The sequence below is a fragment of the Eleginops maclovinus genome, chromosome 16, assembly GCF_036324505.1.
Source record: "Eleginops maclovinus isolate JMC-PN-2008 ecotype Puerto Natales chromosome 16, JC_Emac_rtc_rv5, whole genome shotgun sequence".
NCBI lineage: Eukaryota > Metazoa > Chordata > Actinopteri > Perciformes > Eleginopidae > Eleginops > Eleginops maclovinus.
In genome coordinates, this window is record NC_086364.1 from 24078929 (window position 1) to 24151017 (window position 72089).

The 72089-nt window shown below is 42.7% G+C and overlaps 5 protein-coding genes across 6 annotated transcripts in view; 3 read left to right on the plus strand and 2 right to left on the minus strand.

Annotated features, from left to right (window-relative positions):
* Window positions 1-389, minus strand: part of LOC134878070 (cyclin-dependent kinase 5 activator 1-like) — a 3781-nt gene extending 3392 nt beyond the window's left edge. The window contains exon 1 of the mRNA XM_063903865.1: window positions 1-389. This exon is cut by the window's left edge and continues 63 nt beyond it. The gene's annotated coding sequence lies outside the window, so the exon portion shown is untranslated.
* Window positions 390-11356: 10967 nt separating this feature from the next.
* On the plus strand, window positions 11357-15331 carry rpain (RPA interacting protein). Its single transcript, XM_063903281.1, has 7 exons — window positions 11357-11582; window positions 12020-12205; window positions 12966-13038; window positions 13499-13619; window positions 13820-13883; window positions 14551-14691; window positions 15218-15331. Exons 1-7 carry the CDS (start codon window positions 11382-11384, stop codon window positions 15245-15247), a joined length of 816 nt encoding a protein of 271 aa, XP_063759351.1. The 5' UTR covers window positions 11357-11381; the 3' UTR covers window positions 15248-15331.
* Window positions 15332-16190: 859 nt separating this feature from the next.
* LOC134878065 (26S proteasome non-ATPase regulatory subunit 11A-like) lies at window positions 16191-25246 on the plus strand. Its single transcript, XM_063903848.1, has 13 exons — window positions 16191-16337; window positions 17373-17474; window positions 20248-20444; window positions 20588-20645; window positions 21272-21466; window positions 21778-21922; window positions 22050-22110; window positions 22337-22399; window positions 22498-22623; window positions 22705-22740; window positions 22862-22913; window positions 23477-23620; window positions 24390-25246. The coding sequence occupies exons 1-12, from the start codon at window positions 16247-16249 to the stop codon at window positions 23617-23619; spliced, it is 1269 nt and encodes a 422-aa protein (XP_063759918.1). The 5' UTR covers window positions 16191-16246; the 3' UTR covers window position 23620; window positions 24390-25246.
* Window positions 25247-27266: 2020 nt separating this feature from the next.
* Window positions 27267-36270, plus strand: LOC134877503 (homeobox protein Dlx3b-like). The gene is made up of 3 exons (XM_063903022.1): window positions 27267-27648; window positions 31956-32140; window positions 34342-36270. The coding sequence occupies exons 1-3, from the start codon at window positions 27312-27314 to the stop codon at window positions 34726-34728; spliced, it is 909 nt and encodes a 302-aa protein (XP_063759092.1). The 5' UTR covers window positions 27267-27311; the 3' UTR covers window positions 34729-36270.
* Window positions 36271-47683: 11413 nt separating this feature from the next.
* LOC134878075 (homeobox protein Dlx4a-like) overlaps window positions 47684-72089 on the minus strand; it is a 27918-nt gene continuing 3512 nt past the window's right edge. The window contains exons 1-3 of one of the 2 annotated variants that reach the window (XM_063903876.1): window positions 59924-60650; window positions 56255-56451; window positions 47684-49392 (exon numbers count right to left, since the gene is read on the minus strand). In XM_063903876.1, the coding sequence (XP_063759946.1) occupies window positions 49150-49392; window positions 56255-56451; window positions 59924-60239 (756 nt within the window). In that variant the 5' untranslated portion in view covers window positions 60240-60650 and the 3' untranslated portion in view covers window positions 47684-49149. Of the gene's footprint in view, window positions 49393-56254; window positions 56452-59923; window positions 60651-72089 lie in introns of those variants that run through there. The other variant, XM_063903878.1, reaches the window with a different exon arrangement.

Consider the following 72089-nt stretch of genomic DNA (forward strand, 5'->3'; position numbering starts at 1 on the left):
AAATGCTCTCTGCTGCAGAAGTAAGGCTCGGTTCTGGTATTTGTCTCCCGGATGACAGGCTGTCTCCCGGTGCCCGGGGCCTCAGATCCTCATGTGTAAGAACAGCATCCCTCTCTCGGTGCGGGAGGAAACGAGCCTCACTCCTTCTTCTCCTTCTCCTTCTTCTCCTCGCAGGAAGATGTCTTCCATTGAGACGCTTTAATCCTACGATGCCCGCATCCCGCACGCACCTCCCGCGCACAGCAGGGGGGGAACCCGCGGAAATATCCCTGACAACATAAAGATGGAGCGGAGAGGCAGCGAGGGGAAAAAAATGGCCTCTATAAAATGTACCAAAAATAGACAGCAGCAGCTTAAAGCCTCAGATATGTGAACGAGGATGAGGTGGGTGGGGGTGGGGCGGCTGCTTTGATGCGGGCATCTGCAGTTATTCCTGTTGGATGTGAGAGAGAAACGGAGCCTGCTGATTGGCTGCTAGCGCAATGCTGCTGCAGCCAATCAGAGAGGAGCCGTCTCTGAGGTGCTTATCCTGCAGAGAGGAGGAGGGACAGAAGAGGGGGGAAGAGGAGGAGGAGGGAGAGAAGAGGAAGAGGAGGAGGAGGAGGGGGGGACAGAAGGACAGGAAGGGGAAGAGGAGGTAGTATAATGAAAAGAAGGAGGGTGCAGAGGAGGATTTTATGAATGACTCTGAGTAGTAGCTCTATAAATAAATATATAGTTGTACATCTGATTGCCTCGTGATGTCCCCCACAGTAGATGTCTGCATAGACAGCATTGCTGATCACCACCAACAGAGACATGGTGTCAAAACCGAGCCTCACAGGAAATGAATGGGTGACCCAGACGATGTTGGTTTACACCCACACACTGTGTACCACAAAATACCCAGCGCTCCACTGATGCTATCGTTTTAGATGATGCTTTAATTAAGAACAACAAGTAAATAATGCAAAGGCCTCCTCTCTGGTATCTGGACCCACCCCCCTCACTCTAAACGTCAGATCAGTGTCTGTGCAGCAAACTCCAGATATCACCATGTTCAGATCAGAAGACACGAAGAGCGTGCTTAGAGGTCAGCCCCAACCCACAGATCAGCTGATAACCCTGACCCTAACCCTTCAGAGTTTCCACTGAAGAGAGATAAAGAAGTCCCGTCTGTCCACCAATGAGACGTTGAGGCTGAGGGTTGATACAGATCTGATGAAGTGAGTGGTGTCAGTGTTTGCTCAACACTCAGCAGGAAACCTCCGAGCAGAATGGCTGCAGTGGCAGAGCTCTCCGTCCTGCTGTTTGCTCTCCTCAGCAACATTCACTCTGAAGAACTCATCGTCATCCGAGGGGAAAGAGGCTCTCACACCTTCCAGCTCCCAGAGGAGGCCGGCTCCTGCCTGATCTCCAGATCTGTTGGTGAGGAGAAGCTGGTCCTGTGGAACACCTCTGACCTCTGGCCTCAGAACTCCTCAGTACCTGAAGACCTGAAACAACGACTTGTCAGCACGGTCAATACTTCTTCCTACATGATCCAGACCTGACCCATTCAGACTCCGGCCTGTACCAAGAGGAGTGCTGGACTGAGGGCAAAGTGACTCATGAGAGAAACACCACAGTTACTGTCTGTGGTTCAATAGAGTGGACCAGATATGAATTAATGAGGGATGAAGAAACAATAGAGCTGCCTTGTTCTGAAGCAGCTGACCACCTGGACGTCCAGTGGCTCAAACGGGATTATCGATCTGATCAAAAAAGATGGAGCAGAGTTTTTGGGGACAATACGGCATCAGTGATGGACAACGATAGAGGAAGATACCAAGTGGTGAAAGACACATCAGCTCTACGTATATCCAACATCACAACCACTGACCTCAGAGAATACACCTGTCTAGTGATGAACCAGCAGCAGTGTGTTAGCAGTCACCGTGTAGAGTATATGCCGTACACAGAGAGGATCTATCACTCAGTGGGAGACAGGGCTGTGTTGCAGTGTCCTGTCACTGAATTCAGTGAAGACAAGCCTCCATATTGGGAGACAAACCTCAACACCATTCAGAAAGGACCACAAAACCCCTCTGCGGGTGTAGTGGACCAGAACTTCTCTCTGGTGTTCACATCTGTAACATTAAATCACTCAGGTCTGTACTCCTGTAAAACCTTAACTGGTGTGAAAACATATGAGCTGTGGGTGTGCCCTAAGCCCCCCCAACCTGCTGTAGAGCTCTTCTCAGAGGGAGAACAAGTCACTCTCAGATGCAAAGATAAGGAAAAGGGTCAGGGTCACTGTTTGGTTCTTTAAGTCGAACCGAACCAAAGGAAGAACCTTTAGTCAGTATAATCAGATCAGCAGTAATGTGCGCTGGTACCCTGATATGAGTTTGGTCATCTCTGATGTCTCCCTGCAAGACACAGGAGAGTACTGGTGTGCAGTTCGTGAGAGTAATGGTCAGTGTTTCTCTTCAACCAAAACCCTGGTGCAGCACAGAGACCCCTTTGGGGTTCACTCCACCTTCTACGCAGTGAGATGCTCAGTGCTCAGTGTTCTGCTGCTGGTGCTCTGTGTCGCTGTACTCACTGTGACCCTGAGGACCAGAGGACGGGACCCTTAATATGCAGATGTTCATTTCAGTTCCCTCTGTCCTCGTCCTCTCTAATGCAGCGGCTCAGAGACACGATCTAATCTCTGGGTGTTAGACATTCAAGCAGACCCAACGTCAGGGTGAGAGAGAGAGAGAGAGAGAGAGAGAGAGACAGAGAGAGAGAGAGAGAGACAGAGAGAGACAGAGAGAGAGAGAGAGAGAGAGAGATTACAAGAACCACAGGCAGAATGTAACATCATCATTATTGTTATTATTGTTATTGTTGTTGTTATTGTTATTGTTGTTGTTATTGTTGTTATTATTATTATTGTTGTTGTTATTGTTGTTGTTGTTATTGTTGTTGTTGATAAATTCATTCTCTATCTCAAAGTGTAAAAGGTGAAACTTCAGAAAGGGAATAACAAATATAAGTACCTGATAATATTCAGAAAGAGGTTCTGAAAGCAGTAATATTTGTAAGTATTTTGTTGATGTACCCAACATTAGAGACACATATATTATGGGATGTGTATATTTGTGATGGTTGTGCTATTCTTGTAAATACATGTGATTCTAGGGTTCACTGCTTTTCGCTGCACCATGTATTTTTCATATATTGAACATTTCACGTATCAACCTTTAAACATGTCTTTAGCATGTTTTGAATCCACTCATATTCTCTCTGTGTTTTATACTCATGTTCTATTTCAGATCAGACGATGATGGGATTCAATGTGGAGGATCTCTGATGCATTTATAATGTGTGTATCTTCATTGTTGTCAGCATTATATCAGCTGTTATAATTACTGGATCTATATCAATAAAGGTTACCAATCACCAAAACAACCTGGGACACGGTTTCTGTGATTTCTGATCTGAACCCTGAAATGGGCAATCACACATAAACATCATGTAGATTAATGGATTGCTATTTCCTACGTTACACTCATACACCACTGCTGTTAAACACTGTAATCACACCTGTATAACACCCATATCACACCTGTATAACACCCATATCACACCTGTATAACACCCATATAACACCCATATCACACCTGTATAACACCCATATCACACCTGTATAACACCCATATCACACCTGTATAACACCCATAATACTCTTTCTGCTGCAGCCGTTACACGTGGACTCAGCCTGTAAGGACTGCATCCCCAAAGATACAGAAACCATTTAAGGGTTCGAATGAAATACCACACGTCTCACATGTACAAATACTATGGTTTTGAAAAACTCCACCACAAGTAAAAGTAGTGAATTCTACTTCAGTAAAAGCACAAAAGTAGGAGCATCAAAATATACTCAAAGAACCAAAAGTACTCCTTCTGCACGAGGACCGTTTCAGAATGATATAGAAGTCTGATCTGATCCATGTACTTCCAGTATCAACACTAATAAGGATGTCCTTTTCAAAGGAAGTAATAATCTTAACAAAGACCAACATGACATGAAGTCCGTGTCTCACACACTGGGTTTCAGCTTGGACCGGTTTGAACTGGTTAACAAGTTAAGTCTGCTTTCTTCCTCACTCGTACATCTGCCTGTAATAATTCACCTTCCTGACTCTGAAACCTTTTTCATACTGAGGTTTTTGATGCTCACAGACATCATGCACTGCTTCCTCAGAGCACACTGTGTAATACTGTCCAGCAGTGCAGAGGGGAAGCACGAGGAGACAGAGCCCTCTAGTGGTGAGTGTGAGGAACTCTTTAGAGCTACAGTCCTGTTCCTTTTTACAAACACTGGAGGAAGGTTTCAATCATTACCTGGAGGTTCCTACCACCCCATGCTCCAGTGGCCACACGGGTTCTGTGTTTTTCTGATCTGAATAATTATAATAACTCAACATTATTATTTCAAACATAGCTTTATTTATATTCAAAAGCCACGTCCACAAAGTCGATGAAATGAGGAGCAAAAAGGGGCCTAATCCTCCAGATGGAACAATAATAACAATAAAGCTTTATTTATATAGCACTGAAAAAGTGTTTCAACCTGTTAAAAGCCGTGGAGGTTAAAGGTTTGGTCATAAAAACAACAAAGACATAAATCCATACAGCGAAATGAAAGGCTGTACAATAAATAGAATAACCATGTAAACACAATCAAAGAACAACAACGTAAACCTGTTGGTAATTACAGTCGAGGACACACCAGTAAGAGATCGAAAGACCAACAATAAAACTGTTGAGTTATAGAAGTTAAAACCTTTGAGTAAATCAAACAATACCAGGGTTCTACCCCGGAGGTCAGAAGCGACCCCTGAGGGTTCCTCTGGTTCCTGGGTTCCACAGTTTAGGAGCGAGTGGGGCTTTCGTTGGGGGGTATTTAAAGAGCCGGCTGAGGAGGATCCCAAGGCTCGTCCGGGGACAGAAAACCAGAGTGACACGGGGAGAGATGTGGGGGCCAAACCCTGAGAAAAAAGGCTGACGGATACACATGTTTTATTTTGTACATGGGATGCACATATTAACATCATGTGAAATACAGAACCTCCCCCCCAGGATTAAAGAGGTCTACCTGACTGAGACTGATAGAACGCCAGAGTACACAGTACAGAGTACAGAGTACAGAGTACAAAGTACACAGTACACAGTACACAGTACAGAGTACACAGTACAGAGTACAGAGTACACAGTAAACAGTACAGAGTACAGAGTACACAGTACACAGTACACAGTACACAGTACAGAGTACACAGTACACAGTACAGAGTACAGAGTACAGAGTACAAAGTACACAGTACACAGTACACAGTACAGAGTACACAGTACACAGTACAGAGTACAGAGTACAAAGTACACAGTACACAGTACACAGTACAGAGTACACAGTAAACAGTACAGAGTACAGAGTACAGAGTACAAAGTACACAGTACACAGTACACAGTACACAGTACAGAGTACACAGTATAACCAGATCAGTCTCTGTGCAGCAAACTCCAGATATCACCATGTTCAGATCAGAAGACACGAAGAGCGTGCTTAGAGGTCAGCCCCAACCCACAGATCAGCTGATAACCCTGACCCTAACCCTTCAGAGTTTCCACTGAAGGGGAGATAAAGAAGTCCCGTCTGTCCACCAATGAGACGCTGATGCTGAGGGTTGATAAAGACGTCCCGTCTGTCCACCAATGAGACGCTGATGCTGAGGGTTGATAAAGAAGTCCCGTCTGTCCACCAATGAGACGCTGATGCTGAGGGTTGATAAAGACGTCCCGTCTGTCCACCAATGAGACGCTGAGGCTGAGGGTTGATAAAGACGTCCCGTCTGTCCACCAATGAGACGCTGATGCTGAGGGTTGATAAAGAAGTCCCGTCTGTCCACCAATGAGACGCTGATGCTGAGGGTTGATAAAGAAGTCCCGTCTGTCCACCAATGAGACGCTGATGCTGAGGGTTGATAAAGACGTCCCGTCTGTCCACCAATGAGACGCTGAGGCTGAGGGTTGATAAAGACGTCCCGTCTGTCCACCAATGAGACGCTGAGGCTGAGGGTTGATAAAGACGTCCCGTCTGTCCACCAATGAGACGCTGAGGCTGAGGGTTGATAAAGAAGTCCCGTCTGTCCACCAATGAGACGCTGATGCTGAGGGTTGATAAAGAAGTCCCGTCTGTCCACCAATGAGACGCTGAGGCTGAGGGTTGATAAAGAAGTCCCGTCTGTCCACCAATGAGACGCTGAGGCTGAGGGTTGATACAGACGTCCCGTCTGTCCACCAATGAGACGCTGAGGCTGAGGGTTGATAAAGAAGTCCCGTCTGTCCACCAATGAGACGCTGAGGCTGAGGGTTGATAAAGACGTCCCGTCTGTCCACCAATGAGACGCTGAGGCTGAGGGTTGATAAAGAAGTCCCGTCTGTCCACCAATGAGACGCTGAGGCTGAGGGTTGATAAAGAAGTCCCGTCTGTCCACCAATGAGACGCTGAGGCTGAGGGTTGATAAAGACGTCCCGTCTGTCCACCAATGAGACGCTGATGCTGAGGGTTGATAAAGAAGTCCCGTCTGTCCACCAATGAGACGCTGAGGCTGAGGGTTGATAAAGACGTCCCGTCTGTCCACCAATGAGACGCTGAGGCTGAGGGTTGATACAGATCTGATGAAGTGAGCGGCGTCAGTGTTGCTCAACACTCTGCTGAAATGTCTTGTTGGAGAACAGCGTTAAACCCTCACACTGTCGGAGAAAGAGGAATGACATGAAGCCCTGGATCACAAACATCCCCTGTGGAAAACACACAAAGAGATTCCAGAGTAAAATCAGTAGAACGCCTCTGGATAATAAAGAGTCTGCCTGGCTGAGTGTGTTCATCTCTTCTTCAGTCTGTGTTCACCTAGAGAGGCCTGTGAGGACGGCTGTGTTTACCTCTTCAAAGACACCACAACCTGTGTAAGATGTGTGCTGTTAATTCCTTCATTCATGTCCTTTAGACCTCCTGTGGAGTTCCTTTCTGCCCCCTTACTTTGGAGGGGCAGTTTGACTGGTGCCCTTTCCCTGCTCTCACATTAATCCACTCATCATCAGCACATTTTAAGCTGTAAACCATGTCTCAGACTACTGGTTTACATGAAGACCAGAGACAGAGAGTAGATACTGTGTCTCTCTGATGGAGGAACATCCTGGAAAGCAGGAGGCTGACTCTCTGCTTTCCTGCGGTGCAGACGCTTTTCTGCTTGCTTCTTCTTCTGCTTACTTTTTAAACCTTCCAGCAGTGGCTCCTGGACATTAGTTGGTCACTGGGACAGTTATTCTTTGTGAATAGATGGAGGGCTTTAGCCATACTTCAATATTCGTACGACGACCTCAGTCTTACAGTGGCGTGGCCGAGCAAAGCTAAAGCCTAGACTGCTGGTACTGCGTGCTACTTAGCTTAAGCTAGTTAGCAGCAACATGCCTCCCTTCTCTACAGATGACTTCCACAAACTTCAACAGAAGATCGCCGTGGGGTAGGAGGAATCACTTTGGCCAGATTGGAAACAAAACAGTGTCTCATCTGAAGATAAGCCCTTCCGTGGGGCTTCCTGTGGTGGGCCCATGGATGCTGGTGTGGCCTGAAATAGATGTATATTTATTAGAGGTTAAAAAGGAAAGGAAGGAACAGGATAGACTTAAAAAGAGCATTAAAACAGCATGTATCACACACATTTACACAGATGGTGCTGAGCAACCTGAGACAGGAGGGATTTGGGGGGGCAGTAGCGTAAATAGGAAGTGGACTCATTGGATGATTTGGGGGTTCACACGGTGGAGATGGTGGCGGTTTTAGTCGCATTAGGATGGGATGAAAAAATACTACAACAAAAAAGGAAACAGATGCAACCTCTGTGTGAGCAAGTCTCAGGCCTTTCACGCAGAAAGCCAGCGAGATATACTGCATGAAGTCCTGCAATCAGGTACTCGAATTGTAACGGGGAAAGAGAGGGCAGATGGATTAGCAGAAAAGGCTTTAAAGAAGGGGAGGGTAGAAATGTAAATGAGTAAGGCAGAGGATACATGTGAAATCTGGCATTGATCGAAGCTTCTTCGATCAAGTCACGTACTACTCTCAAGAGGGCTAGCGTTCAGTGCAACTCCATCGTGTCTTTGAGAGAAGTCCCTTTTAGTCGGCGTGCAATTCCAGATAAAATGGCATTAAAACAAAGACCTCCAAGACCAGATTTAACCGTTTCTACAAAGGGTGGAGGGAATTACAACCGAGGATTTTCTACAAATTGGTATGAGTGAAAAACCTGGCTAACAGGCTGTGAGGTAGCCAACGCAGTCTTCTGCTCCCCCTGCCTACGGTTTCACCCTGGAGGGGGCACGGCAGACAGTACTCGGATATCGACTGGTGTCACAGATATGCAGCATCTCTCTGAAAACACAGAAACATGAGCTGTGGAAGATCCACACGGGTAGCTGCTGGAGGTCTTTTGGGAGGGGGAACATTGCCCCTCCACTGGATGAGGGATACAGGCTAGCTGTTCGTCGCCACAATGATGAGGTCAGCCAGAACCATCACGTCCTCAACCGGCTGTTCCAGTGTGTGAAATTCTGCGGGGTGTTTGGGCTGGCTTTGCGAGGCAAGGATGAAACTGAGGGCTCCACCAACCCTGGCATCTTTCTCGGACTGCTCGACTTCGTGGCACCGTTAGAAGCTTTTGATGAGCATCTGAAACATGCTACGGTGTTCAGTCAGTGAATACTTTAATGCTGCCCCTGTCTTTATGTGGTTCTGCACATATCTGTTGGCCTGTTGATCAGTTTTACATCATTGGATTCATGTAAATGATGAATATAATCATAAAATCATTTATCGGACCCACACCATTTCTGCTTCTAGAGGCTCCTGATGCAGCTTTCCTCACAGCTGTCCACCTGTACCTCCTGTCGTGAGAGGGGACATATTTCTGTGAGCCATCTAGTGGACACAAGAGGGATCTGTGTCTGAGTTAATCATCTTATCACAAATTGATATGGTCTTGCTTAATGTACCTATTGAATGGGTCACCTTAATCATTATCAGAGCCGCCACTGGTAATGAACAATTACAGGTCCATATCAAACCTCCCATTTCTGAATCGAATCACTGAAACAGTTGTTGTTCTGCAGCTGAATCCTCTCTTGGATTTGAATAACTGTTTCGATGTTCTGCAGTCAGGGTTTGGACCGCACCACAGCACTGAGACTGCTCTTGATAAAAGTCGACATTCAGAAAAAAAAATCACAAATTTGAAAAAAAAGGCAGAATTTCTAGAAAAAGAGAAACCTATTTTTACAAATCGAAAATTTAAAAGTTGAAATTTTTAAAAGAACATGATTAGGGCCTCATGTAAAAGGAGTTAGACTAATGAGAACACATTTTGAAAGTTGACATTTAGGAAAAAGGACAAGAAATACAGATCTCTTTTGGAAAAAGTGATTTTTAAAATGTATATATAGATACCTCTTTCTTTTAGGTAAAAGACTCTTGAATGCATGTAGTGTTTGAATTGGGTTCTGAAGGGATAATTTGTGGATCTGATGGAGAGGAAAGATGGGCCACTGGAGCATGGGGTGGTAGGAACCTCCAGGTAATGATTGAAACCTTCCTCCAGTGTTTGTAAAAAGGAACAGGACTGTAGCTCTAAAGAGTTCCTCACACTCACCACTAGAGGGCTCTGTCTCCTCGTGCTTCCCCTCTGCACTGCTGGACAGTATTACACAGTGTGCTCTGAGGAAGCAGTGCATGATGTCTGTGAGCATCAAAAACCTCAATATGAAAAAGGTTTCAGAGTCAGGAAGGTGAATTATTACAGGCAGATGTACGAGTGAGGAAGAAAGCAGACTTAACTTGTTAACCAGTTCAAACCGGTCCAAGCTGAAACCCAGTGTGTGAGACACGGACTTCATGTCATGTTGGTCTTTGTTAAGATTATTACTTCCTTTGAAAAGGACATCCTTATTAGTGTTGATACTTGAAGTACATGGATCAGATCAGACTTCTATATCATTCTGAAACGGTCCTCGTGCAGAAGGAGTACTTTTGGTTCTTTGAGTATATTTTGATGCTCCTACTTTTGTGCTTTTACTGAAGTAGAATTCACTACTTTTACTTAGTTTAATCAGTCCGGATCCTGACTCATAACTGCAGCTCTAAAAATAAATGTGCACCTTCCTCAGGTTGGTACCAACGTCTGTCCTGAACCAGACATCTCAACAGCTATTGGTGAGTTACCGTGAGATCCAGCAGAGACGTTCATGAACATCTCAGATATAAAGCTCTGAAATACTTAGACTCATCATTATTATTTAAATGAAGCATGATGGCTTTGATTGAATATTTGTCTCATTTGAGTTTGATTGAAGCCGAGACACTCTGTGAGCTTTCTGTAAAACCTGTTATTAATCAAAGGTTCAAAGGTTTTGTTGGTCATATGCACAGCAGATACAGCGTACATGTTGGCAATGAAAATCTGATATCCCATGCTCCTCCAACAACTCCACATACATGGTGCAAATAAGATAAATAAAATAGTGCAAAAAGAGAGAAGAATATTTACAATAACAACAATAAAGATTTGAGGATGTGAAATATATACATATGTGGAATACATTGAGAGTATTTAAACACTTTACTCTGTTGAATGAGGAGGTATGGACAGATGCATATATTAAACAGATGTGTATAATATATATATATATATATATATATGTATGTGTGTGTACTATAAACAGATGTGAGTAGACATTCACACAGCTCAGAGTTCAGCAGTCTTACAGCCTGTGGTATAAAACTGTCTCTGAGTCTGGTGGTCTTGGTCCAGATGCTGCGGTACCGTCTGCCAGACGGCAGCAGACAGAACAGATTGTTGCTGGGGTGATGGGGGTCCTTTAATATCCTACCGGCCTTCTTCCTACACCGCTGAGTGTAGAGGTCCTCCATGGATGGCAGCTCCGTCCTGGTGGTGTGCTGAGCAGTTTTCACCACCCTGGTAATGTCTGCTAACCCAAAGTATCTGTGAAATAAATGTAGTGGAGCAACAGTATAACGGAGCATTTGAAACTACTCTGGTAAAGCCCATGTACCTCTGAAGGGTCTGTGTGTTGTATTATGGGATGTTTATACATTTTTCTTTACCATATGTCATTTTGTTCTTTCTTTACCTTCTGTTAATACATGTTCATACCTTTGTTATTCTCTATTTTAACTTCTTATTATGCCCGTTTGTATTCCATGTGTGCTCTCTGTGTTTCTGTCTCATTCTGAAGCTGCTAAGACACCGACTTCCCTGCGGTCCTTCTCATCTTTAAAAGAAACTACTTAACCCAGCATGCAGCGCGAGACGGTGCACTTCCGGGTCACGGTGTTAAAAGCTGTATTTTTTTGTTTGTTTACCCTCTGTGTTGGGAGCAACAGCTTGAATATAAGCCGTTTTCATCACCCGGTAGCAGCTTCACAGATGGACGCCTTACACAGACACCGCTCGCTGTACAAAGGAACAACTCCACCATGGAAGGAGACGTACAGGAAGGTGAGGGCAACACGCTAGCTTAGCTGCTGGTAGCTAGTTAGCATGTAGCATGTGTCTAAAGCCAAATATTTCTGACCTTTATCATTACCTGAGGTGGTAGAAGTACTCAGATCTTGTACTTGAGTAAAGTAGAAGTACTCAGGTCTTGTACTTGAGTAAAAGTAGAAGTACCAGAGTGTAGGAATACTCTGTTACAGTAAAAATGTGTACATGTACATTGTGTTTATATATTTGTTATTCTTTGGGATGGCTAGAAACAGCAGTTGGATCTCTCTGTATTTAACACACACACACACACACACACACACACACACACACACACACACACACTCTTCGTCACTGCTTAGCTGTTGTCCCTGCTTGGCCTCTTTGGTGTTCCCTCGGAGGGTCCGATAAGGTGTTGCTGATCTGGAGATGACTTGTGTTTCTGTGGACAGCGCTGTGTGGACCGGCTGAGGAACAGCCGCTCGAGGCTCCTGGAGAGATACCGTCAGAGTGCAGAGGTCTGCGGGCCCTCGGGGGCCTCTACCATCGTACAGGAGGTGATGGAGGAGGAGTGGAGCTTCCTACAGGAGGAGGACAGGAGGCTGCCCTCCCTGTGGGGGCCTGACGGCCGGGCCGAGGTCAGTTTCTTGCCGTCTCAGCCTCTACACTCACATGTTGTCCTAGTCAAGAGCTCTAGCTTGGTCTGGATTGGAGTCAAAGGTGCCACTAGCTGCTGGAAAACAGTGACTAATACGAGCTTTTGATCAAATAGTAAGACACAATTTCAATCAAGTGCTGAAAGAGGCAGGCAGTGGGGGAAGCTGGTGTGTGACATACAGTATGTGGAATACATGAGGAGTCCCTAGATAGCTGGGAAGCCTTTCAGTGATACTAGGTCAGTCCAGAGGGTTAGTTTGGACGTTGGAGCAACCAGTGCTGAGACGAGGCGAGGTTATTTATACAGTAACCTTCAACACAAGGCAACCCAAAGTGCTCTACAAGTAGGAAAATGACATTTCAAATCAGTCATTAAAAAGCAAAGAGAATTACATAAACATACAACGAGCTGATATAGAATAACACGCGTATAAAACACACAGAGCAGTGTGAGGTACGAGGAGGAGTTTGTTCCAGATATTTGGAGCATGGTAGCTGATCCAGGTTAAGTTCTGAATCTGACTGAGGGTTCTGGATCATAATGTAGCAGCAGATCAGAACAAACCATTCAGTGCTTTATGAACCAGCAGTAGTTCTCTGACGGAGAGGATCCAGTGTGTAGACCTCAGACCTGGAGTCATGTGAAGAGTTTACCGGAAGTTACCGGACCAAATGTCCAGCTAGAGGAGGAAACGGCTGTCTGATATACATAAGTACATTCTCTTTCCTTTCCATACGCAGATGTTGGGGCTCATGAAGGAGTACGATGAGCTGGCCGTGCTGGAGGAGATCCAGCAGGAGCTGCGGTCCCAAGGTAAATCACTTCATGTAGAAAACTCTCCACTGCCACACGTCAAGACGACCACATAGACGATCGTGTTTAGGCTAGTTCTGCAAATGCTCTACAAACAACATGTGCAGCAGGAAATGTGATTGTGGGGGGGGGGCTATTACACACTGGGGAGGACGAGTTCAGTCCTCTTCAGGGGTATTAAGCGTGGCATTAACAGGTGCATTAAGCGTGGCATTAACAGGTGCATTAAGCGTGGCATTAACAGGTGCATTAAGCGTGGCATTAACAGGTGCATTAAGCGTGGCATTAACAGGTGCATTAAGCGTGGCATTAATTGAGAATAATTAAGTTAACGTATAAAACACTGAACCCTGGCCTGGAAAAGTAAAGGAAGTTGAGACACATCAGATGTGCTGTAAAACCAGCACGTCTGAACATGCCGGTTGTGATCCTGGACTGAAGCAGGGGGTTTTCCTTTCAGAGCTGTCCATCATCGAAGAGCTGGAGAGAGACCTGCAGTTTGAGCAGCAGTACATCAACTGTGTGGTGGAGGGGCTGGAGGAGCAGCAGGACCGCCACATCATCTGCCCCCTTTGTCACATGTGAGTCCAGGGACCACAACACACGTCCTTCAAGACGCTTCACACAAGTCACACTTATCAAACAGTCATTCAGATAGGCCCAGTTATGACATGGGGGTGGGGGTGAGCCAGTCTGAAGAGGTGGGTTTGGTGGGGGGATAGGGTGGTTGATAAAACACATTTGGATGAGTTAACGTCGGCACGCTGCTTTTGTCTCGCAGGAACAACTTGACCATCAACAGCCACTTCGTCTCCTGCTGCTGCGGACTCTACATCAACACTAAGGTTAGCCAGACCCCTCACAGACCTGATACTGCAGTCCAAGTAGAAGTTCTCAGATCTTGTACTTGAGTAAAGTAGAAGTTCTCAGATCTTGTACTTGAGTAAAGTAGAAGTACTCAGGTCTTGTACTTGAGTAAAGTAGAAGTACTCAGATCTTGTACTTGAGTAAAGTAGAAGTACTCAGGTCTTGTACTTGAGTAAAGTAGAAGTACTCAGGTCTTGTACTTGAGTAAAGTAGAAGTACTCAGATCTTGTACTTGAGTAAAGTAGAAGTACTCAGATCTTGTACTTGAGTAAAGTAGAAGTACTCAGGTCTTGTACTTGAGTAAAGTAGAAGTACTCAGATCTTGTACTTGAGTAAAGTAGAAGTACTCAGATCTTGTACTTGAGTAAAGTAGAAGTACTCAGGTCTTGTTCTTGAGTAAAGTAGAAGTACTCAGGTCTTGTACTTGACTAAAAGTAGAAGTACTCAGGTCTTGTACTTGACTAAAAGTAGAAGTACTCAGATCGTGTACCCGAGTAAAAGTAGAAGTACTCAGGTCTTGTACTTGAGTAGAAGTAGAAGTACTCAGGTCTTGTACTTGAGTAGAAGTACTCATAAGAGAGTGTTAGTTTTTAAATTATTGAATCAATGAATGTCTCTGCTTGAACTTTGCTGTTCTGTCTTCAGAATCAGAACATCACTCCGGACCTCCTGCGCTGTCTCCTGGAGTCCCGGGTGTCGGAGCACATGGAGGACTGTCTGCACAACCCTGTCTTCTCTGTCGCCCCCCCCACAGACGGCTCCCCCAGCCTGATGATCAGCTGCAAGGTAAGAAACAGCATTGTCTGAAGAGGCGTTCAGGGACATTTCTACAAAAAACCATCTGCTGCTAGAAGCTTCAAATACACGGCTCTGTGTGCACAGGATTTCCTTTAGGTAAGGCCAGTGTGCAGAGCGGTGGGGTTACTAAGTTCATTTCCCCTCATATCAGATATATAATCTGAGACTTTTGCTTTAAAGGATTTAAATTAAATGATGTTTTGTTACAAGAAACAGCTTTTTATGGGTTTAAGAAAAAATGATCTTCTTCATCTTTAAACATTTAAATGATTAATTGAATTTGAATAATTGTTTGTGTTTCATTTATTTTAGACTTTAATACATTGTGCACATTAAGGGATGGGTGTGCTTGTAACGGAGTATTTGTACAGTGTATTTTTGGTACTTTTACCTGAGGACAGCCTCTGAATACTTAATCCACCTGTGCCTGTAGGTTTTCTTGTTGAAATAAAGTATATGTTCCTTTTGATCTTTGACGTTCCAGCTCAAGTTAATTGACGTTTTGTTCCTCCAGGTGTGTGACTACCTGTCCATCGTCCTGTGACCGCAGGCACTGATGAAATAATTTGATTATTCTGTACTCTTTGTATATTTTGTGTAATAAAGACTATTTATGTTATATATTAAATGTGATCATGTCTTTAATAAGCTTACTCCTTTGACTAACGAACAGTTCCTACATGTACACGGGGGCAGGGATGTGGTATTTTTGTAGTTGGACCTTGAAGGCAGCCTGGTTCAAAGCCATGGGATTTTTATCACAACACAATTGAAGGTGATAAACGTAGAATATCTGTAACCAGAAAACAGGAGATCACAGTATTAATTACAAAGAATGACTCAAACTCACTCGGATAACGCTGTAGTGTTACCATGGTGTAATGGAAACTTCTGGAGCCCGGAGTCGGAACACAATGAAACAGCTGGAACTTGATGGCAAACACCGAAGAGGTTTCTTTAAAATGTCTAAAATAAAAATCCTCAAAACATGATGTTAGCAATATCAGATTATTCCAGAAAAAGATTGCTAAAAAATGAAAATGTTTCTAAGTCTGCAAAATATAAAGAGAGTAAAATAATGCCTTAAACATTTTTCATTGAAACTCTTTTTTTAAACACTGAAAATAACAATACAGTGCGGTTGTGGAAATGTGGGTTCAAATCCCACCCTAAAAATATTAAGCAATTTCTTTGTTTACCTATTTTATGTAAACGCTTTTATAACTTAATGAATTTATAAAACTAGAAAGGAAGGGTGAGAAGATGTGTGCTTGTGATTACACTTTGCTTTTTATGTAATGCATCTTAACAGCATTTGTAAACTATTGCTGTTACTACATGTTGTATATGAAATATCACGGTGTCTTCTTTTCTAAGGTTACATTGTTAAATGCACTGAAGTAACAATATTACTGTAATTTATTCCATTTATATGGGTAGAAAGACTAAGGTAGGAACAGTCCAATCCAAAGGGAGGCAGTAATGCAACACTGTGGACGCAAACCGCCTCTAGAAACGCAAGAGGAGGACGAGGAAGAGGAAGATGGCAGCCTTGGCAGTGTCTGAGTTCCAGAGAGCTCAGTCTCTCCTGGGAACAGACCGGGAGGCCTCCATCGATATCTTACATTCTATAGGTAAATATAACCCGCACAACACGGAGCTGAAGAGGATTCAACCACAGGCTCAGACACCGAGGAGAAACACCTCTCCATCCTCTACAGTTAGCCATATAGCAGCTAGGTTAGCAGCTAGGTTAGCAGCTAAGCTCAGTAAGCAGCTAAGCTAAGTTAGCACGGTGCTCGTTTCCCCGTTGATCGCACAGTGAGTCAGCAGCAGCCGGTTAGCATCATACCGGCTAGCTTACCAGACAAGCTAACGTTAGCGCCCCCGTCTCATTCATTTGACAGCTGGCTAGTTAGCGTTAGCATGCAGCCAAACATTGTTAAATAGATAAATAGATGTTTATTTTATATTTATATACATAATTATTTTTATATAAATTGGAAATGATGTTCTCCCAGCAGCAGTGTTGTCAAGCATTACACAAGTTAAAAACATTGAAAAGGTACAAATATAATAGAAATGAACTTTAACATTAGTGTTCAAAATTCACAATATAATATACACATATTCTGCTAGAGTCTCTACGCGATACACAATATAAGGAAAATATGGAATACATGGAGTATAAACAGTGTCACTTACTTACATAAATATAAAGAAATATATTACAGACACATAATGGCGTTGGATTATACTGTATATAATTGTGCCAAAAAGGCTGTCACACTTCCTAATTTAGCTTCTAATTTATCCCGTTGAGCTATATTAAGCTTTATTTGGAATATTAAAGGGTATTTTAGTAGCTGTCATAATACTTTCTTGTATAATTTGACAGCTTCTACAATACTTAACTAGCCACTTGGCATCCAATTCAACCCATCATGTTATAAAGTGAGATATGATAAACTGTATAATAAACAGGATTAAATGCAACAGCAATGACAGGGAAACAGGAGAAGACAGCAGTCAAGAGTTCACAGAGGGATAAAACTAATAATTATGTGTGTGTGTGTGTGTGTGTGTGTGTGTGTGTGTGTGTGTGTGTGTGTGTGTGTGTGTGTGTGTGTGTGTGTGTGTGTGTGTGTGTGTGTGTGTGTGTGTTGTAGTGAAGCGGGACATCCAGGAGTGTGATGAGGAGGCGGTGCGGGTGAAGGAGCAGAGCATCCTGGAGCTTGGGGGTCTGTTGGCCAAGACGGGACAGGCTGCAGGTGACATGATGATTTCTTATCATATTCTGCCCATACACTTTCCGGTTCCCAGTAAAAAAAAACCTGACTGGTAATCCACATTGCTGGCTGGAAAGTATGGAGGATGAAACACGACACAAGTATAGATATATACAGGAATAAATGAATGAATGTCGGCTTTCAAACTGAGGTTAGGACTGCCTAGTTCATTAGCGTACAGACACATGAATAAATGAGTAAGCGAACATAAATGTAAAAATCAATTAGGTTTCAAGGTTTCAAGGTTTCAAGGTTTTATTTGTCATATGCACAGCAGATACAGCGTATATGTTGGCAATGAAAATCTTATGTCCCGTGCTCCTCCAACAACTCAACATACATGGTGCAAATAAGATAAATAAAATAGTGCAAAAAGAGAGAAGAATATTTACAACAACAACAATAAAGATTTGAGGATGTGAAATATATACATATGTGGAATACATTGAAAGTATTTAAATACTTTACTCTGTTGAATGAGGAGGTATGGACAGATGCATATATTATGTATAACAGATGTATATGGCAGATATGTATAATATATAGATATGTGTACTATAAACAGATATGTATGGCAGATGTGTATAATATATATATATATGTATGTGTGTACTATAAACAGATGTGAGTAGACATTCACACAGCTCAGGAGTTCAGTAGTCTTATAGCCTGTGGTATAAAACTGTCTCTGAGTCTGGTGGTCTTGGTCCGGATGCTGCGGTACCGTCTGCCAGACGGCAGCAGACAGAACAGATCGTTGCTGGGGTGATGGGGGTCCTTTAATATCCTACCGGCCTTCTTCCTACACCGCTGGGTGTAGAGGTCCTCCATGGATGGCAGCTCCGTCCTGGTGATATGCTGAGCAGTTTTCACCACCCTCTGTAGAGTCTTACGGTTGAGGGCGGTGCAACTGCCATACCAGGCGGTGATGCAGCCAGTCAGGATACTCTCGATGGTGCACCTGTAGAAGTTGCAGAGTATCCTGGAGTCCATGTTGAACTTCCGCAGCCTGCGGAGGAAGAAGAGCCGCTGTCGAGCCGTCTTGGATATGACCCTGGTGTGATGTGTCCATGTCAGGTCCTCACTGATGTTAACCCCGAGGAACCTGAAGCTGCTGACTCTCTCCACAGGATTCCCGTCGATGGTGATGGGTGTGTGTGCCTCTCTCTGCCTCTTCCTGTAGTCCACAATCAGCTCCTTTGTTTTGCTGACGTTGAGATGGAGGTTGTTGTCCTGGCACCAAGATGTCAGGGCTCTGACCTCCTCTCTGTACGCCGTCTCGTCGCCGTCTGTGATCAGGCCGATGACGGTCGTGTCGTCAGCAAACTTGATGATGGTGTTGGAGCTGTGTGTGGCCACGCAGTCGTGCGTGAACAGGGAGTAGAGGAGAGGGCTGAGCACACAACCCTGAGGGGCTCCGGTGTTGAGGGTCAAGGTGGAGGATGTGATGTTCCCCATCCGCACTGCCTGGGATCTGCCCGTCAGGAAGCTCATGATCCAGTCACAGAGGGCGCTGTTGAGCCCAAGGTCCCTGAGCTTAATGATGAGCTTGGAGGGCACAATGGTGTTGAATGCTGAACTGTAGTCAATGAACAGCATTCTCACAGAAGTGTTCCTCTGGTCCAGGTGGGAGAGGGCAGTGTGGAGGGTGAGGGAGATGGCATCATCCGTGGACCTGTTTGCTCTGTAGGCAAACTGCAGGGGGTCCAGTGAGTCAGGGAGGGAGGAGGTGATAAAAGTTTTGACTAACCGCTCAAAGCACTTCATGATGATGGAGGTGAGTGCAACTGGGCGGTAGTCATTGAGGCAGATGGGTTTTGTCTTTTTGGGGACAGGGACAATGATGGACTCTTTAAAGCATGTGGGGACTACAGACTGGAGCAGTGACCTATTGAAAATGTCTGTGAACACATCTGCCAGCTGAACTGCACACACCTTGAGAGCACGGCCAGGGATGCCATCAGGTCCTGGAGCCCTGTGTGCGTTGATCCTTTTCAGAGATCTACACACATCTGCACTGGTTAAAACCAGTGAGCAGGGATCCTGGGCCTTTTGTGCCTCCACAGCCGGGGGCTTCTCAAAGCGTGCATAAAATGTGTTCAGTTCATCTGGGAGAGATGCAGACACTTCCTCAGCACCACTCGTTGTCCTTTTGTAGTGTGTTATTGTTTTTAGTCCAGACCACATATTTCTGGCGTTGGAGCTCTTGTAGTTCGACATATATATGATAATGTATGTTCTGTCTTATTCTCAATTTTTTATTTATTTGTTTCCATATTTTGTATTCTTTTATTTTGTTATATTTATTTATATTTTATTATTTATTATTGTATTTATATATTCCTGTATTTATTCATTATTTATTATTTATTCCTGTATTTATTCATTATTTATTCCTGTATTTATTCATTATTTTATTATTTATTCATTATTTATTATTTATTCCTGTATTCATTATTTTATTATTTATTCATTATTTATTATTTATTCCTGTATTCATTATTTATTCCTGTATTTATTCATTATTTATTATTTATTCCTGTATTTATTCCTTCTACCTCTACCTTCTTACCTTCTAAACTTTGCTATCTTCTTTATTTGGAGTATAAATCCAATCTTCTGGTCAAAGTGACACTATATTCCTCACTGGGTGAACAAACAACACTCAATTTGTAACTCCTACATGGACAGATATGTACAATACATACATGCTTGTGACCTCCTCTTATGTCCTCGCCTCCCACCCTCCTCTCAGAGCTCGGGGGTCTGCTGAAGTATGTCCGGCCTTTCCTCATGTCCATCTCTAAGGCGAAGGCGGCCCGGCTGGTGCGCTCGCTGCTGGACCTCTTCCTGGACATGGAGGCGGCCACGGGGCAGGAGGTGGAGCTCTGCCTGGAGTGCATCCTGTGGGCCAAGACGGAGAAGAGGACTTTCCTCCGCCAGGCGCTGGAGGTCAGGCTTCAGCTGTGTCTCCATTCAGATACACTCCTTAGTACTCTGCATGCTGTAGACCACGTCTCAAGACACTCACCCCTGCTGGCTAGTTTCATCACATTTGACGCCTAAACTAAAGGTGGTTTCTCCTCCCTCCTCAGGCTCGTCTCATCTCACTGTACTTCGACACGAGGTGCTACCAGGAGGCGCTGCTGCTCGGTTAGAGAACACCATCACACATGCTTAGGGATCAAAACCAACCCTGTGCATTAAACATGAATTAAGTATGGGTTGATATGTAGGCGTGAGATCTAGTTTCCAGCTCCCGATCCCAGGGACTCATCGCAGAAATTCTCCTTTCTTTTGTGTCTGTACGTTTTTATTAATGATTTGTCATACATAATGAAATAGTTTCGCCAATAATCCATTTTTATAAATACAAATAAAGACACAACAAAGACAAAGACTTCACCTTTCATAATCGTAGGCAAGACACACTCTTAATGTTGTACACCTTTTTAAATAGCAATCAATTTCCCTGTACCGTTGTTCATTTTAGCTATCAAATATTCAAAGGAGGCAGTCTCTGTCATAAGGGGAATCCATTCTTTTAGTTGTGGTTTTCTTGCTGTTTTCCCGCTGCAGTCATACAGCCCGGCAGCACCAACCCAAACTGGGCTTTAGTAATCCCTTGTGGCAAAAGTGTGCTCCTTTAAAGCATTGTTTTGAGCTTCCCTTAGATATCATCCTCACTCCAGTGGAATTCATATTATTTTCTAATGGCAGACTTCTAGTTCCAGAAACTAAGTAAACGTACAGAAACCATGACCCCCCTCCCCCCTCAGGCTCCCAGCTGCTGCAGGAGCTGAAGAAGATGGACGACAAGGCGCTGCTGGTGGAGGTGCAGCTGCTGGAGAGCAAGACCTACCATGCCCTCAGTAACCTGCCCAAAGCCCGGGCCGCCCTCACCTCCGCCCGGACCACTGCCAACGGCATCTACTGCCCCCCCAAACTGCAGGCAGCGCTGGACATGCAGTCAGGTATGAACCCTGTCCAGATTATGTGAGAAAATGCTGGTTTCAGCCTCTCAAATATGGAGACTTTCTCAGTTTTATATCATGTTAAAGAGAGATTTAAAGGCAAGAATTTCCTTTTTATGGGTTATTTTCTTACAAAGAACAGAGGTTTCTCCCTCCTCTCTTTCCCTGGTTAAAAAACCCAACCTCCTGTACCAAAGAAATACCATTTCACTTGAATCTGCCTTCAAAACAAAAGCATTAACTCCTCAAGTCACTAGAAGAATGATATATAAATAAGTGGAGTTAACCTGACATGTGTCTGCTGTGTTCAGGGATCATCCACGCCGCGGAGGAGAAGGACTGGAAGACGGCGTACTCGTACTTCTACGAGGCCTTCGAGGGCTACGACTCCATCGACAGCCCCCGAGCCATCACAGCGCTCAAATACATGCTGCTCTGCAAGATCATGCTCCGCTTGTGAGTGGTATAGTATACAGAGCTGCAGGGATGTGGTTTTCCTGTGTTGGTCCCTGAAGGCAGCATCTCCCTGGTCCAATGGGATATCTGTCCTGCTGTTTGTGAGTCATCATGTTTTCTGTTTCAGGCCGGAGGATGTGCAGTCCCTCACCAGTGGGAAGCTAGCGCTGCGGCACGCTGGCAGACAGGTACTCACTATCTGATCTCCTATTGAACCTCTCCTGAGCGTCAGCTAAACCCTGAACACCTGGTCCAACAGTGTGTTAAACAATGCAGCATGACACACACTGAAGACTGGCAGAAACATAACGATGAAGATGCAGAGGAGCCTCAAAGCACAGCATCATCTTTCCTCTAAAATGAGCTGCAAATGTTAGCATGTCCTGCTAACCTGCTCCTGTTGTTTCCCTGCAGACAGACTCACTGAAATGTGTCGCGCAAGCCAGCAAGAACCGGTCGCTGGCAGACTTTGAGAAGGTTCGTTGATGCTGTTAAATGTTTACTTTGAAGGAAACTGCTCCTGACTCTGTGGCCTTCCTGTATGTTTCATTTCTGTCCTCTAATTGTGATCAAAGGCGCTAACGGAGTACAAAGCGGAGCTGAGGGACGACCCCATCATCAGCACCCACCTGAGCAAACTGTACGACAACCTGCTGGAGCAGAACCTCATCCGAGTCATCGAGCCCTTCTACAGAGTCCAGGTAACGAGTCTGCTCAGTAATACCAACACCTGTTGTCTTCTCTGGTGTCCTCAGTCCCCGTGTGTTTCTCTTCTCTCACAGATGGCACACATTTCCTCCCTCATCAAACTGTCCAAGGTAAGAGTTCCCTCCTCTTCATGTCACTGTGATCCCACAGGAGTTATCTCATGAGTGTGTGTGTGTGTGTGTGTGTGTGTGTGTGTGTGTGTGTGTGTGTGTGTGTTTGTGCTCTCTGCAGGGAGACGTGGAGAGGAAACTGTCTCAGATGATCCTGGACGAGAAGTTTCACGGTGTGTTTTGCAGCTCTTAATTTAAACATGTCGCGTACCATGCCTGGAAAATATCAACTCTCTAACACGTTTGTTTGAATAGGCGTTGAAATTCAAACGAAACCACGTCAATAAATCAACTCACCGTTCGATTAAACCTCATTTGTACATCACTTGACATTTAGGAGACACCCCCACATACTAAGTCGTATCCATCGCCAGTCAGAGAGTGGAGTTTGTGCAACCATACAAATATCTGGAGCTCTGAGGAAAACTGACTCATGTGTTATCCAGCTTTCATTGCGTCCATTCTGTCCGTGGTTCAGCACCCTGCCTCTAAAGAGCAGAGCAGCAGGACTAAAACCACCAGGGACTGTTTCAATCCACAGACTGCTAAACGCCTCCAGAGACTCTCTCACTCATATCTGATGGAGCAGGATCTACTTTATCTGTCTGTGTTGTTTCAGAGGGATGGATCTACTGTCTGTTTATCTGCATTAATAAATAACCTGAACCACTTTTGGTACACACAAGTTATATAAAGTAAAATCATTCCCCACCCACCCACCCTCTCCACCTGCCAGGTATTCTGGACCAAGGCGAGGGCGTGCTGATCGTGTTCGAGGAGCCGCTGGTGGATAAGACGTACTCGGCTGCTCTGGAGACGATCAGCAACATGAGCAAAGTGGTGGACTCGCTCTACAACAAGGCCAAGAAGCTCACATAAGGTCAGTGCAAGGCTCTGGGTGTTTGACACTAGACTGCAGGTGCCCTCGGAATCGTCCTGTCCGCTCTCCGGGATGACGGTCTATCTTCAGCAGCTAAGTAACCTGGTGTGTAGTCACTGTCCGGATCCTTTCTCATACCTGATGAGTTTGCAGCCCTGCCTGAGATAAAAGCCTCAAACCTCAGGCTGTTAGGTGAGGGAGGAGTGCATTGCATCTCCTGTACACAGGTGAGGTGGTGGAGTAAAGCACCTGTTCCCTCCTCGGGGAAGCTCAGTTCGACAACGTTTGCCCTAAACTTTTGATTCATCCAGAGACAGACACAGCTCCTCGGTTCATCTCGTGTCTCATATCTCCGGTCTGATTGTGTCCACTGTCCATCTCTACATTCGGCCTCACATGCTATGCTACTGCTGCTCTGCTTGCCGCTGTTTCCCAGCATGCATTGCAGCACCGCTCGAGCACCCTTCGCCCCTCTTTCAACGGTGCTGTGGTGCAGGAAAGAGTCGTACCGTACGGTATAGCGCTCACGGCACGAAGCGGTCAGCACCACCTGTCTCCCCTCCGCTGCTTATTCCAACCATTTGACTCGTTCCCGTCTTGAGTTCTGTTTGTAATGTGGACAGGAAGTGCTGTAAATTAAAGTGTCCAAGCTTGTTGTACAGAAATGTTCCCTCTTTATTTAATGAAAGATAAATGAGTGCCTGATTTTGATTTTATGTAACAATATAGTATTCAGCTCCAGATTGAGTCTTTCTGTCTCCCCCCTCAGAGAGTGAAGCATCCGGAGCATCTCACCTCCGCTGTTACTCCCTTCAACCCGGGAGGAGGACCAGGAGAGTCGGGGGGGTTCATCGTGCTCCTCTTTATGGACTCATTCAGCCACTGTGCCCCCCCCCCCACCCCCCCCACACACACCAACTGGACGATCCTCTCCCTCTCTCTCTCTCTCTCTGTCTCTCTCTCTCTCTCTCTCTCTCTCTCTCTCTGCGCCGGCCATCAGGGACTTGTAAAATAACAGAAGATATTTAATATAAATACAAAGAAACCTGAAGAGTGGTTTTAAAAACATGGCCATCAGAAAAACACCCTCCTTTTATCCTTACTGTGACCATTGGCCAATGCATTCTGGGATTTGTAGTCCATAGAGGGGTTCCTCTCTGCGCCGGCCAGCAGGGAATCTTGTAAAATAACCTTTAAGATGAACTTATAAACACATGTAATATATAAAAAGATGGAGGTCAATCGGAAACAAGGGGTCACCTGGAGAGTGGTTTTTAAAATGGCCATCCTTATATCCTTACTCTGACCGTTGACCAATGCATTCTGGGATTTGTGGTCAATAGAGGGAATCTCTAGCAAGAGTTCTCCTGACCCTGCTCTCCCACTTCCTGTTTGTACATACCACGTCCAAGCACCTGATGTATTCCTTCCTTTTTGTAAAACCAGTGAGACAAGGACCCGCTTCGGCCCGTCACACAAAGTGCTTTTGATGCTCCAGGTGTGACCGGAGAGGAGACGGAGGAGAGGAAAATAAATCAAGATGTACATTTTAGGGGATTTTGCAAGGACTCCAGGGTTCACCGTACAGTGAAAGACTAATGCTCATAATAAAGGAGATGAAACCTGCAGGCTGTGTGGTTTTAGGAGAGCTGCTCTGGGATATGCATGACATATGATGGGATGTCTGAGCAGGCACACTCCTGCAGACGACCCGGGGTCTCATCTGGAATAAGGAAAACTTAAATGACCATTTTTGCAGGAGTGCATGATAACAGATAGAAAACAGGTCTCGAGGGGTGGGGACGAATGGTTGAGATGCTAACGCTATAAGAAATGGGAAGCTATAAGTGAGGCGAGATCAGAGCATGGATTAACTGTTGAAATGACGGCTAGGAGGCGAATGTAGAAATGAATAAGTGGTCGGAATGGAAACTAACAGCTGAAAGTAATGGATAGAAACATGTTCGCTAAAAGTGAGAAATATAAAGTCATAGGTGGATAGAAATTGTGGAGAAATGTTCAAAGCTTTATACAACTAATAATAATATGTAATTTAAATAGCACCGTTCAAGAGACCCGAGGCAACAAACAAAAAGTCAAATGCATACACAGTAGGAGTGGAAGCAGGGGGACTGGGATGGGTCAGGGGTCAAATGCCACGGTGCTCAGGTGAGTTTTGAGGGGATGAGGGTGGGGGTGACGTGCTAACAGGGCCAGTATAAAGAAGTTGTGGTTAGCCTATGCCTCTGAGGATTGAATGTGTAAACACCACTCCAGCTCTAATAGAATACTTCAGTGGTACATTACATCTGTATCTGCTTTCAACACCAGAACCAGAACCACCCCTGGAGGGTGAGTGATAATACCCTCCACCATTGTGTCGGGCTCAGGCTACTTCCTGAAACCCCTTCAGATTTGATGCATGGCTTCAACAGGGACATCTGGTGGAGAGACGGAGTGGCACGGACTCGGCAGCATGTAGTTCTAGCTGAAGTTAGTGCTGTTCAGGTCTTACATAACGATGTAATTGGAAACTAAAGTGTACGCTTATGCACAGATTGTATTTCAATGTTTACCCTTTGGGGATATATTTTCACCCCTTTACATTAATTTGACCACAATAGTTGCGTTCAGATTATGGATGAACAATATAAATGAAGAAATGATTCAGGATGTATTACTAAGATACCTGGAGTCCCTACACATCACATATGATTCTGAACGGGATATCGAACGAGGGAGTGCAGTCATCTTCCCACCAGTGGGCTGCTGGTTGGATCCCAGCCCTGCAGTCAGCATGTGGATGTGTCCTCGGGCAAGATACTGAACCCTGAACGGCTCCGGATGGCCAACGGTGGTGTGTGTGTGTGTGTGTATGTGTGTGTGTGTGTGTTAGCCTGTGGTGTTGCTCTCCATGAATGAGGTGTGAATGACTCGTAGTGTGTGAAGCTTTGAGGGGTCGAGGACACCTGATGAAGAGATATAGAAGAACAGAACATAAGCTCTGTAGTATTCCTACACTCTGGTACTTCTACTTTTACTCAAGTACAAGATCTGAGTACTTCTACTTTACTCAAGTACAAGACCTGAGTACTTCTACTTTACTCAAGTACAAGATCTGAGTACTTCTACTTTTACTCAAGTACAAGATCTGAGTACTTCTACTTTTACTCAAGTACAAGATCTGAGTACTTCTACTTTACTCAAGTACCAGATCTGAGTACTTCTACTTTACTCAAGTACAAGACCTGAGTACTTCTACTTTTACTCAAGTACAAGATCTGAGTACTTCTACTTTACTCAAGTACAAGATCTGAGTACTTCTACTTTTACTCAAGTACAAGATCTGAGTACTTCTACTTTTACTCAAGTACAAGATCTGAGTACTTCTACCTTACTCAAGTACAAGATCTGAGTACTTCTTCCCGTGTGTGGAGGCGCAGTGTGGAGGAGTCTCCAGGCGGTGCTGCGGCTCAGTGGAGGTTTCTGCGGGAGGAGCAGCGAGCCAGACCGGCGACAGGCAGTGTGGCCTCAGGGTGGGGGGGGGGGGGGGGGGGCAGCCAATGAGAAGCTGCCTTCCACTCCCTCGGTCCTGCCTGGCCCGGCTTGGCTTGGCGCGCCCTGTAATTATCAGCTGGAGCTGTAGCCCGGCGCTCTGGAGACGCCAGACTCCTCCGCTGCTCTCAGCGACATGAACGGGCTCTCCTCACCCGCCTTCGAGGAGAAGAAGCCTTCCCTCCCCATGAGCTGCCTCTCGGCCACCAAAGACTCCCCGACCCTGCCGGAGTCCTCCTCCCCGGACATGGGCTTTTACAGCGGACACGGTGCGCTCCACGGCGCGCAGGATTTCTACGCGGCGGCGCAGCAGCAGCAGTACTCGGGGCAGCACATGAACCCTTACGCGTACCACTACAACCTGCACGGGATGGGGGGTGCTTACCCTGTGGGCAAAGCAGAGTACACGTACCCACAGTCCGCGTACCGGGAGCACGGTGCGTACAGCCGGGAGGCCGCGGCGCTTCAGGACGGTGAGTGAACACCAGAAGTTATAACAGCTGTTTACGTAGAGGTGAAGGAAAAGTGGTCTTTAGACTCATCTTTGTGAAAACATGTCCTCACCTTGTGTCCAGGAAAGCCTCAGTGACCACCTGAGGCTGATGGCTCATGTCTAGCCGTTTAAACCCGGTAATTGCGCATGAGATTTACGCACGGAGGACACGTTTCCATTACGCACAACATCTATTTAGAAGGCATTTCATACATATTTTGGAGATGATGCTCTTAAACGTGGCCTTTAAATGTAGATCAACATGTTAGTGGTGTCAGAATGAATGAAATATTAAGTGAAGTGGAGACCTGGGACTCTAACAATATATACCCTGCCAATATGTGTCATGGATATGTTATAAGAAGTCGCTTCAGCTGCATTTATCTTCATCTAAATAAAGTACTTTACCATGCATTTCAGGTGCAGAAGAAGTAGTTACCAACATGTATTTATACTTCATATTGCACATCTTCATACTCAGGAACAGCAACAGCCAGAGCTCCTTTAAACTACCTCTACACCTGCGGGACATCTGGGTCAGAAGCATGTGTGGAGTTAGTTCTGACAGCCAGGTGAAGTTTAGAATCTGTGTTTTACAGGCTGTAAGTTATTTATTGCCCCCTGTTGATTTAGAAATAAAAAGGGATTTTCAGAACAGAAGAAATGAGTCAAAGGTTTAGAGATAAGGACAGGGGGGGGGGGAGGAAACAGGAGATCGTTCCTGCACAGATAAAGTTTATATGGGGGGAAAGACCTTTGAGATTAACTCAGGTAAACTCACCTCGGTGTAGGTAAATGTTTTCCCACTTCCAGAGCCTGGGAGACAGGGAGCCATGACGCCATCTACTTTCTCATGAATACTACAGAGGACACCATGAAGATACTATATTCACACATGACTTATGTACATGTACACAGTCTGCACATATAGGTAAACACAGGTAAACATACTGACACTGACGCACTGAAGATCTGAACCCGGGTCCACACGCACCAAGCCCCAGTCCATCCTCCACCAACTGAGCTCAACAGAGACCTGTAGACTCACTGATTGTGGTTTTTATATTTCATTGTCCTCATTATTCTCTGTATCAGAAGCTCATGTTTGAACTTCCTCCAGATTGAAGTCCGATGTGACCACGGAGACGACCCTCATTACCTCACTTCACCTACATGCAGAATTAAAGTGGCATAACAATAATAAACACTCAGTACAAATATGACAAAATGGTAAAGAAACGCACTTAAACTTTACTTAAATCCACACACAGACCCTGCAGAGATATCCCAGGAATATTTATTACAATATTAGGAGCAACAAACATCATTTAATTAACATCTTCAAAACGAAGTATAACCAACATGTCGTGGAGTGGAGACGAGAGAATATTCAGTAAAAATGAGAAAACAGGAAATAAATGGACTTGTAACAACCTTACACACACACACACACACACACACACACACACACACACACACACACACACACACACACACACACACACACACACACACACACACACACACACACACACACACACAATTACAAGTCTCCTATGTGGAATACTATGAATAAACGCGCAGATCCTGCAGAGACTTTACAGGAACATTTAGGACAATATTTGGAGCAACAAACATCATTTTATCAAGAATCCAAAACGTAGTGAAGTAGAGATACAAAGGGGATTGAAAATGGAAAATATTCAGCACAAATGTGAGAAAACAGTAAACAAATGTAGCTAAAAGTGACTGAAATCCTCCCAAAGATCCTATATTTGAACATCTGGAGCCACAAACTTGATCTTAGCGTCTTCAAATCTTTTTTCCTCGGCCTGTTTTTACTTGTATTGTTGTTTGGGAGCGTGGAGTAAAAGGGAGTAGAGGTATAAAGGAGTGTTCTCATTTAAAATATGAGAAAACGATAAGTTTGTGTCGTGAAAAGTGACTTAAATTATCACACAGATCCTGCAGAGACTTTACAGGAACACTGAGGAGAATCTTTGGAGCAACACAAGTCATTTTAGGAACTGTTTTAATATCAAAAACTGTTCTGCTCCATACGGCATCCAAAATGTAGTGAAGTAGAGATATAAAGGGGCGTCAAAATGGAAAATATGAGACAAATCAGTAAATAAAAGCACCTTAGAGTGACTTAAATAAACCCACAGATCATACATCTGAACATCTGGAGCCACACACGTTGTCTTAGCGTCTGTAAATCTGGTTATTGTTGTTTGTGAGCGTGTCGATGAAACCGACTCGATGGACGTGGTTCTTGACATTCCTGCTGTTGGGAGGGGACTCCGGGTGGAAAAACGGCCCCGGGGACTTTGGCCCTCAGCCACCAGGAGTCCCGACACGTCAGTCAGCCTTGAGCTTTGAGTCCTCACGTGCACGCTCCTTCTCGTGCACGCTGCGGGAGTGGAGGCACTGCCTGGACAGATAAATAACAAACAAACAACAACAGGAGGCAGAGGGTCAAAATAAACACCTCGTATCAAGACTCAATATATAACCAATAACAATCAAATGGTCTAAACCAGATGTGTTAGAGAACAATGTGAGTAAAGGATTACATACAGAAATAAGAACGGAGGTCCCTGCGATGCGTTCATGCACCTCAGAGAAAATTGGAGAAAAATGTTAGATTTTCTTTTCACATTTTATTGACTGAATGTTATTTTCTAGTTTGGATAACGGTTAGATATCTCTAGACATGAAGGGCTTTGAATCATCTCATGCACGTTCCTTATCGTGCACGAGTGGAGGCATCATCAAGACAGATACCAAATAATACATTCAAGATTCAAAGGTTTGATATACAAACAGAAAACACAGCGACGGTTCAAATATGTAATGTATGCAACGATATCTCAACAGTGCAATTTACAAGACATTCAAAATGAATAGAAACAAAGACAGCGCAGCTCAGGGGTTTCTCAGCCTTAATGAAACTGTCTCTGAGTCTGGGGGTTTTGGTCCTGGCGCTGCAGGCCGGTCAGGATGCTCTCTATGGTGCACCTGTAGAGGGTCTGAGGATCCTGGATGTTTGCCTCTTAGTAATAAATTCAGGGAAACAGTTCTAAAGGTCTCACCTGGGGATTCATTATGAGGACAACAGCAGCTGAATCAAACATTATAGTGAACATGACATATTACAAACACACGGTGTAATATCAATAAATACAAAAGTGTAGATTTAATGTAAACAAGATATTTTGGGATGTTTGCTTATAAAAAGACTAAAAAAGAATGAGTGTGTACAGACAGACAGACAGACAGACAGACAGACAGACAGACAGACAGACAGACAGACAGACAGACAGACAGACAGACAGGGATACACAGACGGCCTCCAGGCTACATGAAAAGCAGCACTAAATCACACACACACACACACACACACACACACACACACACACACACACACACACACACACACACACACACACACACACACACACACACACACACACACACACACACACAGACCAAAATTATAAGCTGCGTCTGCAGGAGGAATCCCTATGAGACGTCGGGCTGCAGCGGTCGGGTTATTTCTGTGCAGAGACGTCTCCCTCTGACAGACCGGAGAGACGTCGGCCTCATGTTTGGAGGAAAAGACCGGAGTGAGAGAGGAGGGGGGGTTAGAGAGCAGACCAGAGAGGTGCAGGACGATTACCAGCAGAGTTACCCCGGGAGAAACTGGGATTGTTGCTTTTTTTTTGCAACCATTTTTGAAATAATGAATAAAATAGAAACGTAAAAAGTGATGGAAAAATGTGCAGTTTAAAAAAGAAAAGGTATTTAAATGATACAGGTTTGATCAAATAGAATACACGTATTTATAAAAGCATAAGAAGTCAAATTAAATATATAAGCTGAGTAAAAATGTCCAAAGAAAATGTTTAAAAGTAAAATAAAATGTAATACAAATATTACTAAAAAGTGCAATAAAAGAAATGAAAGAAGTCAAAATATATCAGAATTAAAATATTTAAAGAAACATTAGAAAATCAATTGAAAATTTGCAGTAAAAATAAAAAATCAAATACAATTTATATAAACCCAGGATTAATCAAAAATATAATGAAGGAATAATAAAATATATCAAAATAAAATCAGGGATGCAAAGATAAAAGAACACAAAATACATCTTTGCAAAATGGAAATATAAACCAACTATAAATACATAACAGATGTCTATATGTATATACAGGAGTGTGTGAGGTTCCACAAACTCTCCAAGAGGAGCACTACTTGACCTTTTCCCGTTTCTTTCCGTAGTGAAAGAGGAGCCGGACGTGGAGGTGCGGATGGTCAACGGGAAGCCGAAGAAGATCCGGAAACCTCGGACCATTTACTCCAGCTACCAGCTCGCCGTCCTGCAGAGACGCTTCCAGACCGCCCAGTACCTCGCTCTGCCGGAGAGAGCCGAGCTGGCCGCTCAGCTGGGACTCACCCAGACTCAGGTAGGGAGTTATGAGTCTTTAAACCCTGACATGACTCAGCGTTATGAGTCCTAAAAACCCTGACATGACTCAGCATTATGAGTCTTTAAACCCTGACATGACTCAGCGTTATGAGTCCTAAAACTCTGACATGACTCCGCGTTATGAGTCTTTAAACCCTGACATGACTCAGCGTTATGAGTCCTAAAAACCCTGACATGACTCAGCGTTATGAGTCTTTAAACCCTGACATGACTCCGCTTTATGAGTCTTTAAACCCTGACATGACTCCGCGTTATGAGTCTTTAAACCCTGACATGACTCAGCGTTATGAGTCCTAAAAACCCTGACATGACTCAGCGTTATGAGTCTTTAAACCCTGACATGACTCAGCTTTATGAGTCTTTAAACCCTGACATGACTCAGCGTTATGAGTCCTAAAAACCCTGACATGACTCCGCTTTATGAGTCTTTAAACCCTGACATGACTCAGCGTTATGAGTCCTAAAAACCCTGACATGACTCAGCGTTATGAGTCTTTAAACCCTGACATGACTCCGCTTTATGAGTCTTTAAACCCTGACATGACTCAGCGTTATGAGTCCTAAAAACCCTGACATGACTCCGCTTTATGAGTCTTTAAACCCTGACATGACTCAGCGTTATGAGTCCTTAAAAACCCTGACATGACTCAGCGTTATGAGTCCTTAAAAACCCTGACATGACTCCGCTTTATGAGTCCTTAAAAACCCTGACATGACTCAGCGTTATGAGTCCTTAAAAACCCTGACATGACTCAGCGTTATGAGTCCTTAAAACCCTGACATGACTCAGCTTTATGAGTCCTAAAAACCCTGACATGACTCAGCGTTTTGAGTCTTTAAATCCTGACATGATTCAGCGTTATGCCGGGCCCACGGTATTTATAGGAAACTTATGTTTTAACATTGGTTATCACTCTAAAAACCTACAATACTAAGATATGCCACCCCCGATGGTCAGTGCCTTATCCATTATGCCACTGGGGCCACACGAAGCCCTGTTATTCTGTTTGAGCTTGTCTTTGCATGTCATGCCTGTGAGGACACAAAGTGTAGAAAGCCGAGCGATTAAGATTTAAAGAACAAAGCAGAAGAAGAGGACATCAGATCCAAATATCCTGGACGATGCAGCATCTTAAAGCTATGAGTAATTCTAAAACCTTGATTTGCAGGACCTTATCCGACAGGAGAAACACACTACAGTACAGACGTGTTTGCAGTGTTGACAGAGATCAGTCGGGTTCCTGCAGTGTTTCTCTTCCTGTGTGATGATTTACGGCCTCATGAATTACCTGTGCCCAGGTGATAAAACCTGAACCTGTGCTGCGGGTTGCTTTACCACCGCTGCTGTAAATCATTATGAACCTGACTGCTAACATGCGCTTTAAGAAAACACAGAGGCAGTCACACTCCCGCTCAAACAGTGTCATGTTATGGGATGTGGCTCGCACCGATTTATTGTTGGATAAACAAATCACAGGAGCTGTGAATGATCGGTGACATCATCGCTGCAGGCCAATCAGAACACTTTATTTATGGATGAAGTTGGAATGAAAATGTTTCAAAATGAATAAAATAAAATACTGATAATAATAATAATAATAATAAAAATAAAAATAAAAATAATAATAATAATAATAATAATAATAATAATAACAATAATAATAATAATAATAATAAAAATAAAAATAAAAATAATAATAATAATAATAATAACAATAATAATAATAATAATAATAATATTAATAATAATAATAATAATAATAATAACAATAATATTAATAATAATAATAATAATAATAATAATAATAATAATAATAATAATAATATTAATAATAATAATAATAATAATAAAAATAATAATAATATTAGATAAAAATACGTAAACATGAGATGGTAACAAAAGAATGTGCAATTAAAAATGAAATAAAATTTAGACTTTTTCGAATTACAAGAAGTTAAAATGAAAGATTTTGAAAAAAGATAAAAAGATAAATACAATCATTTGTATAAACATATCTCAGAACAAACACCGTTTTAAATATTGCTTCTGTCCCTCACAGCGTTTAAGAGTCTTTTAGCTTTTTGTTTTGGTTGGATTTGACCTCATATTGCGAGTGAATATTGGAAATGCAATTGCTTAAAGTTTTCCTGATCCCAACTTTCGACTCTGTGTTCCAGGTCAAGATCTGGTTCCAGAACCGTCGCTCCAAGTTCAAGAAGCTCTACAAGAACGGGGAGTTTCCTCTGGGCGACATTCCTCTGGAGCACAGTCCGGACGCCAGCGACTCCATGGCGTGCAACTCCCCCCCCTCCCCGGCTGTGTGGGAAAACAACACCAACAACGAGGGCGGCGACACAAACGTCAGCGGCGACGTCAAGAGTAACGCCATGATGGATCCCAGCAGCAGAGTCCAGGATCCCTTCCAGCCGCCACTGGATTCCTCGCCCGCCTGCATGGGAGAGTTCCCCCCCCAGGACTGGTACCAGCAGCAGGGGCCACATTTAGGACTTCCTCCGGCGGGGCCGACGGAAGCGTCAGCCTCACAGAGTCTGGGGGTCTACTGACAGCGCCTCGCAGGGACTCCTCTGGAGGATTTGGACGGGGATCATCCGAGTCCTGACGGTTAAATTCCCATGTCTGGATTTCCTGTGGATTAGAAAAAGTTCCCCTCGGCTCTGAAGTTTATGAACTTATGAACGGAGACAAGAGTGAAGTCAGACTGATGTCAAATCCTTATTTAAAATCACTGATGACAGAAAATATTTTGTATATGTAATATTTTGAACCCTATTTATGCCTAAAAAACTCCGGCCTTCTCTTAATTTGGAAAGAGCTTCGGACACAACGTTTTCCCTCCGAACCTGAATACTACTGACGTTTCCCCGGCTAGAACGGCAAATTTCAAGATGAGTTTGGCTTTAAATTTACTGAAAACTGGACTCTGTTGTCGGACCGTGAACACTGAGAGGCCTTCAAAATAAAACGTCAGCCGAGACAAACACTGAATTATCTACGAGTGGCGGTTTTACTAACCTACTTCAAACCAATGTTCCAGAGAAACTGTCCTTAAGGACATTAAGACTTAATGTATTTTTGTAGCTTCAGCTCATTTTAAGGAAAGTCTGTCCTGACAATGTTTGCGTTTAAAAGTAATAAAAGTACACACAATAATTGGCAGGAATACAGACTGCTGGTTTTCTGCTGGGCTAGTTGCTAAGTGGGTTTATCGGAGCTTTTTCACTGAAAACAGCTTCAATCTGCTGGAAACCAGGTAGCTTTCAGCGGTATTACAGGCAGGAAACCAAAACAAAGAGCTAAGAGAAGTTAAATCATTTAGCAATGATGCATGAGACGTTCATAGTAGTCTCCCACCAAGCACTCTGCAGATACGCTCAGCTCTTCAGTGCATTTAGTGTCTTTCAGCTCCTTGTTTGGGTTGGTTTTCTTTAACTGTACTTTAAGGAACAGCAGCAGCTAACCAAAACCATGAGCTAAAAGAAGCTCATCCATTTGCAATGACTCATGAGACGTTCTTCCTCTGACAATCCCACAGAGCAGTTCCCGTCGGCTCTACGGAGCGTTTTAGTGTCTTTTAGCTCCTTGTTTTGGTTGTGTTTTACCTCAGCTCGCTCTCCTCTTTCCCAACAGAAACACCTGCTGCTTACAGGCCAGACTTTCAAGAGTGAGTGTTGTGAACTCATGCAAGAGGCGAAAAGGAATCAACGAAGGCGTCATTAGGCCTCTCTACGACTTATCAATTATTAGAAATGCTGGAACTACAACTCCCATGATGCAATGCCTTTAATGATTTAGACTCTCCTTATAAACGCCACATCTTTCAAACTCTGTGTTGCTTCTGAAGGCTAATTTCTCCAACTCTACACCAAGGTAACGATGAAAACTGTGGGAACAAAAGCAAGTTGGTGCTAAACATAGAAAATGTAGGTTGTATTATATTCTTGATAATGTTATTGGTGCTGTGCTCAGGTCGTCTTTATTTATAGTGCAGCTGTAGAACACAGAGCGGCGCAGCAGTTTGTGCCCGAGGAGCTTTTTTATTTCATGTTTCCCAAAAAATCATTAAAAATAAAATGTCTATATTTGAATCGGCTCCAAGTGTGTTATTGAAGCGTGTATTTGAATGTGAAAGCAGTAAACACACACACACACACACACACACACACACACACACACACACACACACACACACACACACACACACACACACACACACACACACACACACACACACACACACACACACAAAGGCGTTGAAAGTGTGCTGACGATGTTGGTGTGTCTGCCCGAGTGAGTCACACAATAGATACAGGTTGCACCCATCTCTTTATTACACACACACGCACGCACGCACGCACGCACGCACACACACACACACACACACACACACACACACACACACACACACACACACACACACACACACACAGAGTGCGTGTGAAACAGGTTGTGGGAGGTGACAGCGCTGCAGACACTCTGGAGTCTGTGGATGTTAATAACACACCGCTGACACAGACAGACGGCTGTACACGGCTTTCATGTGGCACATAGTTGGAGAGGGGTGGAGGAACGTGTGTGTGTGTGTGTGTGTGTGTGTGTGTGTGTGTGTGCAACAAACAAACTGCTCTCAACCAACCAAACCCACAGGTTGGCCAACAAAAAGAGGGTGTGAAGAGCAAGAACAAAGACCCAGATAAACAATCTCTGAAATATTCTGGCATATGCCTCACCTTTGGGTCGGCTGCAGAACGTTCCCTCTGTGGGACCAGTGAGGGTTCCCTCTAATTCTTCTCTAAGGAACCACCTCAAAGCATGAGGCTCCGGTTTGATCCCACCTGGCTCATCTGTAGATCCCCGTATATTTCCTGTAGAACCCTCAGAACACACAGGGTCTCTATCGACCTCTTTCCCAGCAGAAAGCCCTGCTGCTTCCAGGCCGGATGTTTCCCTTAAACCCAGAGCTAACACACAAGTAAGTACTGGGGTTCAAGTCCCTGAAAGACCAAGTGTCCCTGAGCTCTGTGGGACCATTAAGGGGTTCTACTCCTCTAGGTTGGACTCTGTGTGAAAGGTCCTACCAGGAGCCCAAGATCGTTACTCAAGTATAAGATCTGAGTACTTCTACTCAAGTACAAGATCTGAGTACTTCTACTTTACTCAAGTACAAGATCTGAGTACTTCTACTTTACTCAAGTACAAGATCTGAGTACTTCTACTTTACTCAAGTACAAGATCTGAGTACTTCTACTTTACTCAAGTACAAGACCTGAGTACTTCTACTTTACTCAAGTACAAGATCTGAGTACTTCTACTTTACTCAAGTACAAGATCTGAGTACTTCTACTTACTCAAGTACAAGATCTGAGTACTTCTACTTTACTCAAGTACAAGATCTGAGTACTTCTACTTTACTCAAGTACAAGACCTGAGTACTTCTACTTTACTCAAGTACAAGATCTGAGTACTTCTACTTTACTCAAGTACAAGATCTGAGTACTTCTACTTTACTCAAGTACAAGATCTGAGTACTTCTACTTTACTCAAGTACAAGATCTGAGTACTTCTACTTTACTCAAGTACAAGACCTGAGTACTTCTACTTTACTCAAGTACAAGACCTGAGTACTTCTACTTTACTCAAGTACAAGATCTGAGTACTTCTACTTTACTCAAGTACAAGACCTGAGTACTTCTACTTTACTCAAGTACAAGATCTGAGTACTTCTACTTTACTCAAGTACAAGATCTGAGTACTTCTACTTTACTCAAGTACAAGATCTGAGTACTTCTACTTTACTCAAGTACAAGACCTGAGTACTTCTACTTTACTCAAGTACAAGATCTGAGTACTTCTAGTTTACTCAAGTACAAGATCTGAGTACTTCTACTTTACTCAAGTACAAGATCTGAGTACTTCTACTTTACTCAAGTACAAGATCTGAGTACTTCTACTTTACTCAAGTACAAGATCTGAGTACTTCTACTTTACTCAAGTACAAGACCTGAGTACTTCTACTTTACTCAAGTACAAGATCTGAGTACTTCTACTTTACTCAAGTACAAGATCTGAGTACTTCTACTTTACTCAAGTACAAGACCTGAGTACTTCTACTTTACTCAAGTACAAGATCTGAGTACTTCTACTTTACTCAAGTACAAGACCTGAGTACTTCTACTTTACTCAAGTACAAGATCTGAGTACTTCTACTTTACTCAAGTACAAGATCTGAGTACTTCTACTTTACTCAAGTACAAGATCTGAGTACTTCTACTTTACTCAAGTACAAGATCTGAGTACTTCTACTTTACTCAAGTACAAGATCTGAGTACTTCTACTTTACTCAAGTACAAGATCTGAGTACTTCTACTTTACTCAAGTACAAGATCTGAGTACTTCTACTTTACTCAAGTACAAGACCTGAGTACTTCTACTTTACTCAAGTACAAGATCTGAGTACTTCTACTTTACTCAAGTACAAGATCTGAGTACTTCTACTTTACTCAATTACAAGATCTGAGTACTTCTACTTTACTCAAGTACAAGATCTGAGTACTTCTACTTTACTCAAGTACAAGACCTGAGTACTTCTACTTTACTCAAGTACAAGATCTGAGTACTTCTACTTTACTCAAGTACAAGATCTGAGTACTTCTACTTTACTCAAGTACAAGATCTGAGTACTTCTACTTTACTCAAGTACAAGATCTGAGTACTTCTACTTTACTCAAGTACAAGATCTGAGTACTTCTACTTTACTCAAGTACAAGACCTGAGTACTTCTACTTTACTCAAGTACAAGATCTGAGTACTTCTACTTTACTCAAGTACAAGACCTGAGTACTTCTACTTTACTCAAGTACAAGACCTGAGTACTTCTACTTTACTCAAGTACAAGACCTGAGTACTTCTACTTTACTCAAGTACAAGATCTGAGTACTTCTACTTTACTCAAGTACAAGACCTGAGTACTTCTACTTTTACTCAAGTACAAGACCTGAGTACTTCTACTTTACTCAAGTACAAGACCTGAGTACTTCTACTTTACTCAAGTACAAATCTGAGTACTTCTACTTTTACTCAAGTACAAGAAGCTGAGTACTTCTACTTTACTCAAGTACAAGACCTGAGTACTTCTACTTTACTCAAGTACAAGACCTGAGTACTTCTACTTTACTCAAGTACAAGACCTGAGTACTTCTACTTTACTCAAGTACAAGACCTGAGTACTTCTACTTTACTCAAGTACAAGATCTGAGTACTTCTACTTTACTCAAGTACAAGACCTGAGTACTTCTACTTTACTCAAGTACAAGACCTGAGTACTTCTACTTTACTCAAGTACAAGATCTGAGTACTTCTACTTTACTCAAGTACAAGATCTGAGTACTTCTACTTTGACTCAAGTAAAAACCTGAGTACTTCTACTTTACTCAAGTACAAGACATGAGTACTTCTACTTTTACTCAAGTACAAGATCTGAGTACTTCTACTTTACTCAAGTACAAGACCTGAGTACTTCTACTTTGACTCAAGTAAAAGACCTGAGTATTTCTACTTTACTCAAGTACAAGATCTGAGTACTTCTACTTTACTCAAGTACAAGACATGAGTACTTTTACTTTTACTCAAGTACAAGACCTGAGTACTTCTACTTTACTCAAGTACAAGATCTGAGTACTTCTACTTTGACTCAAGTATAAAACCTGAGTATTTCTACTTTACTCAAGTACAAGACATGAGTACTTTTACTTTTACTCAAGTACAAGATCTGAGTACTTCTACTTTACTCAGTACAAGACCTGAGTACTTCTACTTTGACTCAAGTACAAGACCTGAGTACTTCTACTTTACTCAAGTACAAGATCTGAGTACTTCTACTTTGACTCAAGTACAAGACCTGAGTATTTCTACTTTACTCAAGTACAAGACATGAGTACTTTTACTTTTACTCCAGTACAAGACCTGAGTACTTCTACTTTACTCAAGTACAAGATCTGAGTACTTCTACTTTGACTCAAGTACAAGACCTGAGTACTTCTACTTTACTCCAGTACAAGACCTGAGTACTTCTACTTTACTCAAGTACAAGACCTGAGTACTTCTACTTTTAGGGAAGTCCAGGACCTTGTACTTGTATGAGTACTTGTACACCTCTAGGGAAGGGTCCACGTCCCCTGGTCATACTGCAGTGTCTGCATGGTGTGGATCCTCAGGACCTTCATGTTTCTTTAGCTTCCTGCGCTGAGCCTCAGCTTCCAGGTGTCACCGAGGAATTTACCTGAACCTCTGAGCACACAGCGAGGCGGACAGGTAGCAACCTGACCGGCTGCAGCGGAGGACAACTGAAGACTGTGTGTTTCTGCAGGGGAGGAGAAGGACTCCATTTCAGTTACAGCAGGAATACTCTGTTACTGTACAAGTAGAAGTACTCAGGTCTTGTACTTGAGTAAAGTAGAAGTACTCAGATCTTGTACTTGAGTAAAGTAGAAGTACTCAGGTCTTGTACTTGAGTAAAAGTAGAAGTACTCAGATCTTGTACTTGAGTAAAGTAGAAGTACTCAGGTCTTGTACTTGAGTAAAGTAGAAGTACTCAGATCTTGTACTTGAGTAAAAGTAGAAGTACTCAGGTCTTGTACTTGAGTAAAAGTAGAAGTACTCAGATCTTGTACTTGAGTAAAGTAGAAGTACTCAGGTCTTGTACTTGAGTAAAAGTAGAAGTACTCAGATCTTGTACTTGAGTAAAAGTAGAAGTACTCAGATCTTGTACTTGAGTAAAGTAGAAGTACTCAGATCTTGTACTTGAGTAAAGTAGAAGTACTCAGGTCTTGTACTTGAGTAAAGTAGAAGTACTCAGATCTTGTACTTGAGTAAAGTAGAAGTACTCAGATCTTGTTCTTGAGTAAAGTAGAAGTACTCAGGTCTTGTACTTGAGTAAAGTAGAAGTACTCAGGTCTTGTACTTGAGTAAAGTAGAAGTACTCAGATCTTGTACTTGAGTAAAGTAGAAGTACTCAGATCTTGTACTTGAGTAAAAGTAGAAGTACTCAGGTCTTGTACTTGAGTAAAAGTAGAAGTACTCAGATCTTGTACTTGAGTAAAGTAGAAGTACTCAGGTCTTGTACTTGAGTAAAAGTAGAAATACTCAGATCTTGTACTTGAGTAAAGTAGAAGTACTCAGGTCTTGTACTTGAGTAAAGTAGAAGTACTCAGATCTTGTTCTTGAGTAAAGTAGAAGTACTCAGATCTTGTTCTTGAGTAAAGTAGAAGTACTCAGATCTTGTACTTGAGTAAAGTAGAAGTACTCAGGTCTTGTACTTGAGTAAAGTAGAAGTACTCAGGTCTCACCTCTCCGGTAAACTCTGGATTTGGTTTTCTGCACATTTTTACAACTTCCAGAGAGCTGATGATTTAAAAAACTTCCATTCCAGAGTTTAGGAATCATATAACTGTTTACAGACGCCTCTTCTCCCACAGAAAAACAAAAGGCAGATATTTGTGCGTCTCATTTGCCATCTGTGACGTCATAAAGCATCACATGGATGAAATAGCATCTGTTGTGCTTGCTGTCCATTTTTAAAATCCCAGTTCACACCAAGGCCACAAGGCTCACGCTGTACACACACACACACACACACACACACACACACACACACACACACACACACACACACACACACACACACACACGCACACACACACACACACACACAGGTCTGCTGTATCTCACAGACTGAGCGTTGGTGTGTTGGCACCGCGGGGGTCCAGTTTAACAGGTAAATATAAAGTGACCCCCGCTGTTTGTGACCTGTTCTAATGAATGTGTTTTTCCTCTCGCTCTGTGCGTCTCCTCTTCTTCACGTGTCATCATCGCAGCGAGTTGTGAAGTCTTTCAGTCTTTGTGGTATATGCTCTTGTCCTTGAGTGTGACTCCTCTCTTTGCTTTATTATAGCTCATTATAAACAACACTCATGAACACCTCAAGGACTGAATGCTATGTACTTCTGTGCACATTTTTACTTCTACTTCTCATGTTTTTATACATATTGTGTTTTATTTGATCCTTTTATTGCAAACTCTTACTTCAACTTCTTGTGTTTGTATAAATAGTGTGTCTTTTATTTGTATTTGTTCCATTTATCTGCTATGTTATCCTCAGTGGAGCAAGAGAAACAATTTCCTCCGGCAAAAAAAGGGCATTCTGATTCAAATTTTCCATGTGTGTGTGTGTGTGTGTGTGTGTGTGTGTGTGTGTGTGTGTGTGTGTGTGTGTGTGTGTGTGTGTGTGTGTGTGTGTGTGTGTGTGTGTGTGTGTGTGAGGCCCTTTGTTTTCTCCTGTTTACCTCTGCAGACAGTCCCCCCCCACCCCGGTCAGTTCATTAGGATAATACGAGGTGTCTGAACCTTTCCATAAAGCTGGCGCGGGACGGTGTGAAGCCTCCTCGGGCGTCATGCCTCCCTGAGTCACGGATTACAGAAACCTCCAGGAGTCCGGCGCGCTGATCCTCAGAGGAGAAGGACGGTGAGCACTCACACATCAGATCTCTTTAGGGTACGTATATGAGATTTATGAAGGTGGACAAAGGCATGAATAACATGTTTATGTTGTGCTTTTAATGCTAAGCAGGAGCTAATAATGAAGCACGTTATAATGAAGCACGTTATAATGAAGCACGTTATAATGAAGCACGTTATAATGAAGCACGTTATAATGAAGCACGTTATAATGAAGCACGTTATCATGAAGCACGTTATAATGAAGCACGTTATAATGAAGCACGTTATAATGAAGCACGTTATAATGAAGCACGTTATAATGAAGCACGTTATAATGAAGCCCGTTATCATGAAGCACGTTATCATGAAGCACGTTATCATGAAGCACGTTATAATGAAGCACGTTATAATGAAGCACGTTATAATGAAGCACGTTATCATGAAGCACGTTATCATGAAGCACGTTATAATGAAGCACGTTATAATGAAGCACGTTATAATGAAGCACGTTATAATGAAGCACGTTATAATGAAGCACGTTATCATGAAGCACGTTGTAATGAAGCACGTTATAATGAAGCACGTTATAATGAAGCACGTTATAATGAAGCACGTTGTAATGAAGCACGTTATCATGAAGCACGTTATAATGAAGCACGTTATAATGAAGCACGTTATAATGAAGCACGTTATAATGAAGCCCGTTATAATGAAGCACGTTATAATGAAGCACGTTATAATGAAGCACGTTATCATGAAGCACGTTATCATGAAGCCCGTTATCATGAAGCACGTTATCATGAAGCACGTTATAATGAAGCACGTTGTAATGAAGCACGTTATAATGAAGCACGTTATCATGAAGCACGTTATAATGAAGCACGTTATAATGAAGCACGTTATCATGAAGCACGTTATCATGAAGCACGTTATAATGAAGCACGTTATAATGAAGCACGTTGTAATGAAGCACGTTATCATGAAGCACGTTATAATGAAGCACGTTATAATGAAGCACGTTATAATGAAGCACGTTATAATGAAGCACGTTATAATGAAGCACGTTATAATGAAGCACGTTATAATGAAGCACGTTATAATGAAGCACGTTATAATGAAGCACGTTATAATGAAGCACGTTATAATGAAGCCCGTTATAATGAAGCACGTTATAATGAAGCCCGTTATAATGAAGCACGTTATAATGAAGCACGTTATAATGAAGCACGTTATAATGAAGCACGTTATAATGAAGCACGTTATAATGAAGCACGTTATAATGAAGCACGTTATAATGAAGCACGTTATAATGAAGCCCGTTATAATGAAGCACGTTATAATGAAGCACGTTATAATGAAGCACGTTATAATGAAGCACGTTATCATGAAGCACGTTATCATGAAGCACGTTATAATGAAGCACGTTATAATGAAGCACGTTATAATGAAGCACGTTATCATGAAGCACGTTATAATGAAGCACGTTATAATGAAGCACGTTATAATGAAGCACGTTATAATGAAGCACGTTATCATGAAGCACGTTATAATGAAGCACGTTATAATGAAGCACGTTGTAATGAAGCACGTTATCATGAAGCACGTTATAATGAAGCACGTTATAATGAAGCACGTTATAATGAAGCACGTTATAATGAAGCACGTTATAATGAAGCACGTTATAATGAAGCACGTTATAATGAAGCACGTTATAATGAAGCACGTTATAATGAAGCACGTTATAATGAAGCACGTTATAATGAAGCACGTTATAATGAAGCACGTTATAATGAAGCACGTTATAATGAAGCACGTTATAATGAAGCACGTTATAATGAAGCACGTTATAATGAAGCACGTTATAATGAAGCACGTTATAATGAAGCACGTTATAATGAAGCACGTTATAATGAAGCACGTTATCATGAAGCACGTTATAATGAAGCACGTTGTAATGAAGCACGTTATAATGAAGCACGTTATCATGAAGCACGTTGTAATGAAGCACGTTGTAATGAAGCACGTTATAATGAAGCACGTTATCATGAAGCACGTTGTAATGAAGCACGTTATAATGAAGCACGTTATAATGAAGCACGTTATAATGAAGCACGTTATAATGAAGCACGTTATAATGAAGCACGTTATAATGAAGCACGTTATAATGAAGCACGTTGTAATGAAGCACGTTATAATGAAGCACGTTATAATGAAGCACGTTATAATGAAGCACGTTATAATGAAGCACGTTATAATGAAGCACGTTATAATGAAGCACGTTATAATGAAGCACGTTATAATGAAGCACGTTATAATGAAGCACGTTTAATGAAGCACGTTGTAATGAAGCACGTTATAATGAAGCACGTTGTAATGAAGCACGTTATAATGAAGCACGTTATAATGAAGCACGTTGTAATGAAGCACGTTATAATGAAGCACGTTATAATGAAGCACGTTATCATGAAGCACGTTATAATGAAGCACGTTATAATGAAGCACGTTGTAATGAAGCACGTTGTAATGAAGCACGTTATAATGAAAGCACGTTATCATGAAGCACGTTGTAATGAAGCACGTTGTCATGAAGCACGTATAATGAAGCACGTTATAATGAAGCACGTTATAATGAAGCACGTTATAATGAAGCACGTTATAATGAAGCACGTTATAATGAAGCACGTTATAATGAAGCACGTTGTAATGAAGCACGTTATAATGAAGCACGTTATAATGAAGCACGTTAGTCATGAACGTTAATGAAGCACGTTATACTGAAGCACGTTATAATGAAGCACGTTATAATGAAGCACGTTATAATGAAGCACGTTATAATGAAGCACGTTATCATGAAGCACGTTGTAATGAAGCACGTTGTAATGAAGCACGTTATAATGAAGCACGTTATCATGAAGCACGTTGTAATGAAGCACGTTGTAATGAAGCACGTTATAATGAAGCACGTTATCATGAAGCACGTTGTAATGAAGCACGTTGTAATGAAGCACGTTATAATGAAGCACGTTTTAATGAAGCACGTTATAATGAAGCACGTTATAATGAAGCACGTTATCATGAAGCACGTTATCATGAAGCACGTTGTAATGAAGCACGTTGTAATGAAGCACGTTATAATGAAGCACGTTATAATGAAGCACGTTGTAATGAAGCACGTTATAATGAAGCACGTTATAATGAAGCACGTTATCATGAAGCACGTTATCATGAAGCACGTTATAATGAAGCACGTTATAATGAAGCACGTTGTAATGAAGCACGTTGTAATGAAGCACGTTGTAATGAAGCACGTTGTAATGAAGCACGTTATAATGAAGCACGTTGTAATGAAGCACGTTGTAATGAAGCACGTTGTAATGAAGCACGTTGTAATGAAGCACGTTATAATGAAGCACGTTGTAATGAAGCACGTTGTAATGAAGCACGTTGTAATGAAGCACGTTATAATGAAGCACGTTATAATGAAGCACGTTGTAATGAAGCACGTTGTAATGAAGCACGTTGTAATGAAGCACGTTGTAATGAAGCACGTTGTAATGAAGCACGTTATAATGAAGCCCGTTTCTCTGACTGCCTTATTTCATCTCCGCAATATAAAAAATATCAGACCCATCCTGAAAAACTAAATAAGTACCATAAAATAATAAATACAAATCTAATTAAAAGAAATAAATACAATTCAAATAAAACAAATGACATTAAATAAAAATAAAATCCACTCCTGGCCTCAAGAGCGTTACGCTCCCAGGGTGCAGGTCTGTCAGTGGTTCCCAGAGTCCGCAAAACCAGACCAGGAGTCAGAGCGTTCGGCCCTTCCTGTGGAACCAACCCGTTTTTATTTTAGGGTCATTCATTTATTTTTATTTTAGGGTCATTAATGTATTTTTATTTTAGGGTCATTAATGTATTTTTATTTTAGGGTCATTAATGTATTTTTATTTTAGGGTCATTCCTGTATTTTTATTTGATGTATTTTTACATTTATTTTGTTTGATTTCTTGTATTTTACACACTCTCTCTTCTTCATTTTGCTGAAATGCTATTGTTCAGTGTTGTTTGTGTTCATCTGTAAAGTCCACTGAGACTGAAACGAATACCTTTACTTCAGTTGAGTTTTTCAGGGTGAAAGTATTTGTGTTTCCTCGATGTAAGGATGTTCTTCCCCTTCTGTGAGCGTGCGTTTTAAATGTTCCAGTGAGGGACGTGTCTCTACGTCCTGCTCCTCTGATATCGTGTCTAAATGTTCCTCCCCATGTTTCCTGTTTGAGAGACTTCAGTAAACCGTCTCCCTGAAAGAGGAAAGAGATGTAATGCATGTTAACGGGGATCAAATGTTCCTCTGTTCCGACATCCAGCCACTTCCTGTTTACGCTCAGGTGATTCCAACAGCGTTCATGCAAATATTTAAGCCCAGTTTAGCATTTTAAGGAACCTACTTCAACACTGTAAGGATATGTTAAGGGTCCGAGCACCAACACAATCCGACCCTATTGGAAATATAGTAAAGTATAACTTATTTACCATCTGAATAAGCCTTTACAGAAGAGGGTCAGAGCATTGCGATTTATTGTTAGAGCTGAGAAATATTTGTTCCATGTGACCCTATAATCCTCTTCCGTATGTCAGGGCCTCTAAGTGTGTATACATCATGTTTTGGGCAGAAATGAAAACCTAATGCATGTAGAATAAGGTTCTTGGGTATGGGCTTGGCAGCATGGCTCAACAGCGCCCCCTAGAACCCAGCCCCTGTAAGTGCGACTGTCAGACGTATGGAAGGAGGTGGGTACAAGTAACAAGCTCACTGCATACCAAATAACAATGCACTCAAATGTATTTAGCACATAATCAAAGACAGATCAGAGCCTTTAAAAGAAGAGAACATAACCACATTTTATAGGAAGCAAAAATGGCATTTTGTAAAAGAGAAGATATTTAAAGCGTTCAATAAATCACTGTTGGGTAATTATGACGAGGACTGAGTGTTGAATATTTGACTCAATAATTCTGCTTTTATATGAATTCATACAGTATTTTTAAATAAATGCAGGACATTAATAAAGTATGTGTTCAGAAGCTGTAGGTTTTGTTCTGAGGCAACATTTGAAGAATATCTGACACTGCACAACAACATATAAATGCATTCAAAACCAATCCTGTTTTTAATCACTAACATTAGTGAGTTATTATTCTTTAAAACTATTGAATTATCAAAACACACTGGCTTTTAAAGGGTTAACATTGGATGATAAGAAGTTCAATTTCAGATTTTACTGTAAAATCAAATTAATATATACAGTTTTTAAGGTCAAACTTTTTAATCGGGTAAAAAACAAAAAATAAACTGAAGTTAAGATTCGATTTGATCTGAAGATGCAAAAACAAAGTTGAACAAACAAAATGAAATATGGTGGCAAAGATCATGGGGTTGATTTATTTCCAATAACAGAGCAAGTCCTGACCAAATGTTGTTAAATACATCCCAATTATGGCGCACATATAAGCCTGTAAACTCCTGGAAGGAAACATTTAAAACTGACAGCAAGAAAAACTCAGAGAGTAAAAACCACACTGAAAGTAATGAATGAAACCCTGCCTTTAATTACCACCTCCAAAATCACCTTAAGGGTCCAAACTGAACATTTTACTCTTAAATTCATTATGAAAATATAAAAATGGACAAAACTCATGAATTTTCACACACATATGGCTTTGGTCTTTAAGGCTTTGACAGTGAAAGTATAGATACAACATTTCCTTTCATTGCCTTTTTAAACTCTCAGCTTGTTTATAAAATCGGGTGCGAAATAGAAAATACACGTAATTAAAAATCAATAAATCATTTCTCAACTTTGGTTCTTTAACCAACCTGATTAGACCTGATTTTCATCAAACCAAAGGGTCCCATTAAGAAGCCCTGAGGAACTCCTTTGTTTATCATTTTTACTTTTTTACCCCCGTAAGACACTGAAAACCCTGAAAAGTCAAAAGCAGAGACGCAGGGACGGCATTATAGTCCAAGTTGTAGCTTAATCACAACAGTCTTGGCGGGCCGAGCTCCTCTGGAGGGTGGCGTATTTCTGTATTGGACCCTGAAGGCAGCATCTCCCTGGTTCACTACACAAAAAGCCAATGGGATTTTTTCATTGGCACATGACTTCACGTCTCCACCGCTAAGCTAAGGGCGGCTAATGTCGGGCGTGATGACGTCCAGCCGCTCATTAGACTCGTTGGCAACCTCTGTTTGACTCTACCAGCGGGGTATTTACTGACATACTTTATGTGGGAGAACAAAATGATAAAATCTCTTTAGGCCTTATTTATATTTCAGGATCACAACCAAAAACACACTCAGAAAACCATTGACCTCCAAACCAGGGGACAGGAAGGGATGAACTCGTGTCCGTTTGCGTCCCCCGCTATAAGTCCTGCGCAGGAAGTGCTTCGTCTGCTTCCTGTCACATCATCTGAGTCCTGGGCATTGAGTCCTGCTGGTGTGGGGGGGGGTACCAGTGGGAGAAATTGTTCATGTATCCTGCGGAGTGACCCGGTGCTGCTTTAGCCGCCATGCTGATGTCCCACAGCGAGCAGGGGGAGGGGGCCGGCGGAGGGGCCAGGTGCTCCCCCCCCTCAGGTCCACAGGGCCCGTTCTTCATGATCTTCTTGTATTTGGACCGTTTGTTCTGGAACCAGATCTTCACCTGCAGGACGAGACGGGGAGGGGGTCAGACGCCGTTTACTTAATTTATACCAGACGGGACGCCACGTGAACGGGGCAAGGTTAAAGAAATCACAACAACAACAACAGCAACAACAACAACAACAACAACAACAACATAAAAATGAAGTATACTGAAAATAAGCGGTGAATATTTAGATCACCAATATATAAATATATGTATGGAGCGTGTCTGCCTTACACAACAAGAGAGAATAAACAGACAAACCGGGGTTCATAATGAAACACGTCTTTGAATGTGTTTCATTTGAACCATTTTATTTATTGCTTTTATTCATTTAAATAAAATGAACACATTTTGCTGTAACTTTTTCCCGTTGTTTTACATCATTTGATGTTGTACTAATTTAATTTGAATTCAATTCAGTTAAAACATTTTCAATTTAATTAAATTTTATTTGTTAAAAATAAATAAATAATCCTCCCGGGATAGTAAGTACACACACACACACACACACACACACACACACACACACACACACACACACACACACACACACACACACACACACACACACACACACACACACACACACACACACACACACACACTTGCAGCCACAAAATAAGAAATGATATGAGTGTGAATATGACAGTTAAATGCAGTTAGACCTTACCTATAACAGGTATCAGTGAAGGAGTGTGTGTGTGTGTGTGTGTGTGTGTGTGTGTGTGTGTGTGTGTGTGTGTGTGTGTGTGTGTGTGTAATGTTGTGGTTTCGCCTCATTTGACTTCTTGTAAATATAATTGGCATGTTCTTTGTTTGCAGATGGAGCGTCACGTTGCACAGACATGCATCACTCTTAATAATGAGCCACATTAATAATGGCGGCCGCTTCTGATCCGAGCCGAGACAAACCGAGAGATCAAATGAATCAGACGAGAGGAGGACGTTTCCTGGGAGTTTTTCCCCCGGGGTTTTATGGGACTTTATGAAGTGGTGCAATGAAGATATTTTATTTTCTGAAATAAAATCTAACTTCAGATGTAATTGAGTTTAAATATGTGGAATAAATGATGCACTTTCACTCGCAGCTCTAAGAGGAGGTCATGCAGTTTCATTTAATCACGTCTCTATTGTTCGCTGTCTTCCGTCACAGCTGTTAGAAATAAAATAAAAAGGGGCTCCATAAATAATAAATGCAGCTGTAATTAAACCACATCAGGTCTTTTATAAATACCTGAACTCTCTCCAAGTTCAACAAGTTCTATTTTAAGAAAATCATACCATTAAGATAAGTATTTTTGTGTCCCCATAAAGCTTATGACTTTATACATTTCTGGATATCTTAAGAAGAGAGATTGAGAGATTGAGAGATTGAGAGATTGAGAGATTGAGAGATTGAGAGATTAGAGAGATTGAGAGATTGAGAGATTGAGAGATTAGAGAGATTGAGAGATTGAGAGATTAGAGATTGAGAGATTAGAGAGATTGAGAGATTGAGAGATTAGAGAGATTGAGAGATTAGAGAGATTGAGAGATTGAGAGATTAGAGAGATTGAGAGATTAGAGAGAGATTGAGAGATTAGAGAGATTGAGAGATTGAGAGATTAGAGAGATTGAGAGATTAGAGAGATTGAGAGATTGAGAGATTGAGAGATTGAGAGATTAGAGAGATTGAGAGATTAGAGAGATTAGAGAGATTGAGAGATTGAGAGATTGAGAGATTGAGAGACTGAGAGATTAGAGAGAGTGAGAGATTAGAGAGATTGAGAGATTGAGAGAGATTGAGAGATTGAGAGATTGAGAGATTGAGAGATTGAGAGACTGAGAGACTGAGAGATTGAGAGATTAGAGAGATTGAGAGATTAGAGAGATTGAGAGATTGAGAGATTAGAGAGATTGAGAGATTGAGAGATTAGAGAGATTGAGAGATTAGAGAGATTAGAGAGATTGAGAGATTGAGAGATTGAGAGATTGAGAGATTGAGAGACTGAGAGATTAGAGAGATTGAGAGATTAGAGAGATTGAGAGATTGAGAGATTGAGAGATTGAGAGAGATTGAGAGATTGAGAGATTGAGAGATTGAGAGATTGAGAGATTGAGAGAGATTGAGAGATTGAGAGATTGAGAGATTGAGAGATTGAGAGACTGAGAGATTAGAGAGAGTGAGAGATTAGAGAGATTGAGAGCATGAAAAGATATGATATCATTTACATCATTCCCTCTCGGCTGCTTTGGACAATATGTCTTGTAAGTTATTGACGCTACGTCCCGTTACGATACGTGAGGATTCCTTTATTTGATTTAAATTTGTGTAAAACGCGAGGTGTCTGACTGCAGTGACTTTACATCACGATGCAGGTCGAAGTGTTTGTGACTTTTGAAATACTGATGATATTATAGTTAAATATGAAAAAGGAAAGAAGATAGTGAGTAGAAAATATAAATGTGCAGGAAATGACTGTTCAGTACTCAAGACAAGTTCAAACGTCCAAGTACTTCTTGAATATGATACTTGAGTAAATGTGCAGTGATGTCGGCGAAATGTACTTCCAATATCCAAAGTAAAACCATTTTACACAAAGGCTCGTCTCACAGCAACAAATAATAATAGAATCACAACAAACAAATACCGGTCCACAACTTCAGTCTTTTTCAGTAGCTGCTATTTCAGCTTCCATTTTCCTTTCTGTGTGTCACTGTATGTTTGTAACGCAGATTGAATTGAGCGGAGATTTTCAAAATAAAAGCGTGCTACGTGCAGTTTCTCAGCTGCTTTGGGACCCTTTGAGATTCCCAGAGAGATTTGGATGCAGAGCGGTCAGTGTTTGGCTCTCTAATGTGTGTGATCACTATCTCCAAGTGTGTGTTTCCAGCTGCACAGTCCGACGTGTGTGTGTGTGTGTGTGTGTGTGTGTGTGTGTGTGTGTGTGTGTGTGTGTGTGTGTGTGTGTGTGTGTGTGTGTGTGTGTGCCAGTACCTTCTGTATTAGAACCCTACACTAACACACAGCTGGTGAGTGTTTCAGTGACACTGCGCCTCCACCTGTCAGCAGCAGGGGAACACGTCTGCACTCTGGACCTCTAAAATAAATGGTTCCTCAGAGCCTGAAATGAGTCAGCACTTGTTCAACTGATTATTTAAACTCAAACCTGTGTCCTTGGGATGCATTAACTAATACAAAAATCAATAGGAACGTATCTGTGAGGGCGTTAAACCGTTAGCTTATACCAGCTGCTGAAACAATAACTATAGCTCTTTAAAACAGAAACATAACCGTACCCCAACCCTGTTTTCACATGTACGATTCCATACGATTCCATACCTTACAGGACACTACGATTATGCGGTACGATACGTTACCATCGATAAGAAACGATACCATAAACAACGATACGGTAAGATATGGCACGGCACGATTGGATAGGATACAATACAAACCCATACAACACAATACAGTACGGTACGATAGGATACGACACGGTACGGTACGGTACGATATGGCACGGTACGGTATGATATGATACAGTACGGTACGGTACGATACAGTACGGTACGGTACGATAGGATACGACACGGTACGGTACGATATGATACGACACGGTACGGTACGATATGATACAGTACGGTACGGTACGATACAGTACGGTACGGTACGATATGATACAGTACGGTACGGTACGATAGGATACGACACGGTACGGTACGATATGATACAGTACGGTACGGTACGATACAGTACGGTACGGTACGATAGGATACGACACGGTACGGTATGATACAGTACGGTACGATATGATACAGTACGGTACGGTACGATAGGATACGACACGGTACGGTATGATACAGTACGGTACGGTACGATAGGATACGACACGGTACGATATGATATGATATGATACAGTACGGTACGGTACGATAGGATACGACACGGTACGGTATGATACAGTACGGTACGGTACGATAGGATACGACACGGTACGATATGATATGATATGATACAGTACGGTACGGTACGATAGGATACGACACGGTACGGTATGATACAGTACGGTACGGTACGATAGGATACGACACGGTACGGTATGATACAGTACGGTACTACGAGATACGACACGGTACGATATGATTATGATACAGTACGGTACGGTACGAATACAGTACGGTACGGTACGATAGAGTACGACGGTACGTATGGATACAAGTACTCGGTACGATAGGATACGACACGGTATGATATGATACAGTACGGTACGTGTACAGTAGGTACGACACGGTACAACGGTACGATATGATACAGTACGTACGGTAACTCGGTAGATACAGTACGGTACGGTACGATAGGATACGACACGGTACGGTATGATACAGTACGGTACGTAGGATACGACACGGTAGATATGATACAGAACGGTACGGTACGATATGATACAGTACGGTACGTACGTAGATATGATACAGACACGGTATCGGATATGATAGATACGACAGTACGACTATGATAATGATATGGATACAGTACGTGTACGGTACGATAGGATACAGTACAGTACTAGGGATACAGTACGACGGTACGGTATGATATGATACAGTACGGTATGATATGATACAGTACGGTATGATATGATACAGTACGGTATGATATGTTATGCTACGATACATCGCGCTATGACGTAAAGCGACACAACACTTGAGGATACGACACGGTATGATATGATATGATACAGTACGGTACGGTACGATACAGTGCGGTACGGTACGATATGATACAGTACGGTATGATATGATACAGTACGGTATGATATGATACAGTACGGTATGATATGATACAGTACGGTATGATATGATACGGTACGGTACGGTATGATATGTTATGCTATGATACATCGCGCTATGACGTAAAGCGACACAACACTTGAGGATACGATACGTTACAACAGGATTCGATACATCACGAAACAACCAATCAGCTGTGGGGAGTTTGAATCCCTAGGGTTTCTCCCCTGACTGTAAGTCTCTTTGGATAAAAGCTTCAGCCAAATGAAATGTAATGTAAGAACAATGCAGTATCATACGTTTAGATATGAGTTACACAACCATGTGTGAGGAGGTGTTGTATTACCATAGTCTACGATGCAATGGCTTTAGTGTTCCTGCAGGAGAATGTGTTTAGGCCTCTTCTCTGTTCTATAGAAATAACATGAGACATAAACATGCAAACACACACACACACACACACACACACACACACACACACACACACACACACACACACACATACCTGTTCTTTAACGAGCGTGGTGACTTTTTGTTTTGGCTCGTTTTATTGATACTGTTTTCATGTCGTGACAAACCATCGATGACTAAACTCACGAGACCTTTGTTCCTCTAATTACACACACACACACACACACACACACACACACACACACACACACACACACACACACACACACACACACACACACACACACACACACACACACACACACACACACACACACACACACACACACACACACACACACACACGTAGTAAACCAGGTAAAGAGGGAGGTGTGTGTGCAGCCAAATGTCATCGGGACGTCCCCGCATGAACTCCAGATAAAGGTCAGCGTGTAATTACAGACGCTCCGGACATAAAGTCATTCATATTAAAAGCAGAGGAGACGTTTAGTCAGAAGTAATCTGAGAAGTAATCTGAGAAATAATCTGAGAAATAATCTGAGAAATAATCCAGATATCAGAAGAAAATTCAAATTAATGTTAATAAAATCAATGAAAATATCCATAAAGATAAGATAGAAGAAAATGTTCAAATAAAACGAGAGATTAGACAATAAACACATCTGATCAATAAAAAAGTTAAAGAATTGGCTATAAAATAATAAACTAAGTAAAATATAAATATATATATAAATATATATATATTTATATATTTATATAAATATATATATATTTATATAAATATATATATATTTATATAAATATATATATATTTATATATATAAATATATATATATTTATATATATATATTTATATAAATATATATATATAAATATATATTTATATTTATATATAAATATATATATAAATATATATATATTTATATATTTATATAAATATATATATAAATATATATATATATTTATATTTATATATATTTATATATATAAATATAAATATATATATATAAATATATAAATATATATTTATATATTTATATAAATATATATTTATATAAATATATATTTATATAAATATATATTTATATAAATATATAAATATATATATAAATATATATTTATATTTATATATATAAATATATATAAATATAAATATATATATATATTTATATATATATTTATATAAATATATATATAAATATATATATATATTTATATATATATATATATATAAATATATATAAATATATAAATATATATATATATTTATATATTTATATATTTATATATATATAAATATATAAATATAAATAAAGTTAAAATCAAAGAACCTTTAGTTTATTTTCGAATAAATTAAATGGTTTCTTCATATACTGTATATAAAATGAGCCGGATAAAGAATGAGGATAATTAAAAATATGGGGTAGAAATGTACAGTTTTTAACTCCTTTAACAGTAAGTAAAATATGCAATAATTATTAAGAAGTCAAAGTAACAAGGTGCAAAAAACGAGACACAATTTATAAAAATAAAAATAAAATGACCTTTAATTTAAATATCAAATTCAAATATTTGTGTTGCAAAGACAAGAAGTCTAATGAAGTGAAGCGTCTCCGGAAGTTAACGATGATCAATGTGTGTGTGTGTGTGTGTGTGTGTGTGTCTCTGTGTGTGTGTGTGTGTGTGTGTGTACCTGTGTCTGCGTCAGGCCCAGTTTGGCAGCCAGCTCGGCCCTCTCTGGCAGGGCGAGGTACTGCGTCTGCTGGAACCTCTGGTTCAGGGCCTGCAGCTGGAGGCTGGAGTAGATGGTCCGGGGCTTCCGGATCTTTTTCCCCTTCCCGTTCAGACGCACCTCCCCCCCCTCCAGCCCTGAGCCGGGCTTCTCGTGCTCTGCAGGAGAGGAACATAAAACATCAAATTCAACATCAAGATGTTCCTAAAGTACCCAGACTTTATTCAGATACTTTGACGGGAGGATACACGGTTCAGGTCTAACTGTGTATTTATACACAAGCGGTGGTACTGGAAGTGGGAAAGTACTCAGGTCTTGTACTTGAGTAAAAGTAGAAGTATTCAGACCTTGTACTTGTACTGTCATATAAATGTAATGGAGTAGAATTATAAAGTAGCAGGAAATAGAAATACTTGGGTAAAGTACATTAAAAAACAGAACTTGTAACCGATGCATTTTAGTTTAGTTTGTTTAGCCTCCTCTGCAGAGTTTGTGGAAGTCAGCTGTTTAGCTCAGTCGCAGTAACAGCAGGCAGGACTGAGGTAGACAGGATCAGATATGGCTAAAGCCCTCCATCTAACTTTGAAGCACAACTGTGATTAATAAATGTCCAGGAGCCGCTGCTTGATGTTTCCAGAGAAGAAACTTGGGAAATTCATCAGAAAAAAGCAAGCAGAGGAAAGAAAGCGTACCCTAAAATACATCGTATCGCACGTGCAGGGACAGACCAGGCAGTCATTAGACCACAACATGGGGGAAAAGTAGACTCAATATATGAGTTCGATTTTGGATATTTTGTAATAAAAACCATGCCGGTGTGTGTGTGTGTGTGTGTGTGTGTGTGTGTGTGTGTGTGTGTGTGTGTGTGTGTGTGTGTGTGTGTGTGTGTGTGTGTGTGTGTGTGTGTGTGTGTGTGTGTGTCTGCAGGAGGAGAACACACACACACCTCGCTGCTGAAGCTGTAGCTGAATGTGACAGAGTATCAGCATGAGTACGAGCAGCCTCGTGTTTTGCTGCCCAATTCATCAAAATGTGTACGAAATCTCAATATGGACCAAAGCATGTTCGTATAATAACCAGATAGTACTAAACACGATATTTATTAAAGGTCAAATATGAAATTGAAGTGTTGGGGAGCTGCAGAGATGATCAGACTCCTTGTTTGTCTCAGAAACTCTTAAATAAATCACACCTTGATCTTAAGCTCTGGTGGAACGAGACTCCACAACAGGGGGTGTTTTCAGTGAATTAAAACAGGAGATTTTGAACAAAGACGTACGTTTTAATGCAGTGACGTTCATAATGTGTGCGGTCGGATGGGTTTGACCTCATGTGCACAAAGAAACATGTAATTAAAATAAAGTACTCTGATGTGAGATGCACGGGCTGTGGGCTCTTCGGACGCTTTCTACATGCATCCAGTCCTCAAAGACTGGCTTCCCGTCTCCCATCGCATCAAAATACTGGTCTAGAGCCCTCCACCATCAGCCCCCCACTGACCTTCTCACCCCCTACCAGCCCCCCCGGTCCGTCAGATACACCTCAGCTGGTGTCCTGTCCCCCCTTAAACCATAAAGTGACTCTGTATTAGTCGGAAGGCTCAGGTATTGATCTGCAGGCTTTTATTTTGTAGTATCGGTACACCCCACAGAGAACAGCTGAGGACACATGATGTGTAGATCCGAAAACATGCATATAATTCTTGTATTGATTTCACTCTGAAATACGGATTTGTTCACCATTTCACAGACACATCTGGAATCTGTTTTGAGGACGTTTTAGTTTTACGTTCATTTGTTTGACTCGTTTCTGCAGAATTTGTAGAATTTAGAAAACATGTTTCAACCTTAAACTGTAGTAATATCTAAAGTGATCAATACAGATGTGCCGGTATTTTTCAGCACCTCTGATGTTTTTTCCTGTGGTAAATTAACTTAACGAAAAGTCATTTCACGCACAAGAGGTAGAAACAGAAAGGACGAGTTCAGACCGAAACGGACAGAGATTTCTGACGTGGTGTAAAGTAACTAAGTACTTTGCTTATGTACAATTTAGAGGTACAGTATTTAAATATTATGCTACTGTGTACTTCAACTACAGTTCAGAGGTAAAAGGTGTACTTTTACTCCACTACTTTTATTTAATACCTTCAGTTACAGATTAGGATTAATGATGGTAAATATAACCCCTTAAATCAGACTGTAGTTCCCCTGCAGTAAATCCAGCAGCTACCCTGCAGTATACAAAGCATTCAAACTAGCTGCACCTTTACCAGCTCTGAGAACACTTTAATGATCAATCATTATAAAACATATCAGAGATATTATTCTGAAATGGACCAATCAGACAATGACTGCGGTTTTCCTCCTTAAATAACCTTAAACTGTACCGAAATAAATTATGAATATAGAAATAAAGTATATTAAATATGTATAACATGAAATAAAAAGAACAAATAGTGAACATATCAATATAATCTCAAATCCTTTGGGATGAATAAGGTCAATCAGAAATCCTTAATTCGTCCCACAGCGGGAAATTAAATGCGTCGAGCTGATTGCAGATAAAAGACCAACACTGAATAAAGAGGCATGTGTACATTATTAAAATGAAGACCAAATACCATCCAAAATAAAAGGAGAAGAATGATACGTTCATAATTGTATTTATTTCTTTTGTAATTAATAAGAGACGCCTCAGGAAAATCAAAAACATTTAAGGACTAATAAGAAATCTAATCAAGCTTTATTTTGAAACACGGTGTAAATCTACCCGGTGACAGAGGACAAATTAACCCCTTTAGTTATTATAATAAATATGATTACTGCAGGATGTTGTTCTGGATATTATGGTCTGGTTCGGTGAGTCCCGCAGGCCTCAAACCAGAATTGGTTTTACACCGAGCACGTTTACACACACGGAAGATTTGCTTCGGTGTGAAATCTGGGGATAATTTTAACGTTTCACAGGTTTTAATTATTATAAAACGCTTCAATTAATAAAGTCCCCCTGAGATCCTTCAGGTGTTTCAGGGTCAGGGTGTGTTTACGGTCCTGCAGCTTCATTTAGAATCCGCATTATTCAGGAAGGATAACAAATACCAAATATATTTTAAGTTGAAATGAAACCTGAGGAATAAAGACGTGTGATTATCGAAATGATCTTTTCTTGGTTTGCTTCATTTCTTTACGCAGCCTTTACAAACCACACACTCCTCAGTCCTTTAAAACACGAGATTTACTTCATCTTTGATTCGTTATACTTTATTTAATTCCATATAGTTTTTACTTTATTTATATTTCTGATATATTTTGGAACTTTAAGTTAACTTTGAATTCAGGATTTCACTTGGAGTATTTTAAGTATTTAGTAGTTTTACTTTTACTTCCACCTGAGTACATGTTCCTCCTCTGAGTGAATTAATATTCCACATTAGAGTTAGATCCACTTTTCAATTGATTCACTTTTAGTTTAATTTAATGCCAATCATTTTGTACTTTTACTGAAGTAATATTTTTATTAGTAGTATTTTTACCTCTTAGTACTCAGACTTTCACTGCAGTACTTTAATTAATATTCCACATTATATTTACGGTTAATTCAGCTGCTCCTTCATATCTCCAGACTCACCCGTGTCCTCCAGTCTGGTGTGCCCGTGCGCGCCCCCGTGCCCCCCATGCTGGTAGCCCAGGTAAGCCCCGGGGTGGTGCGCGCTCACGGGGCTGTGGTACGGCGGGTAACCCAGCGGCCGCCCGTACGAAGAAGCACCGGAGGAGAAGGGCCCCTCGTGCTGCGGAGGCCCCACCAACGCGTGCACCGGGTAGTGTCCGTGCGTCAGGCCGGGAGGGGGCTGCTGGTGCCCCTGATAACCTCCAAATTCCAGGAACGCGGATTTGGACGGATCCGGCGGGACCAAAGTGTCCGATAATGAGCTCATCGTCATCATTGGGGTGGGGAGTGGGCAGCGAGAACTACGGGGGTCATCACTCAGGAACCCACCATCAGAGGGAATCTGTTCCCGGAGTTTCAGAGAACAACAACTCCCCTCTAAACACAGAAGTAATCCTCGGGATGAGAAGGGAGATTTAAAGCGGCTTCAGGAGCTCCACCCGGTACATCCCCGCTCTAGTGTCCGAGAAGAGGCGCTCAGAGCCGGGCAGAAGAAGGACACGCAGCCGGTGAGACTCTGGAGGAAAAACAAGAAGGAAAAAGTTCCAACAAAAAGTCCAGAAAACTGATTTAAAATCCTAAAAATCTTCCTATTCTCCCGGTGCGTGTGTGTGCCTGTGTATGTGTGTGTATGTGTGTGTGTTTGTGTGTGTGTTTGTGTACTGAGTGGATGAGAGGAGTGTGTTGCGCCTCTCCTCTGCACGGTGTGTGTCTCCTCTCTGGCTCCACACACACACACACACACACACACACACACACACACACACACACACACACACACACACACACACACACAGACACACACACGCTGCGAGCTCATTGGCTGCAGGCTCCGCATGTCATCACAAAGAGTTAATGCGCGCTTTAACTCGGGTGTGAAGAGAGGAGCAGTTTAATGACCAGAATGACTTTCTGCAGGAGTCTGCACAGCAGTGGCGGGAAGAACTACATATTAATCACTGCATTACAATTCAAATAAAACAATTACAACATGTTGAAAGGACGGCGAAATAAATCCATAGTGTATTAAAAGAACATAGAGCTGCACTAAAAACACGACCAACGATAATAAAGTGTGTGTGTTAAAATGACATAAAGGGAAAACAATAGCACTTAAATATCAAATAATGGAACAACACCAAAACATTTCTCCAATTTGTTATTAATATAAAGTACAAGGTATTTTAATGCACAACGAAATCATGATTATACACAGATCAATATTCCTTCATATTATATTATCGAGGTTTCTCCAAAGAAGGGCTGCGCACAACTAATATATGTCTGCCTCAAAATGACCTTAAAATATACAGTTTTAGGCATCATGTGAACACACTGACCTTTTCAACTACATATTTTAAGTGAAGCTGTGCAGGATTGTGAAGCTTTCCTGCTCTCCAGAAACACACACACACACACACACACACACACACACACACACACACACACACACACACACCCTAAACTCTCCAACATGACTTCATGTTCATATTCCTCTTTTTCTCCACACTAATCTGAAACTGAAGTGACGAGACTGACTGATTTTAAGCCAACGGAAGAGTAGCAGAGTGCGCGCGCACACACGCACACACGCACGCACACACACACACACACACACACACACACACACACACACACACACACCGTCCTGTTGCAGAAACGTGAGAAGTTCTGACTCTACTGTAAATCTGGGTGATTTATAGTACTCATGACATTGACGTGCATTAATGAGATCTGTGCGATATAGACTCTTACCATAATTACTGAACTGCTCTTTGTTATAGGCCCAGAGACCGGAGGGGGAGCAGAACTCAGATCCTTTAGTGAAAGTACAGGCAGAAATATTTAAATGGTAAAAAAGTTAAAATCCTTACTTAGTAAAAGTGTGACAGTATTGGCATCAACATATTTTTAGTCATCAAGGTTTAGTGTAAACCAGTATCAGGGTCTCTGCTCCTCTCTCTGGGGGCTTCCCCCTCAAACCAAAATGCAGATTTCCCTGTAAAATGTTTAAGTGCTGCCAGAAAACAGTCTCTCTGTGGGTCAGGAAGGGTTTACTGAGTCCAGGAATATGAAGCTGGGGGCAGATGTGTGGTCAGACGGCAGAGACAGCTTTGTTTTTATGAAGCTCCGACGTCACGTTGTTGTTTACCTTCATATTACTCGAGGAAACCCCCTACCTACTTTTTTAAAGTGATTGTATTTTACGCTACTTGTACTACACTCCACTCTGGAAGCAAGTCCTTCCTTCCTAAGATCAACATGTACAAATAAAGTAGTCATTCTGCACAATGACCAGAGTTACTTCAAGTGTGAAAAGTAAAAGTACTTTGTCAGGCAGCACGGATCTGTTTCTGCAGTTTCATATCCTCCTGTTTTTAAACACTGAACGGTTGACTTTAATTAAGTGTATTATGTTAGTTAGCAATAATATGAAGTTGAACCTAATATTTTTACTTGTTGCTTTTAATTGACCTAAAATAGTTATGAGATTAATGAAGTCAACAGTTCAGTGTTTTCAGTGTCAGAGCATGTTAGTTTTCATCCTTTAAATCCTGTGCACATTACTGCATCATACATACAGTTCAAATCTGATACTGAGCCAGGCCCATGAAGGACCAGCCTCTCTCTCCACTCCTCGTGAGCTGACGAGCAGCTCGTATTTTTAGCGAGGCGAGCTCTGGACACCTCGTTGTCCTGCAGACTGGGGGGAACAATGCTCTGGGCGCTCAGCGGAGAGACGGGGAGATGTTCCGGCTTGTTCCTGGTTCCAGCGGGGAGAAGGGTGCACTCATTACCCATCAGCTGCTGCTTTCATCTGCAGCCAACATTCCTCCTCCTGATTCCTGCTCCACACGCCCTCCTCCAGTCGCTGCTTTTATTCAGAGCAACAGTCCTGCTCACTTTTTCTGTCTTTCCTTATGTCTCCGTCTCTTTAGGTTTGGACTGGAGAAGACGAAGTGAGCTGCAGCAAGGGAGCAAATTATCGCTCCTTTAAAACTCAATTGTGCAAGACTGAAAACAGAGGGTTCTCTCTGGCATTTCAACCTCCTTAAAGCACCTAAACTGGAATATAGAGCCCTTAACATGAAGACGTCTTTCTCCTTAAATCCAATTCTAAAAGAAATTGCTTCATGGCGTTTTTTGCTATAGCGCCGCTTAAGTAAAAGCAACGATACTAATATGTAGAAATGCTCTGTTCCAAGACCTCACTAAGTCCTCCTTATGGATGACATCCCATAAGGAGTCATGCAGAGTAAATGAGTGGGTTATTATCATTGATGCATTAATGCTTTCATCGTGTTAAGGACTTATATTCTGGATATCTGAACCTAAAATCACAGGTAGAGGATTTTTATAGATGAATCAAATCTTGTATTGGCCTGCGTGGGGGGGGGGGGGGGGGGATTCTTCCAGGTTAGGGTTAGGTTTTTTATAAACCATTACTTCCCCTTGTAACGTGTCTGTGTTTATTATATCTTACCTATTTCAAACCAATGTTGAGAGGAAAAAATAAAAGGTCTGGAGTATTTAGGGCTATATATATATCTGTATAATACACAAGCTGTCTGTTATTCTGGGTGTGTTAAGGAGAACAGACTGCTGTTAAGGAGAACAGACTGTTGCTAAGGAGAACAGACCGCTGCTAAGGAGAACAGACTGTTGCTAAGGAGAACAGACCACTGCTAAGAAGAACAGACCGCTGCTAAGGAGAACAGACCGTCGTTAAGGAGAACAGACTGCTGCTAAGAAGAACAGACCGCTGTTAAGGAGAACAGACCGTCGTTAAGGAGAACAGACTGCTGCTAAGGAGAACAGACCGCTGCTAAGAAGAACAGACCGCTGTTAAGGAGAACAGACCGCTGCTAAGGAGAACAGACCGTTGTTAAGGAGAACAGACCGCTGTTAAGGAGAACAGACTGTTGTTAAGGAGAACAGACCGCTGTTAAGGAGAACAGACCGTCGTTAAGGAGAACAGACTGCTGCTAAGAAGAACAGACCGCTGTTAAGGAGAACAGACCGTCGTTAAGGAGAACAGACTGCTGCTAAGGAGAACAGACCGCTGCTAAGAAGAACAGACCGCTGTTAAGGAGAACAGACCGCTGCTAAGGAGAACAGACCGTTGTTAAGGAGAACAGACCGTTGTTAAGGAGAACAGACCGCTGTTAAGGAGAACAGACTGCTGCTAAGGAGAACAGACCGCTGCTAAGGAGAACAGACCGTTGTTAAGGAGAACAGACCGCTGTTAAGGAGAACAGACTGTTGTTAGGGAGAACAGACCGCTGCTAAGAAGAACAGACCGCTGTTAAGGAGAACAGACCGCTGCTAAGGAGAACAGACCGTTGTTAAGGAGAACAGACCGCTGTTAAGGAGAACAGACCGCTGTTAAGGAGAACAGACTGTTGTTAAGGAGAACAGACCGCTGCTAAGGAGAACAGACCGCTGCTAAGGAGAACAGACCGTTGTTAAGGAGAACAGACTGTTGTTAAGGAGAACAGACCGCTGTTAAGGAGAACAGACTGTTGTTAAGGAGAACAGACCGTTGTTAAGGAGAACAGACCGCTGTTAAGGAGAACAGACTGTTGTTAAGGAGAACAGACCGCTGCTAAGGAGAACAGACCGTTGTTAAGGAGAACAGACCGCTGTTAAGGAGAACAGACTGTTGTTAAGGAGAACAGACCGTTGCTAAGGAGAACAGACTGTTGTTAAGGAGAACAGACCGCTGTTAAGGAGAACAGACTGTTGTTAAGGAGAACAGACCGTTGCTAAGGAGAACAGACTGTTGTTAAGGAGAACAGACCGCTGTTAAGGAGAACAGACTGTTGTTAAGGAGAACAGACCGTTGCTAAGGAGAACAGACCGTTGTTAAGGAGAACAGACTGTTGTTAAGGAGAACAGACCGTTGCTAAGGAGAACAGACTGTTGTTAAGGAGAACAGACCGCTGTTAAGGAGAACAGACTGTTGTTAAGGAGAACAGACCGCTGTTAAGGAGAACAGACCGTTGTTAAGGAGAACAGACTGTTGTTAAGGAGAACAGACCGCTGCTAAGGAGAACAGACCGCTGTTAAGGAGAACAGACCGCTGTTAAGGAGAACAGACTGTTGTTAAGGAGAACAGACTGTTGTTAAGGAGAACAGACCGCTGCTAAGGAGAACAGACCGTTGTTAAGGAGAGCAGTTTGCTGTTAAGGAGAACAGACTGTTGTTAAGGAGAACAGACCGCTGCTAAGGAGAACAGACCGTTGTTAAGGAGAGCAGTTTGCTGTTAAGGAGAACAGACTGTTGTTAAGGAGAACAGACTGTTGTTAAGGAGAACAGACTGTTGTCAAGGAGAACAGACCGTTGTTAAGGAGAACAGACTGTTGTTAAGGAGAACAGACTGTTGTTAAGGAGAACAGACCGCTGTTAAGGAGAACAGACCGCTGTTAAGGAGAACAAACCGCTGCTCAGGAGAACAGACTGTTGTCAAGGAGAACAGACCGCTGCTAAGGAGAACAGACCGCTGTTAAGGAGAACAGACCGCTGTTAAGGAGAACAAACCGTTGTTAAGGAGAACAGACCGCTGTTAAGGAGAACAAACCGCTGCTCAGGAGAACAGACTGTTGTTAAGGAGAACAGACTGTTGTTAAGTAGAACAGACCGTTGTTAAGGAGAACAGACTGTTGTTAAGGAGAACAGACCGCTGCTAAGGAGAACAGACTGTTGTTAAGGACAACAGACCGCTGCTAAGGAGAACAGACCGTTGTTAAGGAGAGCAGACTGTTGTTAAGGAGAACAGACTGTTGTTAAGGAGAACAGACCGTTGTTAAGGAGAACAGACTGTTGTTAAGGAGAACAGACCGCTGCTAAGGAGAACAGACCGTTGTTAAGGAGAACAAACCGTCGCTAAGGAGAACAGACCGCTGCTAAGGAGAACAGACTGTTGTTAAGGAGAACAGACCGTTGCTAAGGAGAACAGACCGCTGCTAAGGAGAACAGACCGTTGTTAAGGAGAACAGACCGCTGCTAAGGAGAACAGACCGTTGTTAAGGAGAACAAACCGTTGTTAAGGAGAACAGACCGTTGCTAAGGAGAACAGACCGCTGCTAAGGAGAACAGACCGTTGTTAAGGAGAACAAACCGTCGCTAAGGAGAACAGACCGCTGCTAAGGAGAACAGACTGTTGTTAAGGAGAACAGACCGTTGCTAAGGAGAACAGACCGCTGCTAAGGAGAACAGACCGTTGTTAAGGAGAACAAACCGTCGCTAAGGAGAACAGACCGCTGCTAAGGAGAACAGACCGTTGTTAAGGAGAACAGACCGTTGCTAAGGAGAACAGACCGCTGCTAAGGAGAACAGACCGTTGTTAAGGAGAACAAACCGTCGCTAAGGAGAACAGACCGCTGTTAAGGAGAACAGACTGTTGTTAAGGAGAACAGACCGTCGCTAAGGAGAACAGACCGTTGCTAAGGAGAACAGACCGCTGTTAAGGAGAACAGACTGTTGTTAAGGAGAACAGACCGTCGCTAAGGAGAACAGACCGTTGCTAAGGAGAACAGACCGCTGCTAAGGAGAACAGACTGTTGTTAAGGAGAACAGACCGTCGCTAAGGAGAACAGACCGTTGTTAAGGAGAACAGACTGTTGTTAAGGAGAACAGACCGCTGCTAAGGAGAACAGACTGTTGTTAAGGAGAACAGACCGTCGCTAAGGAGAACAGACCGTCGCTAAGGAGAACAGACCGTTGTTAAGGAGAACAGACCGTTGTTAAGGAGAGCAGTTTGCTGCTAACGTCGGCTGTGGATAACAACCATTAGTTTTCCTCCCTCAGAAAACACAAAGGAATACTTTTTGAATATTCGTTTTTATATTTGTGGAGAGGACGAAACTCTCGATTGGTCGTGGCTAAAGTGTCCCCAGTTAAGAAAGGAGAAAAGAGAAGATAGCAAGGTGGAGAGATCAGGGTCCAGGTCTCAGAGTCGTGCATGAGGATGGGCTCAACGATTGTCCTGAACAGAGGCAGGCATGAAGGGTCCAACGCTCGTCCCTCAACCTCTGCCGCACTGAGAGTACCATCCGCTGATGGAGACCTGGAGAGAGAGACTCAAAGGTTGTGAGAGCAACACACATATCCACAGGAGCACACACATGGGAGAGGTGTGTGTGAGGTGAGGCGAGGGGTGAGGTAGACGCTGCCTGTGCGCCTCCTCTGCTAAGACTGTAATTATGGCGTGCCATTATGGAGCGCAGAACAAAGGCGAGCCCTGCAGCAGCCCAGAGCAGGGATGTTCTGCTGCCTCTATTCACACCGCCGCTAATAACAATACTCGTCAACGCACTGCAGACAGCGCGGCGTCAACCCTCCCACGTGTGTGTGTAGACTGGAGAGGGTGTGTGTGAGACAAAGAGAGAGCAACAGTGTGTATGTTTGGGAGAGTTTGAGGACAAGTCCATGTTTGAAGCACACCTGTAATTTATCTGCTGCATGGACGGTTTATTCAGGAGTTCATCCGTGAAATGAGCCAATCATCCGACTCTGAGGGTTTATTAAGTTCAACAGCTTCATCAAAACCGAAAAAAAGTCCGGAACACATTTCCCGCCGGCGGTCTGATGTCCAAAACAAAGTCTGCAGCAGCTTTTTGATGCAAAACAGGAAGAAAATCAACACGATCGAATCCTGTTAACAGTATAAACCAGTTCAGACAACTTGATGTGTTTCAATTCTGTGTGTTAAAAAGGAAGGATCAAACTCCTTCATTTACACTCATCAAGGTCGGAAAACCAGTCCTATACAGCTGCTGTGGCGTGTTTACAATCCCTGACCTAATAAATGACCCTTTACGCAGGGTCTGATGTGTTTTTGCTCCTTTGTATATTATGAAGCTTAGACAAGACAACACTTTTCCATATCCAACCGTGCAACCATTATAACTGTGAACAAAACCTTAATCAGGAGAACTGGGGAACAGTTGTGGAGTGCATGCAGGCGGAAGCACCAAATCTCCAGGCGCCTTCAGAGCCGGCATGGCCCGATATTCCTGCATCCTTGGTAAAGCAGCAGTGGCCGGGTCGTTACTAGAGGTGAAGCTCAAGGCGTTTGTATTTGGAGGAATAAAGGATAACCAGGTGGGGCAAGCTGCTGGATTAAAACCTACAATATGGGCTTCATAAATGAAGTAGAGTAGAAGTATGAAATGGATAGACTTAAGTTCAGTACTTAGGTTTGTTACATTCCACACAGGCTTTGACTCTGTTTTATTAGCACCGTTATTGAAGAACACAATTAAAATCTGCTTACGTTAGAGCACACTGCCGCTGTCGTCATCATGCAAGCGTACTGTTGAGCACGTGTGAGGGATCTGAAACCTGAGCTGCTGCCAAATAAATACGCCATTACATTTGAAAGTGTTACGGCTTTGCAGGATGAGAAAACATTCTACGATCACTACAGAACTCTTCCATCAGGAGGAAGTCTGCAGCTTCAGAAAGGATGCAGATATAGAAACACAAATGTTCCAGCAGCTCTTCAACACATGCAGCATTCAGAGGACATCCAGCAGAGGTAATGAGCAGCTGCAAGAAGCTCCAAACACAACGGAGACCAGGGGACACTAAAGAGAGACGCACACAGCTGGAGACCAGGGGACACTAAAGAGAGACGCACACAGCTGGAGACCAGGGGACACTAAAGAGAGACGCACACAGCTGGAGACCAGGGGACACTAAAGAGAGACGCACACAGCTGGAGACCAGGGGACACTAAAGAGAGACGCACACAGCTGGAGACCAGGGGACACTAAAGAGAGACGCACACAGCTGGAGACCAGGGGACACTAAAGAGAGACGCACACAGCTGGAGACCAGGGGACACTAAAGAGAGACGCACACAGCTGGAGACCAGGGGACACTAAAGAGAGACGCACACAGCTGGAGACCAGGGGACACTAAAGAGAGACGCACACAGCTGGAGACCAGGGGACACTAAAGAGAGACGCACACAGCTGGAGACCAGGGGACACTAAAGAGAGACGCACACAGCTGGAGACCAGGGGACACTAAAGAGAGACGCACACAGCTGGAGACCAGGGGACACTAAAGAGAGACGCACACAGCTGGAGACCAGGGGACACTAAAGAGAGACGCACACAGCTGGAGACCAGGGGACGCTAAAGAGAGACGCACACAGCTGGAGACCAGGGGACACTAAAGAGAGACGCACACAGCTGGAGACCAGGGGACACTAAAGAGAGACGCACACAGCTGGAGACCAGGGGACGCTAAAGAGAGACGCACACAGCTGGAGACCAGGGGACACTAAAGAGAGACGCACACAGCTGGAGACCAGGGGACGCTAAAGAGAGACGCACACAGCTGGAGACCAGGGGACACTAAAGAGAGACGCACACAGCTGGAGACCAGGGGACACTAAAGAGAGACGCACACAGCTGGAGACCAAACTTTTCTAAAAATCCGATTTCTTTTGTCAAAAAGTCAGAATTCTGAGATTTTTAATCAAAGTTAACATTTTTGAAATATTCAAAAAACAGTCAGTATTTTGAGATCTGCGTGAAAAATTCACACGTTTAGGAAAAAGTTAGAATTCTGAGAGGAGAAACAGAACAGTCAGAATGCTCCGCTCATTCTGAAAGAGAACGTCTTCTTCTGGCCACGGTATTTTCTGCTCCTAACCATCCTTCAGAATAAGACGCCCAGACTCAATAATTGTGCGACCACTGCATGAACTGAGCAGTCTGCGCAAAGAGGAAGGAGCAGACGACGGCGGCCTCAGCAGCTGTGTTCTCTGATCTCGCCCTTTATCCTCCGGCTGACCCCACAGTATTCATCATCTCATTCAAACGCTGAAAACACGGCTCTGGGGAATTTCAGCAGCGTCTTAATCGTCCTCTCGACCAGAACACCAGACGCAGAGAAACGCTGCCTGGTCCTCAGGACGGACAGCCGTGTGAAGCGCTCACACACCGGAGGAAGTCATATTAATAAAGGGAACCCATTTTCTGATTGGGCCTTTTTTCATAGTTATTTTCAATGGAGTTCCTCCCCATGGTACGCTCCTGTTCTTTCACATACAGTCTATAGCCACGCTCCTGGCTCTGTGCCGCTGCACTGAGCAATGTTCAAATAGATACCTAGCTTGTTACTTGTTTTGTACAGTACATAGTTAGAGTTATCAACCCTAACCCTAACTTGAGCTAGCTAGAGAGATGAAAAAACAAGGTCATAAAGAGAAAGAACTATACTTAATGGTGAGCATTTCAAGTTTACATTTGTTTGCTAGTGAGATAGCTAGCTACACTTTGCTATCTACTTTATAAGATAGATTCTTAGCACGACCTACGGCCCTCTGTACGAAAAGAAATGAATACATTTAGATAGATGGTTACAAGCCAAAGGCCAATTCTACTAATAGATGCTGAGGTATTTCACTGGAAAAGTGTGTTTCAAAATGGAGCAAAGTGGGGGAAAAACCAACAACAGGGTCAATCATGGGTCCTTTTACGGCAGCAGGATTCTCCAAATATGACTCTGGATTCACGGCCCCGATGCGAGGATGCTGGTGCTGGGACTGATCAGAGTTTACAGCTGGCTGGAAACAACAATGGCGGTTCACACAAAGCTGTTGGGTTTTAGCTTCTTCACACTCCACCTGCCTGTTTCCCTTCTCCTCTGCTTTAACCAATCTGGTGCAACATCAGCTCCTGGCAGCGCTGGTAGACCGCTGACGCAGATGCAAAGCAGATTGAAAAAGTAGTGAACTCGAGTCGAAGCGCGGCAGCAGCGTTAGAGACACTTTGTTTTCGTACCTGTGGTTAGCTACTTTAATACCTGATTGAATATCTGTAGAGATGCCTTCTGACAGTCAGGCGGACCGCCAAGACCATGATGCAACTCCTCACCTGTCACCTGACGCAATAGCTAACCACAGGTACGAAAACAAACTCGATCTCAGAGGCCTGATGTCATCAGAAGTATCACCTGAGGCCAAAACCATTTAGATCCTCTGATGCCACGGCCAAGTTTGGTTTACATGAATGTGTGTTCTTGTTTTTGTCGTGCACACTTATCTCTTTCATGTCATACATTTTTCACATCCTTCATTTCGAAGTGTGGGAAGAGCGGCAGAGATTAGCTTTGATGTTTCCAGGTGTGTATCAATGCTTCGTTGCGTAGGGTTCTCGTACACGATGGATATCCTGCTCATGTGGGTGTTATCTGAGTGCAGGGGCGTGGTAGGTGTGCCCACTTTGATGGGAAGATAAAGACAAGGACACTTTCTGCAGCTCGATGTGTTCCAGTAGTGAACGGCCAGAAACGAGGCGTGCAGTCACATCGATGTGTGATGGGTAATATGCATCGAGCTGTCATCATACTTGCATCCTTCCTTACTCATGTGTCTGTCTTATGCCCCTTTTCCACCAAACCGGATCCGGTTCAAGATCCGATCCTTTGCTGTTCTGGTTCCAGCCTGTAGCACCCCTTGTGTTTCCACCACTCAGAGGCCGAGTGGAGCTCAAGTGGAGCTGCGGCATTGCGTCATCGTTAACGTCCGCTCTGACTGACTCATGTTCACTGTCTGTCTGTCCCACGAGCAGCTGCATACCCCCCCCCCCCCCCCCCATCAGTGACTGTGTTCAGTCTGAACTGACGCTGTTTCTTCACAGCGCTGTTCTGAGAGTGTCTCTGGCTTCAGACAGGTGATGTCAGCACAGCTCCTCTGACTACCTTCACTGCTCTGACATCCTGTTGTGGCAGAAGCCGTTTCCTACTCATTTTACCGGCGTAGTTTTCCTTATGGTTTTGCTTGTGATGGCAGCCTGTGTAGCCCATGTACTGATTCCATCCCATAGCTGCAATAATACACAGGAGAACGTCTGCCTGCTCTTCCCAATGCTCACTAACAGAACGGTGATTAAAGTACGGTGAATAAACAGCACCACACTGACCCGGTTAGTGCTGCTCCAGCTCCAGCTGCAGCTCCAGTACCCAGCTCCAGTACCAGCTCCAGTACCCAGCTCCAGCTCCAGTACCCAGCTCCAGCTCCAGTACCCAGCTCCAGCTCCAGCTCCAGCTCCAGCTCCAGCTCCAGCTCCAGCTCCAGCTCCAGCTCCAGCTCCAGTACCCAGCTCCA

What these genes read in the sequence shown, in the direction of transcription:
- LOC134877503 (XM_063903022.1), top strand. Translation starts at nt 27,312, where the DNA reads ATGAACGGGCTCTCCTCACCCGCCTTCGAGGAGAAGAAGCCTTCCCTC. An exon ending in GGCCGCGGCGCTTCAGGACG is followed by an intron (nt 27,649 to 31,955) that starts GTGAGTGAACAC and finishes TTCTTTCCGTAG; the next exon opens with TGAAAGAGGAGCCGGACGTG. An exon ending in TGGGACTCACCCAGACTCAG is followed by an intron (nt 32,141 to 34,341) that starts GTAGGGAGTTAT and finishes TCTGTGTTCCAG; the next exon opens with GTCAAGATCTGGTTCCAGAA.
- rpain (XM_063903281.1), top strand. Translation starts at nt 11,382, where the DNA reads ATGCAGCGCGAGACGGTGCACTTCCGGGTCACGGTGTTAAAAGCTGTA. An exon ending in GACTCTACATCAACACTAAG is followed by an intron (nt 13,884 to 14,550) that starts GTTAGCCAGACC and finishes TTCTGTCTTCAG; the next exon opens with AATCAGAACATCACTCCGGA. An exon ending in GCCTGATGATCAGCTGCAAG is followed by an intron (nt 14,692 to 15,217) that starts GTAAGAAACAGC and finishes TTGTTCCTCCAG; the next exon opens with GTGTGTGACTACCTGTCCAT.
- LOC134878065 (XM_063903848.1), top strand. Translation starts at nt 16,247, where the DNA reads ATGGCAGCCTTGGCAGTGTCTGAGTTCCAGAGAGCTCAGTCTCTCCTG. An exon ending in CAAGACGGGACAGGCTGCAG is followed by an intron (nt 17,475 to 20,247) that starts GTGACATGATGA and finishes CCCTCCTCTCAG; the next exon opens with AGCTCGGGGGTCTGCTGAAG. An exon ending in CCCTCATCAAACTGTCCAAG is followed by an intron (nt 22,741 to 22,861) that starts GTAAGAGTTCCC and finishes TGCTCTCTGCAG; the next exon opens with GGAGACGTGGAGAGGAAACT.